Raw genomic sequence first — 71,263 nt, forward strand, 5'->3', positions numbered from 1 at the left:
CCAGGAAAACTGAACAAAGGCTGCACTGACTGCTTCAGCATTTTTACAACATCCATAAGACTGTTTTTCTTGTTCTTAACAGAAGGGAATTTCATACCTAAGATTCCCTGATTTTCTTAACTGCACTACTCATTTACAAGCTCTTGTCCCTGCTCTCATTTCTTTGGCTGGACCCTTGCTCTTTAAAAATCTCAAGATATACCTGAAAACCAGCCTCTCACTACACCTCCTATTTTTTTAATTAGGTGGAAGATTAAACATAAAATATTAAAAATATTAATGTTTAATTAATATTTAATAATCATAGTAACTGTTCAGCAGCACCTTATTTTAACTGGCTCACCTGTACATTTGATCCCTCAGATTATTCTTTCAATACAACTTCAATAAACTTATTATTTTTACCCTGCCTCCAGTGCATAGCTTTAAGCCTATTAGTGAAAATTACCAGACTTTCATTGTCAAAAATAATTCCATTATAAGGAAACATAACTAAAAGAATTAAATTAGCAGTTTTATACATATATTTCTAAGCAATCTAAAAAATAATTTTTAATATGTTTTTGGGAAAGCCCAGACTTCCCAAAGTTACCTGGTAGAGCTACAAGCAGTTCCTCAAAGGAGGCAAGCACATCTTTACAAGGAGCGTAAAGTGTAAATATTAGGTGCAAGCTGTCGTGAAAACCAAGAGCAACCAGAGGATGAAGCCGCTTTGAAAAACCAACCGGGAGCCATCCCCTCACGACTTGTCTGCAGGACTTTCAATCAACATTAACAATATTAGTTATAACTGTAACAATTATGAATAAACAAAACGAAAAGTAACCAGATTACAACACTATGCTGAGGCCGTGGCCCTCAGGCCTACAAACCGCTTTGGTATGGGAAATGAAGCAGCAGCAGCAGCTACTCACGGCCCGGGCCCGCCGGATCCGGCCCGGCTCCGCTCCCCGCCCGCGGGGGCGACGCCAGAGCCCCGCACGCACGGCGGGAGGCGCCCGGCCGGGCAGCCCCACACCCGGCGCGAACACAGCCCTTCAGCCAGCCCGGCTTCTGCCCGGGCTGCACCTTCTTCCTCTTCTTCCTCCTCCTCCTCCCGTCACGGCCCCGGCAGAGCCGCAGCTCGCACCTTTCCCACCTGATCCCGCCGGGAGCAGCCACAGCCGCCGCCGCAGCGGAGGGAGCGCAGTGCGCGCGCGCCGCCCCGCCCGCTCCCCTCAGGCGCCGGGGCCGCCCCTCACACGGCGCCATGGGCGGGGCGGGGCCGGCGGGAGCGCCGCGTCCCGGCTCCTCCGGTGCGGGAGCGAGCCTGGGATGTGCTCGGTGCTGGGCATGGACCCCGAGCTCCCGAGGCGGCTCCTGGAGATGCTTCCCCACGGGAAGAAAGCGCGTAGTCCCAGTGTTTCAGATGCAGATGACGCGCTGCCCAGGGCCGGTAAAGGCCAGCAAGACCCGGGTGTCGTCCCTTGTGTGGGAGCAATCCGTGGGCACGATCACTACTGGAGGTGGTATCCTTAGTGAGGTGATGGGCTCCCAAAGAGAGTGACAGTTCTTCCCGATGGGAATGAAAGCGCGTAGCCCCAGTGTTCCCGGTGCAGAAGACACGCTGCCCACGGCAGGTAAAGGCTAGCAGGTTCAGAAGACACGCTGCCCAGGGCAGGTAAAGGCTAGCGGGACCATTCTATATTGGTACCTTTCGCGTTGTATCAATCCCCGGACGTATCCGATGTTGGAGCTCGCTTCCTAATGCCGAAACCGCGGTCGTGAAAGGGAACGAACACCTTTCCTTGAGAAGAGAAGCACCGGTCTTAACTGTTGCTGCTGCCTGTCACCACCTGCCCGGCAGAGGCCAGCGAGACCTTTCTGTCCCGGGAGCTCCCCTCAGAGCGCGGCCGCCGCTCGCAGGGCGGGCTCGGGGAGCTCGGGCGCCCCGACCCGCCCCGGGAGGCTGCGCTCCCTACGCACGGCCGCGCTCTAGGTCTCCATGGTGAGGACGGCCGCCCCTCCCTCCCCCGCCGTCCCCGGCGAGAGCCGCCCTTCCTTCCCTTCCCTTCCCTTCCCTTCCTTCCCTTCCTTCCCCTCCTCTCCGTGGCGCGCGCCAGGCCCCGCCCCCCGGGCCCGACGGCCATCTTGGCCGGGTGGCGGCGGCGGCGCGAGCACGTTGCGCGCGCGGGCCCGCGCGCGGGATCACCGGACGCCGTTTCCCGGCCGCGGCGCGAGGGCGCCGCGCGCGCTCCCACCCCCGCTGCCCCCGGCCCCGCCGCACCCCCCTCACAGCTCCCGGTAAGCAGCGCCGGGGGGAACTCCCGCCTTCCCGCACGGGAACGGAGGCGGTGGGGAAAGGGCCCCGCTCCTCGTGGTGTGCTGCCGGCCTGGGCTCGGCCTGGGCGGCGGCCTCGCCCGCAGCACCGTGGGAGAAGGGTCGGCTCGACCGCGCCCCGCCCGGGCCTCAGGGCCGGAGGCTCCCGGGGCTCGGGGCTCGCTGCCGGCGTGGGCACGGCCCGGGCCGGCACTGCCTGCACACGCGGCACGTCATCCCCCGCGCCTCGGGTTCTGTGGCAGCGGGGTCAGAGCGCCGGCCCTGCTGTGGGTATGGCTCCCTGTGGATGCAGCGCGGGATCCTCGCCTGGCGGCGCTGGCCTGGCTCTGGGAAAGGCAACGCCGGCATTTTGCTCCTAGGAAAACTGGGAACTTCCTCCTCGGGCTGGGGGGGAAGGCCGTATTTTGCCTTCTTTTGAGGGAAGCTGATATCCACGTGGGTGCTTGTGGGGTGGTGAGGAGATCAAGCCTTCCTGCAGGTGCCGTAAGATAGCGGGGTAAGGCTGTTTTCTGCGAGGTGTGTGTAAAATAAAAAACAAAAAAGAAGCCGGCAGGGCTTTTCTCAAGGACCATGGTGGTGTTTCCTGCCTGGAATGCACTTGGATACTTCACCTGCAAGTTCCTGTGACAGTTTTCACGCCCTAATTTAAGTTTCCCTGCTGTGGTTCCTTCCATAAACTGCAGTCCTAAACCAGTGGTCATGAAATACTTCCATTACTTTCATGAGGTTGCTAATTTACAGGTTCGTTCTCACGCATTTCACTTCATGTTAAGGGGAAATGTTAAAGATTGAGTGATAATTAGTACTGCTCAGCACAAGCTAAGCACACCCACTCGTTCTGCAGCGTCAGTATACTTGACCATATGCTTTCATGTTAACATATTTTCTTATTCATGACGTGTCTTATGAGTAACATAGTGATTTAATACAGTAGGGAAATCTGGGGCATGTCTAAACTACTTTTTTTACATTGCCTCGGTTTCTTAAATGAGAAAACCTTAAGCATAGACTAGTTCTTGTATCATTTACTGTTTTACCTATAATTTCAATTTTCTTTGGGTATTCTAATTCTTGGCTTTACTGTCCTTGTTATAGTGTGCCCGTATGTAGCCCATTGGCAGTGGAGTTGAGAGGCAGTTCTCAGTTGCTTATTTTCAGTGGCAGCTGGAGATGCTGCTCATCCTCACTTCTTTCCACAGCCCTTCTCTCTGAGGTCTCATGCACTGTAATTTTGTGAAGTGTTCATGGTTTTGTGCAAAGTAACCAAAGATGGCACAATTCTGAACCCAGGCCTTCCCTTCACATCTTTCAATGAATGGTCTCTGGTTCTGTTTCAGTCTTCATTTACTTTTAATGTTTAAATTTTTCTTTGTTTAAGTCTGAATAATTCAGTGGAATTATTAATTCTTCTCAGTCATAATTGCCTTGACTTAGTAAATTATAATTTTGCTCTAATGCATGAGAAAGAAATAAATATTATTAATGCAAGCACATTGCACATGTTCTACAGATTGTACATTGCTGTTGCCTTCTGTGACAGATAGCAAGGTCTGCACGTGGGCAACTTCTTTTTTTTTTTTTTTTGTAATCTGGTGTGTCAGGGTGTGCAGCAGCTGTACCAGACAGCCTAAGAATGCTGGCTTAGAAGGCTTGTGATAACATGTTTGGTGTCTTATTTTTAGACATGTTTCATTTTTTGTATTAAATTACATAATTGAATGTAATGGGCAGCTTTTGGCTTTAATGAATGATACTGACAGGGCCTTTACAACATTTTCTTTTTTGTCTAGCCAGCAGTTTTTAGTCATTCCCTCCTTCCTTCACCTGTGTTGTCAGCCCATGCTGGGAAGATTTTCTGCTGCCACACCATCATCATTCAATAACTCAAATAGCTCTTTACCCTGGTAGTTAGTTGCAAATTAGTACTTTCATACTCTGTTTTTTATTCTGTTCTTCTTGATATGGAAAGGAGAAGCACAGTCATGAAGTCAAATGCTTCTGAGTACCAGTTTGTCCTGCCCCTGAAGTGCTGACTGCCCTGCTGGGTTACTGGTGTGCTGTAACATTGCTGATCTGTGTTCAGTCTCCTGAGAGTTCTACATCTGTTCCCTGCAGTCAGACCATCCTATTCCATATGTTAATTTAAATGCCACTCAGCTAACTGGGTGGAAATATGGAACTTGAGTTCAGTCTGGTTTTGGACAGTTTGTTTATTTGTTTCTGAGTTCTAAGTAGATATTATTATTTTCTTTTGTGGGCAGTTGTCATTATAGATATCAGCACAGTCCTGGAAATATTACAGAAGTTCACAATTTATTTTTTTTTCTGAAGATGGTTAAGACCACTTAGAGAGAGTTTTGGATAAACTGACACTTGTGTCACATAGGTGGGAGCAGAGGGGAAGGAGTGTGAGATGTGTGTCTCCATGCTGCTTCATTACTTCATTTTCCCCCCTGCCCCCACATACTCTAATAAATGCTTAGTGTACATACTTAATTCACTGGCCCCTTCAAAACTGTTCACCACAGATTGGGCATTTTTGTGTAAGTTAGAATTAGCTCTAAGTTAGAATGGAACTTACATGGGCATTTTCCCAAGTAAGTTAGAATTAGAAAAATTCCCAAACTCGGGCTGTTTCATTGCTCACCAGCCACAGTCTGATTCAGCAGCGAGTGCAAACTTCAGTGTGATTATCCTGCCAAGAGTGAGGAAAGCTTGCTGAGGAGCTCGGCAGGAATTGTGTGTCTCAGGCCGTGCTTGCCGTGGTGCCTGGGAGCAGCCCCGTCCCGCTCCTGCTGTGAGCTGCAGGCTGAGCCCCGCCCGGAGGGTGGGTGGCTGAGCAGGGTTTGGGGGCTGCGGAGGGAGCTTTGCTTCTGGGGCACCCACAGGGCTGGTTCACTGCTGCCTGCAGCTCAGGGGGGAATCCACAGTGCCCTGTCTGCTCAGGCCGTGGAGAAAGGGCCCCTTGGCACTTCCCTTGGGAAAACAGAGAGGGAATCATTCACCCCCAAATACTCTCTGTAAACTGCAGGATTTTAGTGAAAGGCACTGGGATGTCTTCCAAGGAATGGATCTTTATTTGAAGTCATGACAACATCCAGTATCTGTCCCCAAGAAAATTACCCTGACTAAAGCACCTTTATAGCCTTCAAAAATAAGGTTTTCAGTTTGTTGTTTCCTGCTGTATTAAAGTGAGAACTGCAGACTCATTATTCCATGCCTGTTTGCCTGGTCTATGGATGCAATTTCAGTGTTCAGCCCTACTTTGTCAGTCTGGTCTGACAACACAGAACTGTTGAATCACTTTTAATTTTTTTTCGTATATTCAGTCATTTATTTGAAAACATCAGCTGTGTTAATAGGTCTTCCTGGCTTAGGAAATTTAAATCAGTAAAGGAAAAAAAAGAAATGTAAGTATGAACTGCCACAATATGGTTGGCAGTGTGAGTAGTTACATTCATTTATAGGTGATGAAGAATATCTTCTGACATTAGTTTTAAAATACTTTGGAATCTGAATAAAGGAATAAGACTACCACTTTTTAAAGGAGCCATTTAAAGTGTTGGTACCTATGGTAGTAATGGATTTAAGGATACAATAGCATCAGCTTTTCTGACCTTTGCTGTTGGATGTCCATCTTCCAGATATTGCAGTAGTAGCTGGAGGATTCCTTCCAACTGAAGTTTATAGAATTTAACATGGTGTGTGCCATACACCCATTTTATTCTTGCTTCCTTCATGAGTCTGCAAGTCACAACCTTTCTTCCTCCAACAGCCATATGTAGTAAATATAGTCTGTAAACCACTGGAGGAGGCTTTGGTTTGGTGAAGCAAAGATGAGCTGGGCATCCAAAAAAACCTTTCCTTAATTAGAGATGTTGGAATCCTTTGGATGCAGCTGCATCTTTGCACTGTGTGGAAACCTGAAGTATTTCCAGACTACTTCCCAATTATATCATTGAACTACTGATACTGCATTGAAATTATTTTGAACATGCATCATCTGTAGGGCTGCCATCCCTTTATTTGGTGAGATGGAAATGCTTTGTACTTTATGGCATTTCTTTTTACAAAAAAAAAAAAATAATTTGCAATATCTTAAAATCTTCCAAGGGCCTCATAAGTCGGTTATCTTTGTTCTGGAGCTGGAGGGAGTTGTCCTTAGGTGTGTCTTGTTCATAGGAAAATAAAAGTCATTATTATTGTTATTTTAATTATTATGAATTAATATAGTAAAGGAAATACAAATGTACTTTAAAGCACATTCCACCTTTTTTTGTCTGTCATGACTTACATTTAAAATTCTCTGCCCTTCCCTCCATTTGCTGCAGCTGTACAAAGTCCCATTACAATCCAGTACTTGTCTATGTACATTACAAAGAACAAAGAGGGGCTTATAGAGAGGAAAACAAGTCATAATTTCACTTCTTTGCATGCATTTATTTGTGATTTCAGGAATATTTAATCATCTTGTACTCCACAGAATTAAGGAGTTTTTTATGTTGGAAAAGACCTCCAAGATTATTGAGTCCAACCATTAACCCAGCTCTGGCTCCTGCCCTGTGTCCCTGAGGGCCACATCTACATGTCTTTTAAATACCTGCAGGGATGGTGACTCAGCCACTTCCCTGGGCTGCCTGTGCACTGCTCGTCCCCCTTTCAGCAAAGAGTTTTCCTGACATCCAATCCGAACCTCCCCTGAGATCTGGGGCTGGTTCCTCCTGTCCTGTGTTATTTTGCAGAAGAGCCCGACCCCCCTGCTGTCTGTACCCTGCTTTCAGACAGGTGTAGAGGGTGAGGAGGGCTCTCCTGAGCCTCCCTTCCTGGGCTAAACATGCCCAGCTCCCCCAGCCTCCCTCAGAGCGGGGCTCCAGCCCCTTCCCAGCCCCCCTGCCCTGCCTGGGCTCGCTCCAGCCCCTCTGTGACTGTCTGTAGTGAGGGGCCCAGAGCAGGACACAGCACTCAGGGGATGGTGCCCCCAGGTCCAGGGGGACAATCCCTGCCCTGCTCCTGCTGGCCACACTGCTGCTGATCCAGGCCAGGATGCCACTGGCCTTCTGGGCCACCTGGGCACAGCTGGCTCGTGTTCAGTTGCTGTCACCAGCCAGCCCCAGGTCCTTTTCCACCAGGCAATTTTCCTTACACTCTTCCCAGCCTGTGGCACTGCCTAGGGTGGCTGTGACCCAAGGGCAGGACCCAGCACTTGGCCTTACTGATCCTCATGATCCCCATGGATCCAGCTTGGCCAGATCCCTTTGCAGAGCCTTTCTATGTTCCTTATAAAGAATTTTACTTATTTTTATTTCAATCTATTATAGGCATTGATACCATATTAGGAAATTAAGCAGGTAACTGTAGTTATTGAGATACTAATGGAACTCAAGATTAAAGAACCAAACATCATCATGAATGTCTGTTCATATTGCCTGGTTTACTTTTTATACTCAGTTAAAAATTTTCACTTTGAAAACTGGTTTTCATTTTACACTGTTTTAATCCTTTAATACGGAATATTGGCATACAGTTTGTAAATGTATATTCAGTCATATCCTTAGAGTAATAGTTGAAGTCACAATTTGTCAATGTGGACAAGGGTGCTTTATACCAGGTAACTTGTAAAACTAAAATTTGGAGCTGTATAGATTCTTATGTTCTTACTACAGCGTGCTTTTTTGGAAACAAATCCATTTTCAGATAAATCACAATTTTATTTCTACACTGGAAAAATAGTAATGGGACAGAAAGGTGATGTTAAAAATTTGTGCAGTTATCTACACATCAGTACCCTTGTTATTTGTATCTCTAACTTTGCTGTTTGTCATGTTGCTTAAAGGAGGGGAAAAATAAAATAATTTTGCATTTTTCATCTCTGCACTCCACTGGCAATAACTTAGGTTAGAGTCTGTTCTCTGTGCTGTTAGTGACCTGATCTCTTACAGTGTTTTTTGCTTCTGTTTTTTTTTCTTTAAGATCTGGAAGACTCCCACTACTCCTTCTTATAATTGGTGTATGTGTTGAACCCTAAATTGTGCATTATGGCCGACAAATTAACAAGAATTGCTATAGTCAACCATGACAAATGTAAGCCAAAGAAATGTCGTCAGGAATGCAAGAAGAGTTGTCCTGTGGTTCGAATGGGTAAGAGATACAGTGTAACAAAGTGTTGAAGCAGTTGGAGGCCTTTTAAATCACTTCTACTCCATAGAATGAGCTTTTTGTAACTGATAGATTTTTGTGTATCATTCAAGCTTTTTTTTTTTCATAAAGCTTTTAGAAGTATCACTAAAAGCTTGAACAATTCTTAGTAATAATGACACTTTTCAAGCCTTTGCATAATTGAAGCTTCAGTGTGCGTTCATCAGTTACAAGGTCCTCTGTGAACTTTAGTAGGCAGGAATTCTGATTCACCAGAAACTGGACTGATCTTATCTTACTTTTTTTCACCAGGAAAACTTTGCATAGAAGTCACATCACAGAACAAAATAGCATGGATTTCAGAAACACTTTGTATTGGTTGTGGTATTTGCATCAAGGTAAAAATTAAACTGCTTTATTTAAAGTGCTACGTTTTCCTTATTTTGTTATTATATTTAGCAATGCATACTGTAACTTCAAAAAGCAGTTTTCTTTCCTGGATTAATCAGACCAAGTTAACTTACTGTTTATAGAAAGTGAAGAACTGTGTCACTTGACTGAACTGGTTGGGTTGCAAGGTGTGGGTTTTGTTTGTGGCTTTGTTTTTGCTTGGCCTGGTTTGGGTTTTTTGTTTGTGTCTGTAGACACCTAGCAGCAGACAGATGTTTTTTGTGAAAGGTGTAGAATATATGCAGTGTGCCTTATTTGTATTGTAGACTGACAGTCTAAACTGCAGACTACTAATTTGTAAAATGTGGCACAGAACTTCCTTGGCAGGTTGACCATGTAAAGGAAATTTGGTAGAGGTCCATTTAAAAATATAAATGCACAGCTGGTAGTAGTACAACACATAGGCTTTTGTTAATAAATTGTGTGCACTAATAATCTATAATTTATTTCAATTCCAGAAATGTCCTTTTGGAGCCTTGTCAATTGTTAACTTACCTAGCAACCTGGAGAAAGAAACAACACATAGATACTGTGCCAATGCCTTCAAACTTCACAGGTATTTTATTTTTCAAATATCAAAGAGACAAGTATATCCAAGTTTTTGATAGTGTAAACATAGTGCACATCAAAGTGTTCTTGGTTCTTACCCCAGTAGCTTCCTTTTAGAATGTTAGTTAAATTTTTCTTATTAAAAAGTATTATAATGAAATAAATTAGTGATAGGGATTATTTTACAGAGCCCCTATTTTAAAACACACTGCCCTTAAGTATTTCTTATGCTCTTCTATTTTTAAGGAACTTGATATGATTTGGGTTAGATATTTGCAAGTTAACAAAAGCTGTAATAATCGGAAGGTCTGAAAATGGCTTGCAGCATTTACTTGCCCACTGAGTGTTGGTGTTTGATGGCATAAATGTAACACAAACTTACCAATGTTTTGTACAGGTTGCCTATCCCTCGTCCAGGTGAAGTGCTGGGATTGGTTGGAACCAATGGTATTGGAAAATCAACTGCCTTGAAAATTTTAGCAGGAAAACAGAAGCCAAATCTTGGAAAATATGATGTATGTATCAGCAATAAAAAAGAGTTAGCATTTTAGGTAGCTGTTTATTTTTTTGGACTGAGTGTTTGTATCTGTGAATGTGATAGATTTGTAGGGTTGTTGGCACTTTGATATTGACAGCCAGTGACCTACTCCACACAGGACCAGTAGTAGGAGGTTATTGCTAACAATTTGCCTTCTTGCAAATTGTGTATATCTCTCAAGAAAGAAAAGGGTACTAATTGTAATTGTAACTCACAAAAGATAAAAATCAGAGGTAGGTTTCTTGAAGTTGTACTTATGGGCTTGGGGATTTTTTAATCCCAGTCTTTAAAAAAGTCACGTTTTTCTCCCTGCATAATTTACCTGTTCCCATCAGGAATTTCCATAGCTCAAGTGTTGGAGTTTCTTCTAAGTTTCCTTTGTTTTTATCTGAACAGCTCAAGTGTCTGTGAGCACTTACTGTGTATCCTTGGGATCTCTTAGGCATTTTTATCTTTGATTCTTTTGAGGAAGATTTCTCGTAAAGTATGTTGTTATTGTAAGTTGTGGTTGAAGGTATTTCCCACTGTACACTTCAATACTGAGCTCTGAAAAATCCTTAGTTTCTTCATGTTGCTAGTTACTTAGAAATAAGACTTTTTGAGAATGAGACTTAAAACTTGTAATCTGCTGGTATTCATGGGAATTCATAACCCATTTTCCTATGTGTTTGCTCCAAGTCCAACTGCAGCCAGTAAGCAAAACATTTTACAAGGGCTTTTTTACCTAACTCTACTCCAAAGAGTGAATACATTAGAGAAAGGGCATAAGTAATAACTATTAGGACTCCTCTTATCAGTATTTCAGATGTTACTTTCTTACCTTCAGACTGCATGGGGATAATTGAATTCTGATGCACAGTTTTGTCCTTCAGGAAGCACTTGTAAGAACAAGTGTGCTGATACTTTCTTCAGCAGTTTCTTTACCTGAAAGAGTAATGTTTTATTAAACTGTTCAGTCATGGCTGCTACCTAAAGCTGCAAAGAAATAGTAATTTCCCAGCTACATTTTACATTCTCTTTTAAGTTTGGTTTATATTATTTTGTGGACTTCTTGTTTCAGGTGGTAGTATTGCAGGAATAGCAAAACTTTTGACTTTCTGAATGTGTACTTAATTGAATTACCATGCTTCCAAAATCAGACTTTGCTGTGAAGGAGCCATATCAGTATGACCACAGAAACTCGTGGTATGAATTGAATCTTCCATGTTGCTTCTGCTCTAAAACTGATGAAGCATTTCCTCTGTGTATTTGCTTGGTTTGGAAATACGACTGTGTCAGTCTAATCCATACTGTTTATCATCAAAGAAATAAACTCAGCACCCCTCAGAGTAGTACAGTGTGCAAGGGGGAACGTTTTCCTGGGTGATTGCTCTGAACAGTTCCTTTTATTTTCAATGTGTCATTTTTCCTTTTTTTTTTTCCCTTCTGTTCCTTGGAAAGGTTTGCTAGAACCAGAGAAAATTACCAGATTTGTTGCATTTTCTGTGCTGGTTCGTGCTTTTACCATTCCAGTCCTTTTTCTTTGGATTAGCTGTATCAGATAGCTAATAAGTGTGGTTACATTAATCCATGCTGTCATTTTCCCCATGAAGTTGTTTCAGTTCAGTAGCTTCTTAGCTGTGCAAATTTAATTTTTTTTGAAGATTAGTGAAACCTGGAAAAAGAAGGTCTCTCTGAACTTTGTTCTTAGAATGCTTTTGCAGATTTTTTTTGTTTGTTCTCTTACAAGCATATTCTATTTGCCTTATTGATTGGAATTTGAAATTAGGGTTCCTTACTATGTTTTTAAATGGTATAAGTAAACCCAGGCTTTCATTTTGTCACAGGATCCACCTGACTGGCAAGAAATTTTGACTTACTTCCGAGGATCTGAATTACAGAACTATTTTACCAAGATCCTGGAAGATGACCTTAAAGCTATCATTAAACCTCAGTACGTGGACCAGATCCCTAAAGCTGCAAAGGTGAGACATTTCATGAGTTAATAGAAAGCTGGGAGCTTCTTCTGTAGTACTTCTTACGTGTTTGAAAGTTTTATTTAGCAGCACAACTCAGAACTGTTTGAAATTTTTAATGTTGGTTGGGGTTTTTTATTATTTATCACACAGGGAACAGTGGGATCAATTCTGGATAGGAAGGATGAAACCAAGACACAAACTGTTGTGTGTCAGCAGCTCGGTAAGTAATTTTGTACAGTCAAATTTTAAAGCATTTGAGAAGTTCATATTTACTGAAGCAATCAAGTTACCACAATATGATAGAGCATGTAAATTATACCAACTCAAAGAGAGAAAAACTAAAAGTGCTTTAGTGTAAAGCCCAGGGCATGCTGTAATATAAATAACACAAATAATCCTTTCTGGTGGCAAACTAGTTGATACATTCTAGGTAACAGAATGTAATGCAGCTTCTGTTTCATAGTAGAAAGTGCTTATTTTTAAATCCAGAAAAATCCCACTTAACATCTGCTGCTCTTGCTTGCTCACAAATATGGCAAAGTCTGAGCATCCCCCTTTCTACACTGCATGCAAAAAATGTTATCTTAGTATTCCACACTCCCCCTAAAGCTTGTATGTATCTAATTTTAGTGGGAGTAACACTGACTTCTGAGATTAATACAATTAATAAGAACATCTGCATAGTCCAGCCCCAGTAATGTTTTGTAGGTGTTTTGTATTTAGTTGTTGCTAAATTCACTGTGGGATTGTTTTTGGTAGAGCTGGGTAGTGAAGGTGAGGCTGCCATTGTGTCACCAAGAATGTGGTCTTTGAGTCCCACTTAATTTATTAATGACACAACCTATTCTTGAAATGTGTTCGTTAAGCTGCTTAGAAAATACCTGCTTCACCCATCTCCTGTAAGGTTTGAGGGACTTGATTTTCAAGAAAATCAGAACTCTCCAGGCAAGCCTGACAAGAAGCACTGTCAGAACTGGTATAGTTTCTTTTTAGGGCCAGAATCTTCACCAGTGTGGTGGAAAAAGAAATAGAAATACAATTCTTCTGCACGACAGGAAGCAGCCATGCAGCTAATGCTGCAGAGAAGCCAGAGCTTGCTGTGGCTTAGTATTAGCAGTATGATACTGATGCTGTGTAAAATGAAAGCTTATTGTCCTTCTGTTTTCTTTCCTTCTCTGTAGAATGTTTGCTATGTTTATACATGTTTCTGTAGGTAATAAAAATATGGATTGTTCTGTTGGTTATCACATACCTAAAATTAATCACTTATTTGCAGACTTAACACATCTGAAAGAAAGAAATGTTGAGGACCTTTCAGGAGGAGAACTTCAGAGATTTGCTTGTGCAGTTGTTTGCATTCAGAAGGCTGATATGTATGTTTAATTTACTTCTGTTACACATTGCTTCTAATAATCTGTCTCAGAATATGGTCCTCAAATTTACTCTTATTCTTAACAATAATATTTTCTATGAAGTAGTGAAGAATATTTTAAAATTATTAAATAATGTTTAAAAATTATTTTTAGAAATTTTGCCAACTCATCAGCTGAAAGCCATTCTTACTTCAGGTTTAATCTCTGGATTCTGTATACTTTCATTTATTGAGTGGAAATAGCTGATTTCAGAAGGCAGTGTTAGATTTCAGTATCCCAACCTCATAACCTCTCCCTAATCCCACCTAAATGTATCCTGTTGGACAGCACACCTCCCTTAGCCTCTCTGAATGAGAAAGGTACAGCTGCTTCCCCACCTCTTAGAACTTGAGTCCCTCCTCTCCTGTCTTTGCAAGCAGGAAATTACTGTCTGATCTTTGTTGTTTCCTGACTCCTTGGGACCACGAGAGCAAGATCAGAAGAGTTACAGGGTTTTGGTTTTTTTGCCTTTATGAATTGTTGATTGGTTGGTTTTGTTCACTTGGGCTGCTGTTTTTTGTTCGGTTGGTGTGAATTTCAAGTGGGTTTCCTTGTTCAGTGTTCTCTTTTTAGAAAATGTCCTTTTTCCAGTCTTCTAAAGTATTTTTGCACTTTTTAGTTCATTTAGTTAAATTTAAGGTAACCTTTATTTAAGTTAGTGCATGGGAATCCTAACTGCTGATTTTTGTAACTTTTGATAACTTGGATAACTTTGTCAGAACTTTTGGAAAAGTAATACTTAACTCACTTTCACGTGGCAGTCTACAGAGAATAAAGGCAGGTGTGCACAATGCTCATTTTTTGTCTCCCTTTCTCAGTATAAATAATGATTCTTTTTTATTTCCATTTACTTAATGGTTGTAATGTTAATATTATGTTTGAATAAGTAGAAAGCTTGCATTCACTAAGACTTCCCTCTTCCTTTTGGGATTAGCTTCATGTTTGATGAACCTTCCAGCTACTTGGATGTCAAGCAGCGCTTGAAGGCTGCCATCACTATCCGGTCCCTCATAAACCCTGACAGGTAAATACAAGTTCAGCTGTTTCACCAGACTGTTATAGTGCATGACTGCTTACAGAGGGAAGAAGAAGTCCATCCACTCAGAAGTGCTCACTCCTCAGCATGACACACTAACAGATGTTCCAGATATTCCAAGTCTGTAATATTCTATTCTTTTGCATTTTGGAAACTTACTTCCTGTAGTTTCTGGTCCCATTTCAAAATCCTGTAATAAGGATAGGAAAACATTGGTGATTACTTTTCACCTGAATATTGCATCCCTTTCTCACAAAGATTTTTATTTTCTTAAAATGTGCTAAATATTTTTCACTCAAATCAATCAACATCCTTCCACTTAATGTACATAAAGAATCTGCCAGTTCACGCTGAAGATGGACTTTAAATTTATCATTCACGAGTTTTTTGGCAGTTTAAAAAATGCTGGTGAGAGATATGAACTCTCTCCTTCTTTAGTATAAAGTGAAGAAATCATATTAACTAAAGATCATGTTGATAGCTCTTGTTTATGCAAGACTAGATTAAGAAAAAAAGAAAGAAAAATATTTTGCATTGAGATAAAAAAAGCATCTCTCTGGCTTTGTTTTTCAGGTACATTATTGTTGTAGAGCATGATCTAAGTGTATTAGATTATCTCTCTGACTTTATCTGCTGCCTGTATGGAGTGCCAAGTGCTTATGGTGTTGTTACCATGCCTTTCAGCGTAAGAGAAGGTAACTCTTGCCATATTTCTCTTTTTAAACTTTCCCAAAAAAAGACAGCAAAATGCCAGTTGTCTGCTATATAAACATGTCCTCATCCTGTCACAGTTCAGCAATGAAAAATCTGTTTGATTTTTTGCAGAATTTCTGTGTTAAATGATACTTAATTTGTAACTCAACCCAAAAGGCTTCATTTTCACTTGCTATGGACATAATTTTGATACTTGCAGGTGTTTTGTAAACAGTGGAGTTACACAAAAGGCCCTGTAAGTAGTAGAGAAAGGGCAGGAGAGAGGTTCACAGTACAGAGGTATGTAGTGTTCAACTGAATTGACCCCACTTGTGCTACTGAGACTCAGTAAAAACTGGCTTTAAGAGAGTGGGCCCAACAGCAGGAGTTCCTTTAAACCCCACACACATCACTAACAGTGGCTTTTCAGGAAGAGCTGCTCCAGCCATTCTGTAGTTTAGTAAGGCTCTTCTTCATTCAGTTTGCAATGTGCATGCCTTAAAAGAGGAGGTCTTGTTGCTTCTTTTAAAGCATTAAAAATCCAGCAATCTCATTATCAGAATGAAATTTGCAGCCAGGAATTGAAATTCATCTTGTTTTACTTTGTTGCAGACCTTTCTAATGATCTTTTTTCCTCCAACCATAGGCATAAATATTTTCCTAGATGGCTATGTTCCAACAGAAAATCTAAGGTTTCGAGATGCATCTCTGGTATTTAAAGTAGCTGAGACAGCTAATGAAGAAGAGGTTAAAAAGATGTGTATGTACAAATATCCAGGAATGAAGAAAAAGATGGGAGAATTTGAACTATCCATAGTAGCTGGAGAATTCACCGATTCTGAAATTATGGTGATGTTAGGAGAAAATGGTAAGTGCAATTTATGTTGGAAACTACTTCTCCAGCCCTGGATATGCTCCTAAAGCCCTTCTTCCCTTTGGGAGCCAGGCTTCAGAATTACTGGGTTTGAGTCAGGTTGAACTGCTTGTTGCCTGGTGAAGATAGCACAGAATGAGCCCCCTGAGTAGGAAGAATGTGAAGGTACTGAGTGTTAACAGTGCCACTGTGTTGTGTTTGTTACCTACCCTGTTTTACAAACTTAGGTGGTAGTTTTAAGATAGTGCTATCCAGTGCTGGAAGATAATATAGGAATTCTCAAAGCAATCTAATTTTAAAATGTATTCTTTATTACTAAGTTGTTGTTGTATCAGTGACTTGTTAGAGGTCTAAATTACTAAAAAGTGATTAATGTGTAACTTGTATTTTATTTTATTTTAGGAACTGGCAAAACAACATTTATCCGAATGCTTGCAGGAAGACTTACACCTGATGAAGGAGGTAATGTGTTACACCCAAGATGAAACCTATTTAAGGATACTGGAAATTCTCTTGCTTACATTATTAATTTTGTATTTTTATAGGTGAGGTCCCAGTCCTAAATGTCAGCTACAAACCACAGAAAATCAGCCCTAAATCTACGGTACATTTCAGCCTTATTTATTATCATGTTTGCTACAAAACACACATACAGAAATTATTTTATGCCTATTTTGTAGCTGTATCTATTTAGATAGATTTTTTAATTATTCTGTTTCTGCTTGTTTTCTTGTGGTGCATAAAACTGAATGGCAACATTTTCCTTTTGCTAGGGAAGTGTCCGTCAGCTGCTGCACGAGAAGATCAGAGATGCCTATACACACCCCCAGTTTGTAACTGACGTGATGAAACCTCTTCAGATAGAAAACATCATTGACCAGGAGGTATTAATTGCTTGAATCAACATCCTCATTGCCTTAACTCTGAGCCTGTACCTGAACTAAGCCCAGCCTTGTTTCAGGTTCAGACGCTGTCTGGCGGTGAGCTGCAGCGTGTGGCGTTGGCGCTTTGTCTGGGTAAACCTGCAGATGTGTATCTGATTGATGAGCCCTCGGCTTACCTGGACTCTGAGCAGCGTCTGATGGCTGCCAGAGTCATCAAACGGTGAGTGCACGTGCTGGCCAAGGAGCCACAATTTGTTTGCACTAGTATTACAATGAGCTCACATTACTCTCTATTGGAAAAAAGGCTCCCAATATTACCAGTTAGATTGTGCCTGGGCCAGTCTGACCCTCGCTGCTGGGCCAAAGGCAGCAACTGCGGTGTATCACCCCAGAGATACCTTGGCTTGCTGGTGGTTGCAGCTGGGCACTGAACAAGTCCAGGCTTGTTAGGAACCCCGTTTACCTCAGGAGGAATAGCTTCAGGCGATGGTGAAGAGAAAAAGGAGAGGATTCTGCTGGAGGGTTTAATGTCCAGAGGTTTATTCCATGGTTACAGAGGTCTGAACGTGAGGAACTGCTCCAACAGCACTCGGCCGCATGGTCTGATCACCCTTTTAAGCCCAGGGACAGGGGGAGGGGAGGTACAGGTGAGCCACCAACCAAGTGAGAGGGGCAGGGTCTCAGGGGAAGATGACACCCAGACAGGCCAATGACCTCTGGGCATAGGGGCATCCTTTGAACTTGACCAACCACACGACGCCTTGCTGGAATGTTAAGCCTGATTGACAGGACTCACTCAGCATGGGGGCAAGGGGGAAGGGAGAGAGGTATAGGCACACCTGGGGGGATGACCTGGAAGGCCAAAATGGGACATCACAGCACACCACAACAACTCTCTCTTCTTTTCTTCTTTGCCCTCATTTCAGTTTCATTCTCCATGCTAAAAAAACAGCTTTTGTGGTAGAACATGATTTTATCATGGCTACATATCTTGCTGATCGTGTGATTGTTTTTGATGGCATTCCTTCCAAGAACACACTGGCAAACAGGTAAGAGATTTGTTGGGATTACTAAACAAGATTGTCATCCCTGCCTGTGGAAATTAAAGCTGCATCCAGGACTGTCCTGAGGGTTCTGACATTTGTTTTGAATCATGGAACAGAAAATGGGATTGATCCTTTCCTACAGGCTGCCTAAACCATAGTTGGAGCAGGGTTGAGGAACATAACCAAACCCTCAAAACTAGACCAGCCTTAAGCAATTGCATGATGGCTAAATAACAATCAGAAGAATCAAGGAATGAAAAAAGTACCAACTGTAAACTACCGTTCTGAAAATAACTTCCAGCTGCAGTAGAAGCAAGCAGTGTACTAATGGTACCTGTATGCAGATGTAGTGAAGGGCAAGTCTTAATGCCAGCATGCGGTGTGCATTGATTTACTCTTTCAGAGCTGTCCCTTTTGATGTCTACTTTTGTTCCTGTTAGTAATTTCATGTAGATTACAGAGACTTTTCGATGAGCAGCCTTATCAGAAAACAGGCTTTTAGAACACTGAGTACTTGGCACAAGCTAGATGAAGTAATAAACACACTGTCTGCCATGGCAATCTACCCTGGCTGGGGTAGCCAGGTGCTATTTCTTCCAAGAACACACATGTTGGAATTCAAAAATCAAAGTCATTCATGGATATTGAGAAAGTTATGTTATGATCTTTGCTAGATTTTGGGTTGGGTTTTTTGTTTCCTTGAATGTAAGTGTGCCAGCACACACATGTAGATACAAAATAATAAGAAAGAAAAGGTCACAGCTGGAAGCCACAATGAGACACTACTCTCATCTTTCAGCAGCATCTGAGATAGGGTTTGAATAAAAATGTAGCATGTCATGGTATGTCAAATACAGCTTACATTTGCAGTTCCAGAGTGAGTGAGCTCAGGATGGAGATCAAAGTTGCCTGTAATCATATGATATAAAACTTCTGAAAATATAGCTAAAGTATTCTTCTCTCTCAACAGTCCACAGACTCTCTTGGCTGGAATGAATAAGTTTTTATCTCAGCTTGAAATCACTTTTAGAAGAGACCCCAACAATTACAGACCAAGAATAAATAAACTCAATTCCATCAAGGTAAGAGAAGGCTACCTTTGCAGTACAGGAGCTATGATTGTTTGATACGAAGCCAAATTTTAAAATATGGAACAAAATAAAGATTGACAGGGTAGTTCTACCGTGCTGGAAAAACAGCATGTGAAACTAGTAAGATTTTGTAATAAGGGAAGCAGAAAGGAGTTTAGATAAGTGTCTTTTACTTCAGTTATGTTCAAGTCTGCCAAAGACTGCTTCAAGTAATGGTGACCTTTTTTCTCTTCCCAAGGATGTGGAACAGAAGAAGAGTGGAAACTACTTCTTCCTGGATGACTAAATATTGAATCCCAGCATCTTTTTAACTGGCATCTAGACATGCGTATTGGAATCTAAACAGCTGTGATGAGATGGCTCAGATCAGGTTTTAGAACAATTAATCTTTTGGAGCTTAAAATCTCTTGCTGCATTTAACATCTGAGATAGTAGCAGTAAACATCCTAGTCTGAGTAAAACTGCCACTTTCTATATTTTGGTGACACAGCCCTATTTTCAGTGTGATAATTTCAAAATAGACCACGTTGAAATTGTGCAAATGGGTCTCCTGATTTTTCAAAATTTAAGGGAAGTTTTCAATTGAATATATCCTACTCATGTACCAAGTACTGACTGAACTTCCTCATTTTAAAATAAATCTTTGAAGCTGTTTTCTGTATAAGAGGGAAGTTTACTAAGAATGTCATGCTACAAGAGTGACTCCTCTTTTAAAAAGGTTGAATCTCTCGGGCTGAGGGTTTCAGAAATAAAATACCCACGTAATTTGTGACACTGCAGAATTTCTTCAATTACTAATTCAGAAGTGTGTATATTTATATAATGTCACACACCCTTTTCTCACACTGAAGGTCACTATGCCTTTTTTTAGTCATCTGTCCCTGTGCATGTTCTCAGACCTAGGGAGATGAAAATAATCAGTGAAATAATCCTAAAGAATATAAACATTTTTTCCATCTATCCAACTCACTCTTCCATTAAGTTTTCTTAAGGCTAAGATGCAGGAATTACTTTTCCCTAAAGTAAAAATCTTTGATCCTTACTATGACAAAAAAGAAAAATAATTGAATAAACATTGTTAAAAAATTTCCCTATGCACTAAGGTCCTTCAGGGAACAAGAAGGAAAACTTGAATATTCCTGCTTACTTAAGCAGACATGCAAAAAACAACTTTCAGGTATGTGTCTTAGAGGAAGGAAGGGTATTTTCCATTCAACAGTTCTCTGCCTTCACTGGCATGTGAAAAACATGATGAGAAAACATGGCTTTGTTCCTTGTTTACATTTTTGCCTCAGAAGCTACAGAAAGGAGTGGAGGTAATTTGTGGGTTTTTGCCATTCTGTGTGTTAGTAACATGTTTATTTCATAACCTTGGCAGTACTGAGCATTATATCCACACTGCCTCTCTCTGTCTGTAACAGCAGTGCACCTGTACTGCAGCAGCACAGGGACTCTGAAGTGCAGGTACTGAGTACAGCCCTACACAACCATGCTGGTCAGACAAAACTTCCACAGGCTGACTAAACTTGTTCTCCTCTGCACAGCCTAACTCCCTGTGGACTGGAGTTGTGCAATCTTCTCTGAATCAGCTGTGATAAGGATATGGTAAAGATGTGGTTCAGCTGTGTCACGCAGCTGAATATTACATGTATTAACAGGAGGATCCTGCAATTAAAACATCTTGCCACAGGCCAGAGGTTGGGCCAATCAGTCTACTACTACTCCTTCAGCAAGAGAGGAAACCAGACTTACTTGATCAGCACTGGAGAAAATACACCTACACCTTCCAATCCTTCACTGTCCTAGAGTAGCAAGGCAGTGTAGGCCCAGGTGAAAGAAGTTGTTTTTTAAATGCAAATACTAAAAGCACATCCCTCCCAGTTACTGCCATGCATCTCTTCCCCAGTGTTTCCCAACAGATTTCTGTGAGAAGTGTTCCTGGCTTCATTCTTGCAACAAAGCTTGTGATGAACTACCTGCTCTAGGACAGAAGGAGTAGTTCAGTGACTGCTGCACAAATTTGGGGTAGAGCTACAGTTTCAAATTCACCAGTAAACTCAACATGCAGCCCTCTTTATGATTTTGAAAGGAGCTGAAATAAACAGAGAATCTCAATGGTAACAATAGTTAAATGCTTCAGTGCTTGCTTTGTTCTCCACCTGAAAAAGTGAAGATTGCCTGTTTTGAAATCCTGAATGGAAAAGTATTTAGATTAAAAAAAAAAAAAAAAAAAAACAAAAAAACAAAAAGCCTCCAGCATGACCCCTAAGAACAAAAACTCCAAATTGAGTTTATGGCTGCTTTTTGTTTGCTGCCTGCCATATGCTGGTCATCATTCTACTGCTTACTACAACTGGCCCTGTAAGAACAACATTTCATTTCATGCCATTGCAACAGGTTTAAATACATACATATAATTTAAAAAGCAAGTGAAAAGACAAAACATTTATTTTAATTAGGGTTTTATACATAGCATGCATCTGAAAACAAACTCTTTATCATGTAACTATCACTCTGGTATCTGCACCAAGGGTGTACAATCTCAGACACAATGAATGGGTACCGTCACCTACACTACTGTATACAGAGATATAAAAATATACACAACAGTTCAATTTTACAGAGCAACAGAGCTGAGTGAATACTGTGCACACTGCACTCTCCGAGCCTGGACAGCTGAACATCCAGGCTGCAAAGGCAACAGGAACACTGCGGAGATCGTAACTGGGCTCAGAAGAAACAGCATCAGAACTCTGACACAGTGTAAAAATATAAGGCAGAAGCCACTTTCTTCTGAATTGTAGGGAAGAGCAGAGCACACTGAGACTCTCCATTCTTGCTTTTAAAAGTAGTTCCAGCAAGGAGTTGTACATGCAAAACATCAACAGTGCAACAACAAAAGAATACTGAACAGTAGCTCAATCGTACAAACTTAAAAAAATGTAACATGTACTTTATGCATCTCCTCACAAAATATCTAGGATTTGTCAGTGCATTAGTGTTAAAGTGGCATTAAAAAAACTTCTGCTATTATAACAGATGCAGAATTATTTTGGAAATGCATAGCATCTACATTTTTATTGTCTTTGTAATTATTCAGTTGGCATAGGCACCATTCTAGTCACACCAGCATTAAGAATTCATGGTGGAAACAGCCATTCTTATCAGTTCATACACAGGTATTCTTGACCGCTTGTCTTGATTTTGATTTCAACAAATAAATGCTTTTTAAAATTCAAAAATATACCCTATGATTATGAAAAGAACTATATACAACATACCTAAGACACAGGGTTAGCTGGCTGCCATACGTGTAACACACAAGAGAAACATTCAAGTTTGACAGATACTTTTTTCTTTTTGAGATGAAAGGCCTTTGGGTTGGAAGCATATCAGAGACAACAGTGCAGTAGGCTGAGAATTCCTTTAGCTCAGTTCAGAACTAAGGCATTGTATGATAAAATATACATTTATATTTGGTGCAATGTTACTGTCAATTTTAGGATCTAGATCACATCAAATGCTGTCATTTGTCACTCTAGTAAACGCACATACCCATTTTCTATCACAAACGGAAACCTTTGTGGGGAAAAAAATTATCAAACACTAAACCTATTTTTTTTCCTAATTTGACATTGAAGAAAAACTGCTAAGCCAAACAAATTCTAGAATCCCCCCCCCAAGAACCCTATGGTAGGACTTGACATCCTCCTAAGTCTTTACTTGCCAAAAATTAGCCCAAAATTAAACATCATTGAACTTCACTAAAAAGAAATTAGGATTTTAAACTGCTACTTCAAATTACTTTTTGCTTAAATTTTCCAATTATCCACTCATTTTATGCTTGCTGCCCTCTCTGATTATCTCCCAGTGCTGCCCTTCTCCTGTCATTCCTATATGGCTGCCCTCTAAAGTTTCTCTGATACTGGTAGCCGTCATCTCTGCTTCTGCTGGGTGGTCCTTTCCAGGCCTCCTCATTTCTTTGGAACTGGTATCCTCCCCTGCTGGAATAACCCCTGTCAGGTCTGGGCCTTCTGCCTCCTCCGTAAGTCTGGTTATAGAACTGCTTGGACCTGCCGCTCCTCAGCATGTCGGAAACCTCCGTGTCGTCCTCAGAGCTCTCCTCCCTCGTTCTCTGGGCCCTGCTGTCCGGCTGCGCGTTCCCAGCGCCCTTGGACTCTCTCCCTTTAGCAGGCCTCTCCTTCCGGCCGGGAGTGCCGGCTTTCAGTTCGTTTTTGGGAGGTTCTGCCAGCAGTGCCTGCGTGCTGGGCCCTGCCGTCGGCCTGTCTGGGCCCTGCGTCTGCGGAGGGCGATGCTGCTGCCCGGCTGCTTTCTGCTTAGGAGCAGCAGGACTGGTTTGCTCCAGCTGAGGTGCCCTGGCTGAAGTGTCTTTTGGGGTCCCTGCAGCAGCCACTGGGAATGGGACGGTATTGGAGCCACTGTTGGTCTTCTGGAGCTGCTCTGCACAGTTCACTCCAGGAACTGGAGGGCTGCACTCTTTGCCCACATACATGCTGGCAGAGGTGCCAGCTGCTGCCTCTTTGTCCTCAGGAGACAAGACAACGTTAGGTCTCGCTACTGAATTCTCAATGAAACCCTGAACTGGGTACCCATACCAGAAGTGAGGAAAGAAAGGAGGTGCTATTGGAACAGCTCCTAGGAAGTGATTGTGTCCAAAGGGAGGCTGCGGGAACATATTTTTCCCTCTCAGGGACTCCTCATAGTTGGCATGAAGAGCCTGCGCTGGATTCTCCGGTTCGACACAGACCTGTCCTTGACTTTCCGTCACCTGAGCTGAAGGTATGATCAGAGGCAGTGATGGAGATCTGTCAACCTGTGGAATCTGACCATTGGACCTGGCCTCGGTCTGGACAGCAAAGTGCCTGTTTGGTCGTGCAGTGTCGTTTTCGTTCTGAGCGGGAGCAGCCTCCTGGAACCAGGGGTTGTGCGGATACACAGGAAGGGACACGTTTGGGTACATTCTACAAGCAGCTAAATAGGCCTGGTGCAGGGGGTACAGGTAAGAATGGGGGGCCCACATGGGACAACTGTATGCCTGCAAGACAGCAGGGAAGAAAAAAGATTTCAATCAGTTATTTGGTCTTTTGAAAGTTCAGAGAGACATAAAAGCACGTCAGTCATTTACCATTTCAAAACAATATAGGAGATAAAGAAAAAGAATTTTCTTTACAGTGACTGCCCTCCATTCTAAATCATACGACTCTAGGATGGTGTTCTTATTTTTTGTTTTCCTTCCAAATGCAGTTGAAATGGGCAACAGTTATAACCAGTAAGAAAACTTAGTATCAATTTCTATATGGTTAAAGGCATAAAGCTTGACTTAGTAAGTCATACTCTAGCTATGTTTTTGAAGAGAAACATTTCAAACTCATTTTCCAGAATCACATTTACTAATTGGCAATTTCTTCTACTAGACCTCACTTTGCAAAGGCCACTACAATGAAGTTGTCCAACTCAGGTGGTGACCCTTTCCCTTTTCTCTACTTCCACGTCAATGAACTGGACTCTGTAGAGACAGTTCCTGGAGCAAACCATCCTGGAAAGCCTATGCAGAACTCCTCTGCAGGAGCCCCTTCCCTCTCAATGGGCAGGGGAAGGGTGTGGGCAGGGTCTGGAGCAGAGCAGCAGACAATGCAGAGGGCATTTCCCGAGCCTGCTGTGCCCTGGGACACCAGCAGAGCAGCACAGCCACGAGAACGTGGGCTGGGACCAGCAGATGGTGCTGAAGCACCAAACGACAGGCGAGAACCTCAATAATCCACAGCAGCAGTAAGGAGAGTCCCAAGCATGTCAGCTTAGGAAACTCAGGCTGTTTGAATGCAATGGAGTGACAACTTGCTAATTAACAACTTAGGGATTTCCTATTAAGCACAGAGACTTCTATTAGGCAGAGGAATCAAACTGACATTGGAAACTGTGCTGAATATTCCCTTTCCATGCCCAGACACGAAACAGTATCGTTGCTATGGCCAAAGTCCCATGAAATAAGCCCAAGAGCTCTCAGCACCTTGCCTGACAGAAGGAGTAAGAAGGTAGAAAAGGAACATTATTTTGTGCAGAAGGGAGAGAGAAAGCAAACAACTTTGCCTTGCCAAGCAATGGAAAATGTTGGGTTTTAGTTAAGCCTCTTCCCCAACCTCACCACAGATGTGTACCACATTTACACATACACACTACTATAATTACTGAAAGGATAGAATACTATTATCATTAACCTGAGCAAAAAGAACAGACATGCAAGGTACTTAAGGGAGTGGCCCCAGGGAAAGATTTTGGGATTTGCACCCAGTGGCTTTGCCAGTACACAGCCATGGTTGAAGTCCAAGGGCATTTTCTCATTCCCTGTATGTGCCATCCAAAAGAACCATCTTCACATTCACAATTTATCTGTGACTTTGTAAAGCACAATTTGCTGGCTGTGCAGCCACAGTTGGAAGCCAGGTCTCACTATGCTACTGATATGAATTTGAATTCTGCTGACTTGAAGTGTACTGTGGACAACTGCTGGAATCCCAGTTAACAGAACACAAAATAAGGAAGTATTTCAATCTGAAAGATGGACTTGAAATGTACACCTGCAGCAACAAATTTTCTGCACTGAGTGCCAACAATTATTCACAAGTGGTTTTTGTAACAAAAATGAAAACATAAGGAAGTTTGAAGAGTTACCTTCACACCAAGATTGAAGAAAAATCTAAGAATATTCTTATCTAAAAAAAAAAGGAAGAATATTTATAAGGACCTAAAATATTTCATCTGATACAAAAACTTCATGAAGTTCCATTTCAGTAGAGAACACCAATATTAAGTTACTACTTGCATGTCTTCAATGATTAAGTTGGGGTTTTTTGCCACAGTAAGGTATCTAGAACACAACAGCAGTTTAAATTTCAATTTTAACAGTTTGTGAACTTCTAGTTGTTAAAGAAACCCTTCACTAAAGAAACACCACTGTGCAGTCAGACATGAGATGTTCTTTATGGACATACCTTGCATTCATAGTATGCCAAAACCTGTATTTTCCCAGGTCAGTAAGGAAATGCTCAACAGCTTCCAAGCTTTTAAAAGACATGAGCAAACCTATTACTCTGACAGGAGCACTTATCCAAAGATAATTCTTTACATGCATAAAACCTCAAGTTATGATGGGGCAATCTAAGAGCTACAAAGTGATTCTACCAGATTTCCAGGTGTAACAACTTGAAACAGTCACAGTGTTGGCAATACAAACTAAAGAGTTACAACTCTATTCAATATTCCCTCCCACATCTTAAATCACAGAATGACAACTATTGGATCTTTGGACAAAGAATGACAACAGGACCAAAAACAATTGTGTTTATCTACATTTTAAGAAAAGAAGAGCTATTAGAAAAAATGGTGTCAAATTCAGACTTCTCACCTTTAGGTAAGTCATCCCCAGTACTGCACAGGGAGTAAGGAGGTGCAACGGCTCTTTCTCCCTTTTCATTAAAAGGGAATCCTGGGTAGAGCGGATCCTGGTAGGGATTCAGAGTCTGAGGCAAAGGCATTAAAGGCTGGTTAACTGCTTGTAGCCACACAGGAACTCCAGCACCTGAAGCAGATGTTACCTGAGCCTGTGATACAATAGAGTCAGGTCCCGTGGCTGGTCCTGGCATCAGTGAAGAAGCAGGTATTTGAGTTGGAATACCTAGAGGGAAAAAATCCCAAAACAGATACATATATATGTATAGAAAGAGAACAGGTATCAACGCATATCTATAGATATGTATATATAGATAAATAATCACAAACCAAAAGACATCAGAAAAGCAGGATTCAAAATGCAGAGTTTTCAGAAAGATTGAAACAATTTAGCTAAGCTTTCCAGAAATAGCTAAACTGATCTCATGTTTCTTTTTTAAAATTATGAATGCCAGAAGGAAACAGGAAGGAGGAAAGAATGGGTGAACTGAAACTTTCATGTGAATCCCTGAAGTTCTCATTCTGACTAGTCATTTAGAGTCAACTCTGAATCTGAGTTAAGATCAACTGGGCTGCACATCTTCTGTCACAGACACGGTCAAGTGAGATAGGATTGTGACTGTCTCATGTGAACAAAGCAGGCTGACCTGAAAGCTGGCTCTTGTACAGAAGCAGCAGTGTGAGAGAAAATGCAGCTCCTGATCTAACGAGCACTACTGATTCTAACTCCACAGACCACAAGATATGCACAGCACACCAAAACCCTTTACACTGGCTTTGCAGCTCAGGTCCAAATGGATCTCATTAGTTTCAGACATACAAGTCCCAAGCTGAGTCCTCAGGAGTAAACCAAGGAGCCTACTCTTCATGGGACACAGAGCACAAACACTTACCAGGTTTCAACATGCTGACAATATGTTTCTACCTTAAGCAGACCCTCAAAACTCAATGCTATCCCACTCAAGAGGAAAAAGGCCAATGAAATACACAACCCTCTTGTACCTTTCAGGTTGGGAGTCAAGCAAACTGTACATACAGGCAATCAAAGATGAATGCCTGCCTTTGGAATGTGAAATTATACAAGACACTGTCTCCTGGGTCTATCTTCAACTTAGTAAGAGAGTTAAAGTATTTTCCAGGGTTAGTAATTTCTGATTTATGTTAGTATTTCTGCAAACCTGCTGGTCCATATGTTGCTGGCTCACTTGGCCAAGCTGGCACAATGGCTGGTACAGAAGGCACTGCTGGAGGTAAATGCACCTCAGAGAAGACTGGAGAGGGTGTCGGAGTGACGCTGGGCAAGCACTCGGTCAGGTTCTGGAAAAACAAACAAATCTGAATCCCATCATGGCTGGTGACCCTGATGAACTCACAGCCTTATCTGGACTGGCACCACACCCACATACCCAAAGAGACCTGAGCTGCATCACTGTGTGCAGATCTCTGAGCTCTGTCCAGCCATGCCTGTACCACAGAGCCATCAGTGCTAGAACCACCTCCTCAAGCTTTACATTTAAGTATCTCCCACCCAAAATAAAAGCCACCCTCACAAGCAATTACCAATAACCTCAGAGAAACCTGAAAAGGAAAAGCTAAAGAATTTAAATTTCTACCTTGGTAGAAAGATATGAAATAACCCCTCTCTCAGAAAATAACAGATTTACTTTTCTATCAGGGGTTGTCCTTTTACAATCTATATGCTGGACATAATAGATTCCTAACTGTAAATATGAAATTTTAGCATTATCACCATAGAAATGACTGTGTAATTAAAAGCCAGTATTGTGATACATACGTGGCTGTGATGGAGCTCCCCTTTGTCTGAAGTCTCCTGACTGGAAAACTTTGAAATCAAACAAACATTTCTTACTTGCTCAGCAAGAATCGGAGAATCTGTTTTTACTTGTTCCAAAGGAGATGAAGCTTTTGGATAACTCTCATCTTGACTATTCTTCTAAAGCAAAGTTAGAAACAACATACACAGCTAGTCTAATAGTAAGATTAACTTTACAAAGAGTTATTCACAAACAGTAAACCACACTCCATACAAAGTGGGCTAAGCACCCATCACGTATTATACTAGTGTGACATTTTGCTCATTGAAAGGACAGCAAAGGTTAAAAGCCAACAAGAGGCCATAAATCTTCGCTGAACTTCAGAGCTCATGGTCTGTTAGCACAATAGCTATTGGCAAACATCAAATCTTCTGTGGTCCCATTATACTGGAAGTACAGACTGTACTAAGCAATTACAAATCTGGATTTGTAAGTGCTCTCAATAGCCCAGGCTGGAGGACTCTGATTGCAGAGAAAGACTAAGTATAGGTTACAGGGCTGAGGAAAGCTGACAGAAATACAAGCCTCCAGCCTTAGGAGTATTTCACTAAAAGCTGTAAAGCAGCAGCAGCAATCACAGCTCTAAAGGCAGCTATTGCTCTGCTAATCATGTATCAGAGAAGCAATAACATTAAAAAAAAATTTGGTCTTTTCTTTAAGATTACCTCAGATGAATTTGGCTCAAGCTTCTGACTTAAGTGGATCTGCCTGGAATTTGACTCTGCAACACCAAGACATAACCTAGTAAATGAACCATTACACCACTTATGGCTAGCAAAACTTAAGCCAGTTAGATTGTCTTTCCAAAATTAAACTTTCAAAACTAAACCTATACCTTAGTATATAACTACTTCAGAAAACTTAAATTTCTATTTTTACCAAAGATCAAAGCATCCTAAAACAAACACTTATTTGGATAGTAACAGAGCAGCTACTTCAATCTGGGTTCTGCAACTCTACAGGAGTTCTTTAGTGATGTTTGGAAACCATTTCAGTGATGCTTGGGGAAAGCAGGAATGAAATGCAGCTGTCCCTTTAAATATATTCATCCTAAAGTGCTCCTAATGAAACAAAAGTCTGTAGTTTTCTTAAAGGGAAAGTGCTCTGATTGGCATTTTCATATTGAAGTGCTAAGATAAAAGAAGCTCAAAGTCTTGTCTACTTTTGACTGATTAAAAAAAATTTAGAATGTTGCAGTGGACTAAAAGATCAAAAAAAGTTTTCAGACTGCTACACAAAGTTTCATTCCTCAAGCACCAGCAAACACTTTGGTGTTTGGTGGGGAAGACAGTTAAAAAACAGGTGTGACATAATAGGATCTGAACAAGCTCTTCACATTCTGGCTTATGTTCAGACCTGGCTATCACTGCTTGTCAATCAAACTCATGCCCAGATTATTCAGTAGTAGATACAGACTTTTTAAAAGCTTGTTATATACTCTGTCACAACTAGACAGCGGTATAAATGGAAACAGCATTGATTTTGAGAATTACTGCCAAATCCCCAAGCAGCAATAGAAATCCCTAAACACTCAGAAGGAAGCATACTTGATTCCCATAGGATTGTTAACCTAGTTTCACAAGAGGCAATGCAAATGTGAGTGTCACAAAAAGCAGAGAAAGCTGGACATGCCAAGCCCTTCAGCCAAATTCATCATGACAGTGGAGTCTTTACTTTTTCTCCAGCTTTCCCTACGTGAACATTTCTTACAAAATGTGAACGTTCCTTAAAAAATTCTTTTGCAATTAGCAGAGATTTACTAACTACCTCCTCCTGGCACCTACAGCTTTCTTCTATTACTGCCATGTTCCACTTCCTCACAGAGGAGGAAAAGCTTTAAGTCCATGAAGAGAAGCTGAAGTGTTGTAACCGACTGGGGGGAGAGAGAAAACCCAAACAAAATTTTGACCATGTGACCAGAGCTTTTTACTGTAAACAGGTTTGTTTTTCCAACCCTTCTGTACCCTTCTTCTCCACCTCCTGTACCAAGGTATGCTAATTCTTAACCATGCCACAGTAAATACTTTTACCCTCTTCATAAATTACTCCTAAGGCTCTTCCCACTGGCACTTTCTGCCACACACTCTAGAATTTCAAAAGGATCTAATTTAGGGTAGCTTTGACAAGTCTTAGTTTTTCTCATTTCTCTTCCCATTTACTACAAAAATTCCAGCCAGGAGTCTACTCTCTCAGCCACATTCACAAAGCAGGGAAATGTACTTTCTTCACAAACCACACCCTTGCTACCCTCCAGCCCAGTTTAGCTTGGCACTGCTACTTAGGATAACTTTCCCCTCATTGCCTAAACAGATGCCCCATCTTGAATAAATTCAATTGCTGGTAACAAAACCAAGCAAATAAAACCCATTTAGTTTTACCTTTCTCCTTCTGGTCTTCCACCTCTGCTGTCCACTTGCTGTTTCTTCTTTCACTATTGGAGAACTTTTTCTGGTTTACATTATCCACAGTTTGTGTAGCAGCCTGACAGACTAACTGGTTCTGAAGAAGTTGACAAAAGCAGAAATATCACTTCATGTAATCAGTCCAGTGACACCTTACCATCATCTGCTATGATACTATTATGCCTTCATGACAAATAATATCTATGTCTATAATAGGCAGAAAGGGGAAGGGGGGGAGTCTCTGCAGGATACTGAGCCATTCATCTGCTCTTTCACATTCACTGCTACGTTTTGCCAAGTGCCCTTTAAGAGCATTCGTGTCACTAGCTGACATGACAAAATCTGTTTCACTCAAACAATAAATCACATCCTCCTCCTGCAGGTGAGCAAATACAGCAAACTGTTACTGCCCAGGAGAGAGCAACCTCTGTCTTTCACTAGGAGAAAGACTGAAGCCTTTCTTCCCATCCTTGTTCTTGTTTCTGTTTGCCCTAGGATTTACACCCAAAAAGCCCCACACATCTCTAGAACAAACCTATGTGGAGAGTAGCTCTTTACCTACAGGATATGCTCGCTTCCCTGGATGTACTGACACTCCCACCCACTTCCATTAAAATTGCATCAGTAGAATGATCTCTCCAAAATCCTAAAAATACAGATGCTCACGTGTCTCCCATATTTACACACCTAAAGCACTGTGTGGTGGACACAAATTATTATATACTAGGCGTATTTTCTTATCTTTAACATATAAAGCATTGTAGATACCTGTGCTTCTAATTACAAAGCAAGTGCAAAACAAATATCCCTCATTTCTGAATTGCAGTGTGATTCAAGGACATCAAACCAACGGCTAATGAAAGGTTCACAGGCAAGGTTAATGGCAAGGAATGCAGCATACATTGCAAAGAGCAGGAAAAGCTTGCTCATCCCTCTGCTGGATCTCGTAGAGGGAGCGGGACTCCTCTATGGCCTGCTTCTCCCTGCGCTCCTCGGGGGACAGCCCAAAGTAGTGACAGTCCCTGCTGCCGTGGTGGCTCAGCTCCTCGCCGCGCTCGCGCTCCGCCTTCCTGCGCACGGCAAACAGAGAGCATCGCTCACACCGAGAAACTCTGCAGCAAACCAACACTAACTCCTGCCTCAGGAGAAAGGAGGATGCAAGTATGGAAATAGAACTGCTGCAGCAGCCCAAGGAATCAAAATGCACTACCAACAAATGCAGGTGAAACACTCTTTTAATACTCCTTTCAAATGTTAAGTCAGAACACAAAGCAGTCTCCTATGACAGGTTCAGCAGAAGCTGAGGGAAGATCTCAGCCATGCCCAAGAAGCATTTGCAGCATTATTTCAGCCCCAACCAAAACAAAAACCCCACCCCACACAACCAAAACCATCAAATCCACAACCCACAACAACAACTTCAAACACTTTTTTGCACCAGGTAGGGCAAAGATGATGCTGATCTAAAGAGCAACCTGGCACCCTGTATGAGATCAGGCAGAGCTACTCAACCACCAGAAAAGCTCGGTGCTTTAATGGACCTTTCGAGAAAAACAACTACAACATAAGCCACACTAACATCTACTTTCCAAGAAAAGAAATGTGGCTTTGTAGGCAGTTTCTGCCATACACAAAAAAAAAAAAAAAATATTATTTTTCGCCTGCTTGTGTGTATTCTTAAGGACTTGGGACATGTGTACTCTTAAGGACTTGGGACACTTCCTAAGCATTCAATGGCAATGTACTTCAGAAGAGTATGCTGGAAGCATCTGAAGCAGATACCTGGGCTTGCAGAAGCTCAGTTAAGAGCTCAAGCCAGAGAAGATGCTGTTTGCAGGTTTACCTTGCAGACTGGGAAGGAGTCCTGCCTGGAGCTTTCTGCTCAGTTGAGGTCTGATGAGGTTGGGGCCCAGAACACAAGAACTGGTGCTGCCTGGTTCCCACAGTATGCTGAAGTCGAGGAGGTAGTGCTGACTGGGGTTTGATTGACTTGCTCTGATTCTTTGGCCCTCTGCACTCTGCATCTGTGATAACAATGTAAAAACAGGTAAGACTTTTGTTTTAATCATACTTTTAAGCTCTTTGGGACAAAACATCTGACAAAGGAGGTTCTGCCACACAAAGACAGGTACAGTCCTACCAGGCTGAGCATTCTGCCCCCATGTTGGGTAAAACTTTTTTATCTTCTTCCCTGGCACAGTGTTCCAGCCCTCCATAGGAGAGGTCTGTGGAAGAGGTTTAAGGCTCTTCAGTGAGACAGCATGCCTACAAAACAAGGAATTATGGAGGGAATAATATCTTAAAAGACCAGACTGGGGCTTGCATAAATTAATACCACACGTTCACTAATACTGACAGATCTTTCCATTTTTGAGAACATTGTTTTCAAAGTTCTTTGCCTTTATGACTACACTCAAGCAATGTGTAGAACAGCAAACCCTTTTTTATTCCTTTTTACATAAAACTAGCAAGTTGACACAAACTTAGTAAAGAATGATCAGCCATTTGTGAAGTGCCTGCAGGGCAGACAGAAAAAGAGAATGATCCCAAAAAGCAATATAATTAGGTAAAAGCAATATATTTAGATAAATTTATTACCAATGTTGCAATAGGTTCCAAGATTAAAAGATGTTACAGTGATGGTGTATATCCCAGAACAATTACTGCCTTTTTAATTGAGGATGCTAGAGATGGTCCAAGCAACTGTTTGCATTATTTGAAAGGTTATTTATTTATATATTTATTCTATAGTAATATAATAGTATAGTATACTCTATACTATATAGTAATATAATATATAACTATAATGTAATATATTCTATATTCATAAATAATGTAAATATATAACTAGTAAAATATATTCATTATATATTTACTTTATTCAAACAGGTTAAATTTCAATTTAAAAAGGATTCAAACTGCAAGGTAATCTTCAGATCATCATAATTATTTTTTTAATGGTGACCAAATGAGATAAATGGGCATCTTTCCCATTTACCTTGGCTGAAAGTGTTTCCTCTTCCCAAACTACAATCAGTGTGGGGTTTTTTGACCCATAAATCACAGGACTTCTAGCAGAGCTCAAGATGTCTCAAACTGCTCTCTCCCTGCCCCCTCCCCACCAAAACACATCAACAAACAAAAAACCCCACCCCACACAACCAAAACCATCAAATCCACAGCCCACAAGAACAACTTCAAACACTTTTTTGCCCCAGGTAGCGCAAAGATGATGCTGATCTAAAGAGCAGATTGGCACCCTGTATGAAATCAGGCAGAGCTACTCAACCACCAGAGGAGCTCTAATGGATCTTTCAATATGAAAAGCTTGTCACAAATCCAGCATCTAATTATTAAGTCTAAGCAACACCTTATTAGCCTGCTGTCAATCTGTTTAGGAATGAATCTTGTGCACAAAAATTAAAATACTATTGATGTAATTACTATTCTACTCTACAAATAATATCCAGACTACTTGGCACTACAGAAAGAAGTATGAAATGATAATCAATTTTTCCTTGTTTAAATAGTATGATGCTTTCTTAACAAATCGGTGGTAGTACTGCTCCAAGCAAAGAAACAGATACATTTCAGGGGCTGAAGTTAACTCTGAACCAAAGTAATGCTTTCTTCACTTTGTTGCTCCCTTCCAAAAGAGATTAAGCACTCACTTTGCTCCAAGCTCTTCTACAAATACAACAACTGGCCCATTCTCTGAACAAACTTCTTGAATATGGGCATTATAAAATTTCCCATTATGGTCTAAGCGCACCTGCAAAGAACAAGAGCAAGAAAAAAAAGTAGATTAGCTCCACAGACAACTGTGAGAGGAGCTAGCTCTTTAAAATATAAACAATAAGAAACAGAAATTTTCCTCTAGGCAACAGAAGACCTAAAAAATACACATCACAGTTCAATAAATGAATCAAAAGCCAATCTTCAACCCCTATTGCTTCTTCAAAACAAAATAAAAATACTATTAAAACAAACACACACACACAACACTAAACAAACAGCCCACAAACAGCTTGCTGAGGAACCCTACTTAAGGAAATATGCTTTTCAAAACCACATGAGAAAGTTAAAAGCAATCAGTGCAGCCAGGCTTTTCAGTTTTACTGAAAACACTCTCTCTCACAATAAAACTCAAAGCTTTTCCCTATTAAAATCCACTTCACTTCAGTGAAATGTAGTCTAATTAGGAACATAATGAACATCAATTACTGCAGGAGTTACTCTTCAGAAGGTTTTTTTAAGAACAATCAAAAAAAGTGCTATAGACATGATCATAGTGTTAGTTGTCTGACTGACATTCTATGTTCTTAAAACTTCTGTTGTATAAAAAATAAATTCCTTAATGTTTCACTACAGTATTTGGCTTTAAAGTTCTATTAATTTGGTCAACTCTAATTTTCACTATTCACTTCATGTTTTCTTCCCATGTTTTTATACTATATATTTACTGTCTTGCCACATACACAGAAATTTTGACAGACAGAGTATGTAATTACCAGAGTGTTTTCTCCTAATAATATCTGTAAATAAATACCACACAAGACAGCCTTAGGGTTTTAAATGCACATTTTAAGCCTGTACTATGAAGCAATAAATAATCAGCATTAGTTTGGTTTGGGAGCCAGGGGGTTTGAGGCCTTGTGGCTTTGTGGAGTATTTTGTGGCTGGGGTTTTTTTTAGGTTTGGAGATGTGTTTTCCCTGCAGTTTAGTCACTATGGTTGATTCCATCACACAAATAAAAAAGTACAAACTGAAAGAGCCCCTGTGCTGCATGATTAACCCAACTGAATATTTTGTCATTAATATTAATAACTTTAATAGACGGTGAAATGCCCTAGAAAGGAACACGTTCAGCTGAGTACCACCAGTTTAATTAACACACTTAAGGAGACTAATCTACAAATTCAGAATTTAATGGCAAACCTTGATTGTTCTTAAGCAGCAACACTTAATACAAATCTTAATAGAATTTGAAGACCAATTGTGTAACACACTTGCAACACCCTGAGAAGAGGAAGTGCCCAAAACTTCAGGATCTGCAGTGACTAAAGCAAGCTGTACTTCATTACTTGGAAGTGCTGAGATTTTTATCAAAGCTAATATACACAGAGCAGTCACTATTTCCAGTGTCAAACCAACACATGCACATACAGTTCCATGCTTAATGTTAAGGCTCCCAGTCACCTTACTACATATACTCTCAAGAGTTAACCTTGTGATTTTTTTAATGGAGCAAGATTGCACTGATCAGTTGTACACCATGCTGTAAGTCATGAACACAGCCAACAATTAAAGGACAAGTACATCCTCAGCTGAAGACACAAGCTGAAAGTATTTATAAAGTAGCAATATCAAAATAGTTAACAAAGAGGGAAAATTGACATCTTGAGCAAAATGTTAATGTGTCTATAAACTACAATTCAATGTTACTTACTTTACATTTATCTCCAATGGAGTATTGCATGCCAGCAGCAATAGAAAAATCTTGTTTTTGCTGATCTGGAAATAGAGAAGCAGTAATATACTGTTAGTTTAAATATACCAAAAGGATTACTTTCGTGATGCAGTAAAAATGCAAACCAGGTGTTCAGGCCCCAAATCTGCCCAGTGACCCATGTGAGGAAAACCAAACTAAAAACCCAAAGGGCCACTTGCATCAGTTCTTCAGGAGGGCTTCACTTCCCACAGCTGCACAAGCTGCAGCTTTGAAGTATTCTGTTACTCACCCCATCTGGATCGGAGCCAAACATCGTATTCAATGTTTCTGTAAACCAAGGGATCAAGTGATTTCAGAACCTTTTTAGGCAACACCAGCGAGGTGGGACTCCCATTGCTCTCAAGGTGCTGCATGGAACAGAACAAAGTGCTGAAAGGTCAACTACACAGACATGTCCAGCTTGGCATATTTCAGTCACAGGGCTCAAGCCTTGTACTGACACACAGAAATGCTGAAAATATATAGACCATAAAGAGCTTTGAAAAAACCAACTAAACTGTGTTCTTTTAACCATGCCAGAACAAATCTAAGAACTAAGCAGCACTAAAAAAGGACACTTACCCACCTCGGAGCACATCAAAAATACCCATTACTTTCCAAAGAAACAGGTAGTTTTTAGGATATTACATGTTAGGAAAGCTATTAACTCAAGAGTCTCTCATGAACATTAAATACCAAAAATATAGCCAAGTACAAGTTATTGGAAAGAAAATAAATCAAAATGGATAAATACCTTGTTGCCAGAAAGAGACTTCATGCCATTCATATCACTAACTGTTGTAGCTTTACTTCTGTAATAGGACAGAGGCAAGTTATGTTTTCATAATGAGCTACAGCATTACTAAGCCCTGAAAATCAGGTAAGACATCTAAAGAGGATAAAAAAGTGACACTACCATTCTCTATATATTTTCCTGACAATAAGCCTATCACAGAATATCTTCACCTCTTGAAGTGAAAAAGCTGCCTAAAACAGAAACTGTAGCTTTCTTTGATAAAGAAGTATGATTTTGGGTTTAAGTACAAATTTTAGGAAGTCTATCTTATGTGTGCTTTGCTGTCACTTAGGGGAATAAAATAAAGCAAGGGGTGGAAGACCAGGGAAACAAGTCCTCTTAAAATTTTTCCAACTACATGAGAAAAACCTTGCAAACGTAGACATTTAAAAAACCCCTCAAAACCAAAACCTACTCTGTTAGTTTACTTCCATCAGGCATTCTAATTTACTCTTATTTTCTACACCTGACATCACCAGAAAAAAACTTTCCACTGAGAAAGTTCCAAGTATTTTTCCTAAAACAGTTGTAGGCAACTGTCAGCATTAACTTCTCCCAAAACTATTGCACTTAATAACAACATAATTGAAAAGTTTATATGTATAAAATGAAAAGAATCTTCTGGAAAACTAGCTTATGAAACATGCTGAAATGAACTTTAGGATAAGCAAAAGATTTAGGACTTCATAAATTCAGTAAAGTGTCTGTAATTTGTGTTAACTGGGTCAAGAGTCACATACACACACGCCAGCCCCTGCATTATAGGACATGTGGTTTAAATCAAAAACATTGAGTTCCACAGTCTCCAGTGAGCACATGACCTTATTTCCAAAGGTGCTAAGGAGGTTAGCAGGATATTGTCTTAGGAATCCCAAAGATACAGAGTAAGGCTACTGCATTTGAATCCCAGGAAAGCTCCAAGAACAGAAAGGAATAAAGATTTCCATTAGCTGACATTTAGCTATAATAATTGTTTCCTCAGGCAGAAATATTTTGTATTTTAATTGGCAACATTCCCTAGTATTTTTTTTCCAAACACAAGCTAAACCCTTTCCCAGATCTTTTTTTTTTAACTTGTGATGATTTCCATTATCTTCCTTTCTGTTGTTTTCAACCTGTGGGAGAAACCATCTCCCAAAAGCTCAAAGAACTTCTGCTGCCACATGCCACACAGCAGAGCCCTAGGGAAGGACTGTGACAATCAGTAGGAGGGGATGTGATCCACTGATGCAGCACCAACTCTGCAGTTTCAGTGGAATTTCACACAAGCCAGAGTTAAGGACCTTATTAAACAGAAGAAAAACTGCCAATAAGTAAGATTGCAAAAATGGCACTGTGAAGGACAGACTGTGCAAAAGGAGTCAGGTCTAAATCTCAAAGCTTGCTGGAGCATCCAGCAAAAAGAATATAAACCCAGATCAAAATGGAGCAAGCTGTATCTGTATGTCTGCATCAGCTTCACCTCAAGCAGGTATTCCAGCCCCCAGATGTGGAAGGCACACAAGTTGGATCAGATTCCTGTAACTCTACTCAGCTGCAGAGTAAGCCAAGTCATTCTCAGAGACACTGGCACCCTGACAGCTCTCCCAGGGAATTCTGCTACTCTAAACAGGAAGAGGCACATGTTGCAATGGCAAGAATCCATTTATGTAAAGAGACTCAAAGCTAGACTGCAGGAAGAACAGAGGAAGGCCAGAAGCCTGTCCTTAGCTAAGTGAAGATATACATTGCATTCTTTCATACTTCTAACCCTACCTCTTCCTGCTTCTTTTCTTAGTAATTTTAAATGTTTTCAATCCTTACTATTGGATTCTACTACCCACCAGAAATTCAGAAAATTCATTTAATGTGTGTTCACAGGCAACTTTTCAATTTCATTTACCTGTAGCTGTCATCCTCCGAATCCGAAGCAGACACCTCACTGCTCCCATTACTTTCCTCTGCCACACCAACAGCACTAAGTTCTGCCATGATTTTCTTTACATCCACATCAAACACTTTCTCATAGAGCAACTCATACAGGAGAGCTGGGGAAGAGAAGGAGAAAGTGGAACAGCAAAATCAGTTACCACCTGAATCAGTTCTCATTCCACCATTTCAGATGGTAATCATACACTGACAACTCAAACTGAAAACCAAGCCACTGAAAATTACTACAATAAACTTCCAAACAAAGCCTTTTCCTGAAACCTAACAATGATAGCTTCAATATATTTGGTAAAAAGATGTTTTTAACTAACAGCTTGATACTTACACTGGCACAGAGCAGCCTTCTCTGCATACTCTATGGGATACACAATATCATAGTGGTTTCCATTTGAGAAGCACAGCAATACCTATTAAAAAAATCACACAGATATTTCAGGCATCTCAATTATTCATAAGTACTACCTTTAAATTCAATTTAAGGCACCCATGTGCTTTGTTATCTTTCAGGATCTCAATGTGTCAATAAAACAATCAACATGTTTGGTGGATGTCCTTTAAACCAAACAGAATTTGAACAAAAGCCCAAAAAAATTTACAACAGAGATTAGTGTCTGAAAATTGATTTTTACAGAACTTTGTATTAGTAGGAAGATATGCCACACCCTAAATACCTCACATTTATTTAAAAAGAAGATTGACAGCACAACTGCCTTAAACATGTACAAAATAAACTGCTAAAATTGAATTCTCAGAACTTCTCATTGTGTTGAATAATCAAAGTCACACACAACTACTTGCTGTTTATAAAGTAGTCTTACTTCAGCCTGTCACAATAGCCATGACTTTTATTTTTTTTTTCCTTTTACCTTATCAGAAAAGCCATTTTCAGTTACACGTGAAGGAGAAGCATTTGGCTCCTGGTATATTATGAAATCTTTCCTGGAAAAAAAAAAGTAACAGTGAAGAATTTATTTTAAAAAGTAGTATCAATCAAAATTTGAGCACTGAGGTCAAATTTGAAGGAGATACATAACCAGAGAAAACACCTAGTGGTTTCTCTGCTACAATTAATCTCTATTGTGATTTTTAAACTTAAATATTTTTTCTCTCTCCCTTTCATCCATAATTTTCTCTTAGAATTTGAAGGAGGTGACAGGCTGCTAAGCAAAGAACTCTTTCTCACATAGGCAAAAATGTTATCAGTCATGCAAAATAATTGAGTATATTAACAGTTTCTGGATTAAAAAAACCCATTTTACAACTACTCAGAAAAAAGCAATTCTGAAAGGAAAAGAAGACCCACCCACTTCAGGGAGCAAAGAAAAATTTACTAGATAACCAACCTACATTTGTGAGAGGTCTGAGGAGTGAAAGGGAAATCAAACCTATTTGTACCGAATTTCTAGGCTATGCCTGAAAAGTCTGAAAGTCACTTACTGGAACAGAACAGGAAATTCTTACTTCCCTTAAGTCTGCCAGCACACAGGAGAAGGAGCAGCTCTTTCCCCCTACCTCCACCACTATTCCTACTTTCCCTGAGACTCTAAATTGCCTTTTCAATAGAAGCCTGTCTTCCCAAAACAAGCTCAGCAATAACTACTCCAGTGTGCTCACCTCTGCAGTGAAATACTTGATAAGAGCTGCATCTGTGCCACAAAACCCTCCTGATGCTTTCAATGGATATTTTTAAAACCCACTGTTATTAACCAGGATTTGTCTCTTTTCATATATCAGCTGTGGCCCTGGATACCAGTGTGGCACGACTGCAAAATAAACTGCTCCTGCTTATGAGAATACATTTCTCATGGCCAGAAATACAACAGGTCATGACCATCCAGTTTCTGATCTGATTAAGCATCCAGTTCTGCTGACTTAAATTGAGTTATATCCCTCCACAACCTGGCTCAGTGTAACCATCAGCCCTTCTCACTAAGCCTCTTGAGCCAAGCTTTGCTCTGACTTTCAGCTCAGTCCTCCCCCATCCAGGCAGGACACGCAATTCTGAGCTGGCCCCTTCACCTCACAAATGCAAAGACAGAATTCCATACAGTTTCCCACATGTAGCACTCAAAGTGCCCAAAGGTAATATTTAACTAGTCTGATTCTTTCCTCTTATCAGCTGTCTCATCAATAGACAAAGCCATTAATTTACAGTAAACATTTTGAAATTCTGAATTGTTAATGAGTTTATAAACAGCAGACAGTGAAGATGCTGTGGATTACTCACTCCCTTGCACAATAATTAGAAAGCAGTTATAAATACTCAGCATATTGTTTCTCACTACTTTGTGAAGAAAGATTTAGTATATAGGAAATGGGTACAGCTCACATATGAGCAATAGGGTTAGTACTAAAACCTTGGTGAGTAACAGGAAGAAAAGCAATCTTCACAGAAGAACCAGGATATTGAAATTAACAAAGTAATAACTGTATGAGATTACTCACATCTGGCTGTGCAGGTGAGATACATGGCATTATTGCAAACTCATTTTTCCATTTTTATTTAATCTATTGACAGCTGCAATTCTCAAATATATTTATAATTTTACAGAGTATGGTATAACATAATTCTATCTTTGCTGTTCCAACTGATTTACTAACAAAACAACAGAAATTATCTCAGCAAAACATATTGAAAGGTTTTCTTACTTGTACATAAGAGAAAGGGCACTTATTTCTACTTGTCCAACCCATTCCTGTATTGAAAGCAAAAGAAAATTAAGTTCAAACAAACACACAATTATACCTCCTCATAAGCAGATCAAGAGATGCAAGAAATCATTGTTGAAAATAAATATATGAACATTAAATCTGTTCAGCAAGACATAAAAACACAATTCCCCAAATCATTTTACAGTAGAGAGTACATACATAAAACTATATATTCACTTAATTCAAAGACCTAAGTTCAATCAAAAACACTTCAGAGGAAAAAAAATCCAATTAGCCATCAACTTCAACAAAAGTACTTGCATTCTATCATAAATCAGGTCTAACATACCTGCGGATTTTCCAAACTTTTTAAATAATCTTCAAATGACCCCTCTATGAACTGCATTAAAAAAAAAAGAAAAAACAACCATCAGTATTTAGTGACTTTTAATAGTGCAGCATATGGAATCCCCAACATGTGACCCACTGTACCAATGGGAATGTACCACTGGAAATGGAAGTCTCCCCTGTCCTCACAAAGCTCACAATGTAGATATAAAGGGGTGTAGAGATGAAGGAATGAACAGCCAAACACACAGGTCTGCCTTGCAGAAAATAACCACATAAACAGCTGTAAAATAAACCAAACAAAACCCCCGAAAAAGAAACTCAAATGGGGAATCTGGAAGAAAGTAGAGATGATGTGATGTAGATGTTTATAGGCAATTCATCTAAGGCATGCAGAGCATCACTGAAGAGAGAATTGTGGACTTGAACTCCAACATCTTGTTAAATAAACAGCAATGGACAACCAGAAACAGGAGTCCCATTTCTGCAGTACAGAAGCAGTGGTAAGATCTAGTACAGCCACCTCACACAGCACTTTTTCCTCTGTTCTGTATCACCTCAAACTGCTTTTACTTTCAGCAAAGGATGCAAACAATCAGGCTGCACTTCAAGTGCCAGCCCAAGAAAGTGATCCTTCAACTGCACTCCCCACCACACATGAGGATGCCAAATTCACATCTGCCAAGAGCAGAGACACAAAGATGCTGCAGTAGCTGAGACATCTTAACTGCAAAGTGTTTCAGCCACACAGGCCACAGAGAGGCTGCTTTTAAAAATTGCTCATTAGTCTCTATCTGCTTGATTTACCTGAAATAAAGATCTGCAGAGGTAAAAACCAAGAAGGAAATCTCTCAATGAACTTGAGCTACAAGCTGGATGGCCTCTTTTCCCACAGTGATTAAGAAACAAGATAATAAGGAGAACTGAGTGGAGCAGTGAGATTCAACGTTCTGCTTTAGCCATTTGGAAGTGAGAACAACTAACCAGCCTGGCCCAAAGTTTTAATTTAGATAGAAACAATCAGGTGTGAAGTTAAAAAAGGTGGATCAGCCAAATATGATCACAGACAGCAGTTACGTTTTGTGTCAAAATTAAACGACATGAAGATAATGCACAGAGGAAGAAAGGAAGGACACCAGGAAGTTCCCATGGGAAACTGAAGAGTAAGAGAATGAATGTAACACAGCAGCAATTCAAGATAACACTGCAAGAAAGGCTGAGGACGGAAATGAAGATGGTGGCTACACTCCTGGAATCTTGGTTATAACAGCATCAGTGGAAAGAAGGACACAAATTTAAGCTGAAATTATAACAACAGGCAGAGAGTAAAGGAACTCCAGGAAGCACCACCATGTCAATAGAGCATAACTACTGAGGAGGCAGCAAGTAAACAGCTGAACCATGAGATTAGGGAAAGAGGCATTTGTTGTTTATGCTGTCTGAGTTTTTTAAAGAGAGATAACTGGTATATTTCAGGCACAAAACGCAAAGCAGAGTGAGAGACAGAGGCAGCAAAGGAGATCAGCAGAGCTGAAGCAAGGTACCCGTGGGAGGAAGAACATTGGGAAATGAGAACAAATATGAAACACCTACTCTCACAAGAAACTTTTAAAAAGGAGACTCTTGTAGAAGGACAGCAAAAATGGACAGAGGACACGTCATACCTGGGGATAATGTCTGAGAGGGAAAAAAGAACACTGGGACCAGGAGTTTGGATGAAGAAACCAAAACAATACTAAAACTCTACTAAAACCAGCTAGGGCTAATAAAGCAGTGATGGTCAACAGCAATATGGGTAATAACACATATTTAAGAGTCAAAAAGGGCATGGAATTTCAAAACACTACACAATGGAAAAAGAAAACAGAAGTAGAGAAGCAGATATTGGAATGAGTGGGGTAATTCTGGAAAGAAAGGGATTAAAAAGTCAGCAGTGAAAAAATGAAGTAAAAAGAGAGACATCCAAGAGTTAGAAACGACCAGAAGGAGTCAAGTCAGAGCAGCATTGTCCCAGAGAGATCTGCTGTATTTTATATCATTAATTTCTGGTAACTTCCACATTTATGTGATCACTCACATGAGAGCCGAGGGTACTATGTCAGAAATTACAGCACAAAGACACACCCTTATTCCTGCTTTCCTTCTCTTCCCTATGCCAGTGCATACCTAAAACAGTCTTTGCACTTTGGGTCTGGGTAAATTTAGAACAGAAAAATAGAGTAATAATCTTCTAGTAGCAAATCCGTACACATATTCACTCCCCTTCTGTCTGTCCTGGAAATCAGGTAACAGTACATACACTAGAACCCATACAAACAGAAGCATCATTATTGATTAATGATCTTTTAAAAGGAAGGGGAAAACGGGATTTGTAATGTTACACCAACAGCACTGACCAAGTATAATGAATATCAAAACATTTTACATCCATGGTTGATGAATAGCTTAGTTACAGATGCCTAGGGGAAAAAAAACTACAGTGCCAATGCATAATAAACTGCAGACCCTGAAAAAAAAATTCACTAATCTGATCAGTCAAATCCCTTATATACTGGAAAAGCTATTAATTAGCACAACAAGAACATTTTACAACTTTTATTAAAGTAGGCATTAGACCAAACTAAAATCCCAATTATAGTAGCTCCACTATAGACTACTGAAGATTAAGTTTGCCTCTCTTTCCTCATGAGCATTAAAAACTTCTCCCACACCACATCACTCCAGTCCAAGGAATACATAAGTCTCTCCAGGCTTATGAAAATGAGTTACTACCACACATGTGCTAATTAACTTAAATAGCACCAACTGGCATTTAGCTATGATGAATATTGCCACAAACATAGGGAAGTGCAGAATATACCAAAGTGGAAGGGATAAAGTAACTTTTCTGAAATGCTGGCAAAGAAAACAAAAATACTTACTGCTTCAAATTTCTCCCTATTCTTCCGAAGATAGTCTACACAAGCCATCCTAACATCAATATGCCGAGACTGAGAGTGCAACACCTACAAAGGGAACAAGACAACAAGGTGACATTGGATCTCAGGAGTTTTGATGACAGGCCACAAATAATTAATGACTGCTGTCTAAATACAGGCTTGGAAATACTCTAGTTTTATTTTTAAGAATATTTAATATGCATACTCATTCAGCAGCAACATCTTCAGGCAAGTCAAATCTCAATTACTTAATAAAAAATTAAATAACTGCAGAATTCACAGGATTGTTAAATTCAAACTTTCAATTTTATGAGGATTTATGAAGCAAATGAATAGCATTTATTGTTAATCTTTAACTGCCTCCTTTGTAAAGGGCTTCAGTTAACTGAAGGAAGTTACAGCAGGAATGGATGAAGAAGCCACCTACCAACATGCATTCATTCAAACGAAATCCAAGCAAGTCTCACAGCACCTGTTTACCTTCCCTTCAAGAGGCCTGTTGGCCAAACACTTTTCTGGAAGCCAGGAATTCAGTTCCCTAAATATGACACCTGCCTTCTACCTCCTGTTCAAATCTTTACTGGAAAACTATTACTTTCATCACATTTTACAAGTTATCTCAGTACAGCGTAGGGAAGCCCCAGACAATTTAAGTTGCAGCGTTTCTTGCAGTCCTTACAAACGACCCTCAAAATAAAATACTTCCAAATTCAGTTTTTCTGAATGAAGAGTACAAAAATGAGACCAAATCTGCAGATAAACACTTAATAACTCTGAATTAAAGACCTTACTTTCTTAGAGGTCATTTCCAATCTAAATGATTCCATAATAAGAATGGGATGTTAAAAACATAATAGCTGAAAAAAAGTTCTATCCAACAGTGAAGTGTGAAAGAAACTTTCTATGTATTAATGAAAAAGTCAGAATAGCAATATATATTGTATATATATCTATTCCCTTGAGATAAAAAAACACCCACTTCCAATACATAGTATTTGCTTGCTTGAACTTATCAATTCAGTGGGGAAAGGAATTTTATTAAAAAAGTGATCTGTGTATAATTAGCACAGGAATCTGGGTTCCCACAATCAGAAGCACCAGAGCTCCCACTGCTGTTTGCTTGTACTTAAGACAAGATGACGCTGTCGCTTTTTTCCTTTAACACTAACACTAAAATGGGGGAGGGGAATTCAACAGGAAGAACAGAAAATAAATTACTCACTTTCTCTAATTTTACAGTCAAGTAATTAACAAAACTAAGAACGTGGCTTTTCAGCTCTAAATTCCTTTTCCTGGACAATCTCATACCCAGCAGCTGTATTTCGATGTTGAGATCTTACACTGAAAAAAGCTCTGAAGAGGCGGTGGAAGGTCAAAAACAGATAAGGATTTCTTGGTGGCAGGAGGCAGCTGAACACACAGAACTTCCCTCACCTCGCAAGGTGGGAATTATTTTTAAAACGTCACGTTTTTCACCGGCACACGACCGCATAACCTTAACCTATACCTGTCTGCGTTTTAACACTAATTACCACCCACTAATGAGATCCACTTCCCATGCCTTCGTGAGAAGGAGCTTTGTTTATGTAACCGGTTACCTGTTCGGCCACAGCCCTGAAAAGGCAGGAGCCATCCTTGGCCACTTTCTTCCTGTACAAGCCCTGATATCGCAGGTAGCGGTCCATGGACGTGTCCCCGGGGGCGTCCCTGCCGCTGCCGGGCTGACTCTGCTCCCCTCCGCCGGCCCTGCCCGCCGCATCCATGTTCACCGAGGAGACCGCCGCACCCCTCCTAGTCCCACATGGCGAGGAGCGGCCGCGGCGCGGCTCCGGGGCCGGGCGCAGGTGCAGCGGCCGGAGCGGGGGGCAGCGCTGCGGGAGCAGCAGCGGGAGCGGCAGGAAGCGCAGCAGCCGGCTTCACGTTGTCCACTCGCATGTGGGGAGCGCGGGCAGAAGCGGCAAAGTTTCCTGCGCAGCCCGGACTCGCAGCTCCGTCACCGCCGCGCAGGGCCGGGGGCAGCTCCGGCGGGCCCCGGGCGCGCAGCCGGCCTGCGGGCGGAAAACAAAAGGGAAAGGAAGGACACGTGCGGCCCGCCGGGAGGGAGGGAACCAGGGAGGGAGGGAGGGAGAGAGAGGCGGAGGGCGCAAACAGGAGCGTAACCTGGCGCTTATTTTCACTTTCAGCCCGGGCGCTGCTGGGAGCCGTAGTCCCGGCGGAGGAGGAGGCGGACACAGCGCCCGGGGCCGGGCTGTCAGCCTTGCTCCCGGCCAGGATCATTCCATTGCTTCTTAGCCTAAAACCAGCACCGGCGGGTGGCTGGTGAAAAACAGCATTAACCCGGTAGTGCGCGCTCGCAGCCCACAAAGCCAGATGTATCCTGGGCTGGATCCAGAGCAGCATGGGCAGCAGGGCAAGCCGGGGGGGGGGACTGTCTCCTCCTCCATTCCCCTCCGCTGAAACCCCACCTGCAATATTGTGGCCAGCTCTGGTGCCTCCAGCACAAGGAGAACACGGAACTGTTGGAGCAAGTCCAGAGGAGGCCACGAAGTTGATAATGGGACTGGGGCACCTCCCCTACAAAGTCTGGGCTGCTCAGCCTGGAGAAGAGAAGGCTGCACGGAAACAAACCTCCAGTATCTGAAGGAGACCTAACAGGAAGCAGAAAAGGGACTCGGAACTGTATCGATGGGACAAGAAATAACAGGTTCAAACTCACAGGGTGGAAATTTAGGTCAGATATTAGGAAGAAATTCTCCACTGTGAGAATGGTGAGACGCTGGAGCAGGCTGCCCAGAGAAGCTGTGAATGCCCCATCCCTGGAAGTGTTCAGGCCAGGTTGGATAAGGCCTTGGGCATTCTGGTCTAGCAGGAGGTATCCCTGCACAGGGAAGTGGAGCTGGGACTAGATGATCTTGAAGGCCCATTCCAACCCCTTCATGTTCCATGATTTTGTCTGAAATCTAATCCACAGTATGTGGGGTATGTGTTTAGTTAGGCTTTGTTTGGTTTGGGGTTTCCCCCCAACAGATGAGATTTTTAAGATTATTTTTTAACTCCAAACACTTGCAGGAAGGAAGATGAAAATAAAACAGAGATAGTAAAAGAGGGCTTGATTGAAAATGAGATTTTAAAAAGCCACAGCCATTCAATATGTATTACTTTTCTTGTATGCCACTCCTAGTTGTAAGAAGCCCAAACATTCATATCACAATTGCATGATTAAATTTTGCTTGGCATTGCAAACGGGATTTAGAAGGTTTTGATGCACAAAATGTGACAAAGAAAGGATGCTCTTCAAACTTGTAAGGCAGCTTGAATGGAAACCCTGATTTTTACTTTCAGCTGACAGTAGTAAGCCTAGGGAGGGTGTTGACTTGAGATCCCTAGGTAATAATAATAAGTAACTTATTAAATAAACACAAGTTACAAGGCAGCCTAATTCTAGTGCTCCAGCAGCATCACACCATCTTTCCTAACAGAAGCTCAGGTTTGCCAGAAAACAAGGAACAAGAAACAAATGCCAGTTCCTGATATCTCTGTATCTGTAGACAAGGAGAATAGAAAGTGAAAGAAGTGAAAGCAAAGCTCTACCCGCAGCCAAGCCTCCAAGACAGAGTGAGGCAGCACAGAGATGGATGTTTCAGACAAGGAAGGGGATAAAAATACCAGCAAGGGGCTGGAGGGAAAGCTCCAGCTTCTCCCCAGAAGATGGGAAACATCATCCAGCAAGACTGAACTATAAACAGTTGATGCCACTGACTCAGCTACCACATTCAATCAAGGAACTCAGGGCAGCAGAGTCCTGCACGTGAGAACCGCTTCTTCTGTAGATAAAAGTAATTTGGATGCTTTTGAAACCTATCAATCTGGTGTCCAGTTACAGACTTTCTTAGGAATATCCAATTTTTTACTCACTCAATTTATCATGTTTAGAGGCAGTACTAGGCTCTAATATTTAACAAATCTATCTTCTCATATATTTCAGCCTTTTGTCATTGTGATTCTATGGGCTGGTGAGGGGAAGGGCAAATGCCTTTCATCACATCTGTTAGGCTAAAGAATGCCTATACATACCAGGCCATTCAGTGTGTGACAGGATGTAAATGTGGTTCTGATAAGTGAATACACAGAAAATTAGAGCATTAAAGTCGTCTAGTTGTCAGTGTTCTAAAATCCTGTTCTTCCTGCAATCAGCCCCTGAGGCTGATGAAGTGATGATGACCCACAGAGCTTTTTCCAAGTGCTGCGATACAAGAATCACTCAATTTCTAAAGAGGTTTAGTTCTCAATGAAGGAATCTACTCTGTACACATATTTGCAAAGGCTCAAGAAGAAATGCACCCACCCAAAGGCACCTGAAACACCTCAGCATTAAAATAAATGCTCCATCAAGATAAGAATGACCAAATTATAACTCAAGAATCATTACAGATGTTGTAACTAGAGTTCCTGCAGATGCTCTAACTGGAGTTAATACAGATGTTCTAATTAGCCGGCAGCTCTATTAACACTTTCGACCAGCACTTACACCACGTGCATCAGCTCCAGCCACGAGTTTCTCCTCTCGCTGCCCCTACCCTGAATTAGCCCAGGAAGCTGACTCAAGCTGAAAACATTTTTTCAGGGGCGGGGGGGGGGAAATAAAAAATCTATCTTTAAAACAAGATTGCTTTTGTGATCCAGGTCAGGGCCTGCCTGTGCCAACACCTGGGCCAGCAACCTTGGGCAGAGCAGCCCGGCGTTCCCCGCCTCGCGCGCCCTTTCCCGGTTCGCCACGCGCCTTCTCCCACCCGCGGCTCGGCGGGCCAGGCCGGGGACGGACACCCGGGCACCCGGGCCGGACCCCCGGCCTCCCGGAGCCGCGGCCGCTGCCCCGCCGTGCCCTGCCAGCCCCCCCGGCACCACCGCCGCCGCCGGGGCCGCGCTCCCGCTGCCGCCGGCCCATGGCACTTACCGGCCCCCTCCTCCTATTCTCCTCCCTACGGGCGACGCTGGCAGTGGCGGCAACGCCTCACGCTCCTCGCCCCGCCGCGGCCCCGGCACTTCAATCTCCCGCGGCGGCCGCTCCGCCCGCTTCGCTCCCGGTGATGCGCCCGCTGCCAGCCCCGTCCCGTCCTGTCCCGTCCCGCCCTCCCGCCGCGCCGATCCCCCCCCCGGCCGCCGTTGGTTTGTCCCGCCGGCCACACCTGCGGCTCGCACCATTCGCCGCGCGGGGGGGCGCCGGAGGGGGGAAAGAGGAGAGCGGGGAGCGGGCCCGGGCGCCAGGGCGGCGAGCGGTGTGTAGTGCCGGGATGCTGCGCTGGGATCCGGCCCTGGTCGGCTTGGAGGAGCCGGATGGTGCCGAGGCGAGCGGCAGTCGCCACTTGCCGGGCTCACCCGCAAGGCCCGCAGTGGTACAGCCGAGGAACCTTTCCTTCCCCTCACCCAGCAGGTCCCAGCGAGGGGCGGGAATTGCCATGTGTCGCGTCTGAGGGAAGCGGTGCGGCCCGGCCGGAGCGCCCCGCTCCACCTGAGGGGAGCGACGTGAAACGTTTCTAAGCGTGTTCCTGACGGGTCAATGCTTTCCTTAGTGAGGTAGCGGCCCTTACAATAGGTGTGGGGTAGGACAGGGGACACCCCGCGCCACGCTGGCCGCAGGGATCACCCCACAGCCGCAGAGACCGGAGGGGACGCCCCACAGCCACACGGGTTTGGAAGGGACGCCCTACAGCCACACAGATTGAAGGGGGGATGCCAAGCCACACAGGTTGGAGGGATCTCGCCACACCTAAAAGCTTGGGGGGGACACCCCTCAGCCACACGGGGGGATCATCCCTCAGCCGTTGGGAACACAGGTTGGGGGACGCCCCTCAGCCACACTGGTTGGGGAGATCACGCCACAGCCACACAGATTGGAGGGATCACCCTACGGCCGCACAGGTTGGGAGGATCACCCCACGGCCACGCAGTTTTGGGGGGTCGCCCCTCAGCCACGCAGGTTGGAGGGCACAACCCCCAGCTGGCTGTGCTGCCAGAAGGAGAAGCTGCTGAGCTGTGCCCTCGGTACGTGCGTGCTACAAAGAGTGTGTTCTCCTATCCCATTGCTCTTCCTTGGAAATGCTCTAGCAGACATGAAGAAATATGTGAAATGCTTGTAAAGAAATAGTGGGAAGGTTGTGAGAAGAGTAAGCAAGTGTGTAGCAAATTCAAATTCGATTTTTTTTCCCCCCTTGACTAAAAAGCTTATTCAGGCTGGGAACTCAAAAGCAATGTGGTCAGCAGGGCAAGGGAGGGCATTCTGCCCCTCTGCTCTGGTGAGAACCCACCTGCAGTGCTGCACCAGCTTGGGGTCCCCAGCATTAAAAGGGTGTGGGACTGTTGGAGCGAGTCCAGGGGAGAACCATGGACAAGCTCAGAGGATTGGAGCACCTCTCCTATCAAGACAGGCTCAGAGGATTGAGTTTTTCAGCCTGGAGAAGGTTCTGGGGAGGCCTTACCTGCAGCCATTCAGTACCTAAAAGGGGCCGCAAGAGAGCTGCACAGAGATTTTTTTTTTTTACAGGGCCCTGTAGCAATAGAACAAGGAGGCATGGTTTTAAACTAAAAGAGGGTAGGTTTATATTAGACACTAGGAAGAAATTCTTTACTCTGGGATGGTGAGGCACTAGCACAAGTTCCCCAGAGAAGGTGTGGATGCCCCATCCCTGGAATTGTTCAAGGCCGTGTTTGATGGGGCTCTGAGCAACCTGATCCAGTGGAAGGTGTCCCTGCCTGTGGCAGAGGTGCTGGAACTAGAACCTTTCCAACCCAAACTGTTCTATGATTCTGTGAGTCAGCTGTCCTGGCCAAGCTCCCTCCCAGCTTTCTGTGCACTTCCTCACTGGCAGAGCATGAGGCACTGAAAAGTCCTTGACTAAGGGTAAGCACTACTTAGCAACAACCAAAACATCAGAGTATTTTTCTCGTGCTGTATCCAAAACAGAGCACTGTACCAACTACTTTAAAAAAAATGAACTCTATCCCAGCCAAATGCAGGACATCATGGCAGAGGTGTTGGAACTAGGTGATCTTCAAGGTCACTTTCAACCCAAACCATTCCATGATTCTGTGATTGTCTGATCAGCACTCAAACACATGATCAAGCCAAAGAGTTTAGGGGGCATTAATAAATAAATACTTCAAGCTAGCTAGCATGAATATTAATAGTGGTGATAAAGCCTGATGCTTAAGGGAACACAGTTAAAAAAAAGAAGAGGGTGATCTGCTTATAAAAAAATACTTTAAGTTGCCTATTTGCTTAGTGATCCATGATGAGATTTGTGTCCTGTCAAACCTCAGCCTGAGAGACAAAGAATGTCAAGAGTTTGAGTTGTCCCAACCCCTTCTGAACTGAATCTGAACAGCCTCTTAAAAGTTTTAGTTTAATTCTTGCATGATACCATTTTATTTATGGATGTCTGTTGTCGCTGTCTCGGCTGTTTTTGATGGCCTGGAAAGGCTCGGGATGGCCTTGGGACAGCCCGCGCTCCAAAGGACGAAAAGAGTCTTCAGGTTTTTTCTCGGTCTTCAGTGTTTATTGGTTTTTATCTACAAGATTTTCTCTCGCCCGGCAGAGGTCTGCACAGCAGCCAGCCATGAGCACACTGAGCGCCCTCGGGGCAGTCACTTATCTTTATACCCAAAACTACATATAAGATATTTACCTATTTTCCCCAATACCTTTCACCCTTATTGACAAATGCACTTTTAGTAAGAACCAATCCCAAAGTGCCACCATCACCACAGAAGATGGAGGCTAAGAAGAAGAAGAAGAAGGACAGGACATGCCCCAATTCCTCCATCTTGTTTCTCTAGACCCCCCTGTACTGAAATTATAAAACCTGTGTTTCACACTATAATTAACCTATCCCTTCACCATTCACCCCAGTGAGATCCTCCCATCTCATACAGGTGTCGTCTCCCGTGCAGGATCAAAGTCCAGCCACCAGACACTTCTGGCAACATTCCAGGACCCCTGAGCCCCCCAAGGGTTGTCTCGGTGACTCTGCACATCTGTCCTGAGGTGCTGAGATCCCACAGTCTGTGTGTGGACAAACTTGGATTTAATTCTGCTGATGAAGACTAGGCCTGGATTTCGTGTCCCTCAGGCAGAATAGAAGTTCAGTTATAGCAGAATATAGTAATGGTTGCATTATTTCTACATGCTATTTATAGCTGCCTGCATCTTTGTGCTTCATGTGTGAGCCAAAGGTTGTACACTCCCAGCATCTGCCAGCAATTCCTTCAGTGCATCTCAGGGAATTACAAAAAAATGCAGTCTGCTTGACTTTGAAATTTACAAAAATTTAGTAATCATATAACATTTTTCCTTCAGGAGAGCTTTGGTCAAGGCCAGAGTTTTAAAAGATTTAATGCCACATTGGATTCAAGGCGCTCAACATTCAGGTGGACAGCACCCAAAAAATGATGGGCTGATGGCACAGCAGCAGCTCAGTTTCTCAGCACAACAGAGCAAGCAAAAGAAGGGTTTGTGGAATGAATTCCTGTGGGAACAACAAATTAATGCTGTCCCACATAGCATGAAAAAGACAGGATAACAGGGCTGCGTGTGACATGAGGATCACCCTTCTGAGTTATACCAGAAGTATTATTTATGCTGCTGTGAAAGGTGTGTCTTCAGATTCTGGGCAGAATATCCCATTGCAGGCTTTAATTTGGGGAGGAATATTTTCCTTGGTTGGATTTTTTTTTTTTTTTAGACAAATGGTTACCATTCGGTATAACACAAATGACAAAAAGCATGTTGTGGTAAAAGCTGTTCCTTCCACCCTTGAGGAACACTTCTTCATAAACTGTCTTGAAGATGTTGTTCTGAAGATTTGTAAAGTCAAGAACTGCTGAGAGTTGAGGCAAGAAGGTATTTGAGGTAAATGGATGCTCTAAAAGCTTTCAGAACTCCTGCATGGTGGTACTACAAGCACAGGAGGAAGATGGCAGAACCATAGCAATTGAAAGCAGCATTTTTAGTGGTGTAAGGGTAGAACACGAGTAATTGGCTGTGAATTGGGGGCTCTCACTTTAGGTAATGTGAATGGCTAGGTATTGTACTAAAGAAGTCTCTTTTCACAGTTTCTTTATTCTACCAGAGCTTTGTACAGGGTTTGTGTGGCAAGGTTTTGGCAGAGGAGGCCCCCAGGGGTGGCTTCTGCAGGAGGCTGCCAGGAGCTTCCCACACGTCCGAGGGAGCCAATGCCATAATCCTGTTTACAGAAGTAACTGTGTGACTGCAGCTAGAAAAAGCCAGGAGTCTGGCAGCAGTGTTTGCAGAAAAAATATTTCCTGCAGCTTGGAATGAGTAAACAGTCACACTTTGGAGGAGTGCTTTAAATCAGTCGTCATGAAAATTAGTCCTAAGGCAGTGAACAGAAAAGTTTGATTGAAATGATTGCTTATATTAAATTACAGTTGTATTGTGTCTCAAAGACTGATTTTTCACTGTTTGGTAACCATTAAAATGTGCTGGTTATGGTCTTCATGCATAATTTACCATTTCTTTTTGCTAGCAAAGAGGATGTGGTACAGTTACATACACCTGAGACATTTCAGACTTTAACATAACATCTTAATTTGTACATTCATTTCACTGTTTGGGAAGATGAGAACTGTTTAAGTTCTTTTTTTTTTTTTTCCCTAGGTAGTTGTTACACTTTTAGTTGTGGCTTATACCAAACTTCTAGTGGATAAATATAGGAATTGAATATAGATTATAAAATATAGACTATAAAAAATATAGAATATAAAAAAGAAAATAATGAGGAAAATAAACCCTCATTATAGTTGCTTTTAGTTGAATAAGATAAATGTATTTGATCCTTCTTCTTAAGGAGATTCTCTAAATATGTTTTGCATTGAAAAAGCTTTTATTAAAAATGGAAGTATATTTGCAGGAAGACAATGTGACTGGTTGGATCTCTCAGTCATTCTAGTGTGTGGAACTAGTAGAGATCATGCTGCAATCTCCACCTCTTCTTTATTTATGGATGGAAAGAATGGAAAAAAAATCAGCAGAGGCAATCCATTTCAGTGAGCTGGTTGAATGAACAGAAATGAAGGAAATACTGCCACCTTGCTTGCAGAAAAAGATGCTTGTCAGAAACTGGTTCAACCAAGATTAATCCTTCAGCACCTTGAACAGAAAGTCCATACTGTTTAAAAATGCTACTTCTGTAGTGTTAGTATTATTATTTTGTTTTGCAAAGCAAGCATGTTTAAATTAAATTTTAAATCAACCAACCTGATTGCTTTTATTCTTATTATTTTATTTTAGAGACCCAGAGAAGTTACCAGGGAAGAACCATTTTTTTGCCTTACATTTAAATCAGGCACAAAATCAGAGTCTTCCAGAATCGAGGTACTTTTCTTCATGCATATGGAGGCTGTATGTGATTGGGGGAGCCTGTCTTTTAACAAGGCAGGAAAAAATATCATTCAAATATATAAATCTCTAATATTGCAGCTGAATATTTATTCTTTGAAGTGTGTTGGAAGGGGCAGCAATTCGTAGCACTATCAATTTTGTTTAAAGTAAGTGCAAGTGCATGAAATTATATTCATTAATAAAATCAGAATGAGTCAGGTTAGTAATGGACGTCTAATGTAAACAGAAAAAAATACAAAGATATGGACTTTGTAGGAGCCAATCTTGCTGAGTAATAAGAATTATTTTTGTATTTTGGCATTCAGGCTGTAGCCTTGTGTGGCCTGTGCCGTCTGAGCCCCAGAACAAGTGACGATCCGTGGCGTTTGGGGGCAGTGGTTTTCCCGCGGCTGCCAGGGCCGGGCCGTGGGTTGCAGTTCCGCTTTCGGTCGTTAGATGCCGGCAGCTGCCCGCGCATCTCGGCTCTGCGTTTTCTGACGTGTCCCAGCGCAGGGACTTCAGACTGGTGTTTTGGTAGTGGAACACAGGCAGCGCACTCCATACACGCTGTCCGACTCCAAAAATACCCAAACACAATCTCCCTCCCCAAAAATCCCCAATAAAACAAATCAAAACTACCTCCACAACAGAAAAAGAGGTTTTTGACTGAAAGTGAAGGGTGCGGCCCAGCTCCAGAACACAGGGCTACATGATGTCCATTTCTCTGAGCTCAGTCTGTCCCCAGCCATTGTGCTCCAACAGCTCTGAGGTGTAAATAAAGCAGCAGGGGATTGCCAGGTTGTTCTCCCATTTGTTGTGCCCTGCCAGCTGAGCTCAGGCACAGAAATGCATCTCATGTTGGCCTGATGCCACCAGAGGCTCTTTGTATGCATTAGTGGCTCCCTGTGCTGGGGCAAGGTCAAGTCCTGCTGTTGATGTGTGCAGGGACAGAATTGCAGTGTCTGCTTGTGATTGGGATTGTGCAGAGGAGTGCCACTGACAGCACACTGCTTTGCTGAAAATACCACTGTGATCCTGGGTTCTGTCAGGGCCTGCAAGCAATGCTCTTTAAACTGTAGATTTCCCTCATGCTGTGTTGCATTTCAGTGGGATGCAGGCCTTCTGCACGTTTTCAAGTGTAACATTCATGTGCATTTTGTGTAAGAGTTAGTATTAATTCAGCTGATGGGGACACTTTGGGGCATTTAAACTGTGTATGCCTCTACTGCAGAATGGTTTCAGTGATAAGCCAAATTAACTGAAAAGGAAAACAATGAAGTAAGGCTGCCATAGTTAACAATGTGCAGTTCCTCCTTAACTGCAGACCTTTTCAGCCTTTTTTCATCTCAGTCTCAAAACACAGAACCTCTTGAACAAGAGCTTGCCTGTCCATTTTGTACATGAGGAAACTGGAGGACCAAAGTTGGATGATAGGTACATGATCATGCAGGAAGTGTCTGATCCATCTGGAAATGAAGCCTGGGTGGGTTCCTGATCTCTGTTCTTGTGCCTTCACTGCCACATTAATTTTTCCATTTGCTGTACAGCTTTATATGGTAACAGTGGTGTTGCTGTTTTTCACAAGACAGTCTGAGCTGGTGTCCAGATTAGAACAATGGCCATGACAACTGTTTTCTCTTTGATTAAGTACCACAAAAATGCCCAGTGCTTTCAGGCAAGCACATGTGTCAACAAAGAATGCAATGCCTGTTCCTTGACTTAAAAGTTTCTTTTGTGAGCATGGAGTTCAGACTTCACAGGATGCTACTCCATGGACTGCCTCTGCTTTTTCTGAAGTCAGTGAGGCTGCAGCTATACAAGTGAAGTCTGATTTTTGCCTTCTAGTTTCAAAGTAAGCATTTAATAATCAAGGAGACATCAGAGTGTATTTTATGCTGGCTTTTAACCCAATGATATGCAGCACTGCAGCTGAGAAGGCTTTCGTTGCAGCTATGTCTCAGCTTGACTTGTAAGGTTGCTAAAGGAATGTCTTGTTCTCATGCCATATTTGTCTTGCTCTTTTTTTTTTTTTTTTTTTTTTTTTTTTTTGCAATTTGTTTGCTTTGGAGACCAGAACCAGACGTAAGCATCTGTTTCTGAATGAGGTTGGGTATTTTGGGGGGGATTTGGGGGTGTTTGCACCCAGTGTTACAGATGGTTTCACTAAAGAACATAACAGTTACCTGAGTAGCCCAAGGTGATTCAGTGAGCTGATCAAACTCCCTGAAAATGTTAAACTCTTCTGGCTCCTTGTCTTTTAAACTTGTCTAGCCACTAAATCATGTTGGCTCCCAAATGAAACAAAACTTTGGGAACTGGAAGTCACTTTTCATACTGTTTAATTGCCATTCTTATGTGGGAAAATTAGTATAAAAATCCTGCCTGGGAATGCACCAAAATTGTTTTAATGATGTTAAGCAAACTCTTTGCATCAAATAATTTATTATCTGTTGACAGTAATTCACACAGAGTATATGTAGGAGAACGTGAGCATGTTTTACTGGGCCAAAGCAGGAGTGTGTGAGGTGATGTTGTATTGATCTGCCCAGCAGAAAACAGATGCTGCTTTAGAAAAAGACAACAGTTTCTGCCAGTGTGAAAACAAAGGGGAAGAATTCTCTCAGAAAACATCTTTTCTTGTATAATGATTTTAAAAGACAAATATTTCCAGTTACTCTAAATTTTTCTTTCCAAGTATTATTCAAAGACTTTCTTCTCTCTATGCCTTTTCCTTTCCCATTCCTTCTGTTTCAGTTTGGAAAGTGTTATGATGACCATGACAATTTGAGGCAGTAAGTGAGGAAAGGTTTGTGAGGAGAATTGGTTATTAGACTGACAGAGTAGTAAAAAATGACCACACTTTAAGGCACAGGCGTGATCTGAGGAAAGATTTGTTTGTTCAGTACCTTATCTGTGTTCATTACCATGTCACCTGATGCAATACCAGGAAAAAATCCCAAAACCTTGACTTTTATTTTCCATTTGTCTGTCCAATTTCTCTGCTCATCCTCTGTTTTCAACTCTGAGAACAAATGGTGAAAACAAATGGAGACAAAATATGGAGAAAGTTAAATAGAAAGGGAATGCTAAAACTTTTTTCTTATTCATTCATGGTGTGGGGAGGGGCTTGTTTGCTTTTGGGAGAGGGAGATGACTTCTAATAGCAAAACATTACTTTAAAACAAATGAAAAAATGCTATTGCATAAATAAATTTTGCATATAAATTTATGTTAAACAAAACCCATTAACTGAAAATATATACCTCAGGTTAAAGCTGAGCTCACACCTTTGTGTCTTTTGAAAAATACAATTTTATTTTGCACACCAATTTTTAAAACAAATTATGTGTCTGTCAGTTATGTGGCTTACAATTTAGCTACTGATGTAAAGGTATTTTACCTACATTACTTCATATTTCTTTTCACTTTCTTAAAATACAAACTGGTTTATGTAAATGCTTCTCTAAAATGCTCTAAATGCTTCTTCTCTATAAAAATCTTTCCTGATTTCCTAATAAAGGAAAGATAAAGATTTATACTCCAAGATGGATTGACATAGCTGTTGCATAATCAGCTATTCCAGGATAACAATTCTTGCTTGGATAGGCTTTTCCAGAACAAAAAATTGGTTTACTCCAAAATAATGAATTTTTTTCCAAAGCAGAATTACTCTTCACTGATTAGGTTCTTGTGTGCTGAAATACAGCACTTACCTGAGAATAGGTGTATACAAATAATCCCTTTGTAACAAATATTTTAGTTGCTTTTCTAGGGCAGCTCAGGTAAGGAGTTGGCATCCCAAGGTTTTCAAACAAGGGGAGATTATGTAAGTTTTGACTGAAACAAGTACCTACCCAGCTCATTGTATCACTCCTAACTCACTGACACATGCAGTTTGGAACTTCGGAAGGACAGTAATTGGGAGATATTTCTCTACAACAAAATGTTATGGTTCATGTGGAGATTGCTTGACTTCTTGCTCAGTAACATTCACATTCCATTCTCTTCAACATTATCTTATTTACTCTAGCAACAAACTCAGCTGATGGGTTTGGCTGGCACTGTTCACTTCTGCTCTGGGTCTTGGCCACTGGAATTTTTAACATTTCCAAAGGGGTTTCCAGGGGTCACAGACTCAGAGCCCTTCCTGCTGGCCAGCAGACCATCATCTCATCCAGATATTAGTCCAGTGCTCAGGCAGCAGAGTGGTGACTGAGGGAGACAGATAGTGTCTTCTCCTGCTACATTAATCACATCATTGTCTGTCAAATTACTCAACTTTCCTCCACTGGCACAGGAACTGAGACTGTCTCTATTCCTGCCAAACAGTATTCCCCTATCTTTGGCTGTATTTTAAGCTTTTCCAACTTGTGCAGGCTATCTCTGCCTATTATTTTTCTGACATCATACATTTTGCTGTCAGTAATCCTGCAACACACAAATAATTTGTTTTTTATGTCTGTAATTTATGCTCCAGAGTTGAGTAAATTGCTGCACTTCAGACCCAATCCAAAGTCTAATTAAGTCATTGGAAACATTCCAGTTGACTTCACTAGGCTTTACATCAGGCCCATAAGTAGTACTTGCCTGCCACTGAGTCAGAACTTATAAAAGACAAACAAAGCAGAACACTTTTTTACCATTCTTAGTCAGAAAATGCCAAGGTAAGAAAAAACAGTAAAAAAGAATCAGACTATAGTTTAAATTGAAACTCTTTCAGCTGCTAGTTCTAAACAGTGCTTCATTCAATTAAAAAGAAATTTAAAAGCTATTTAAGCATCACTACATTAAAGGATTTATGAAGAAGTTTCTTTTATTTATTTCTGGGTTTTTTCTTGTATTTTAATTGTCTATTTAGTGGATTCTACATCATGCTAACATGAGTAGAGCTCTTGTGATTGCTAAATGTTACTTTTATTTTCCAAGCCTCACTTTATATGTTATGGGCATCAAAGTGCTGCAGGTAAAACCTATTGTGTGACTCAATTGATGAACAAGAAAAATTGAATAGATAAGAAAAAAACCCAGTATTTATTATTTCTTCTACTGAATCCAGGTTGCAGTGTGAGAAACAGGCACTCTTAGTCCTCCTAGTAATGCTAACAATTGTGCAAACTGTTAAACCTCTTTTGAAAAAGCTGAATTTGAGATGTTTAAAAGAAAATGCCCACCACACTGATTTTTTCCCCAGGGGTGCAGCAGACTCTGTAAGGTAAACAAGCTGTAGCACTGTGCTGTGGGTGCAGGTGGCTAATTAGTGCTCATCCCTATCTTTAATCCCAGGAGAAAGGAAAAAACCTTTTAAATCTCTCTATCAAAAATGGATGTAGTCAAGCTTGAAAAGAGACTGTGACAGGCTGACTGTAGAAGCTGTGTGAACAGTTAATTCAATTAGATCTTTAATGCAAATATCTTTGGAATACAGTTACATTTGCATATCCCTCAGCTAGGACTTAAGCCAACATTTTTAATACATTTTTCAGCATCCATTGAAATTAAATTAGTGAAATATTTGTGAAATGTAACTGCAGCATCTAGAAAACAACAGATTAAAATACCATTTATGGAATAAATGAAAAAGAAGATTAACTGAGTTTTAGTGTGTCAGGGAAGAATCTGAAGAACCTGCCAGAATCCAAAGAGCTGGATTCTCACAATTCTAAATAGGTCATATAAAGTCAGATTCACTGATTTATTTGGGTATCTCATTTCCTTTGGGCTTCTTAGTGATGTTATGACGATCTGGTTCCTAGATCCTTATAACAGAACATTTGCAGCTCGTGGTTCTGTGGATGTTTCTCTCAACAGCATGCCCTCAAAACTAGGAAAAAAAGGGGAGGGGAGGGGGAGAGCTTTAATGTTGGCTCAGCTCTCTGCTCTGGTTTGTTACTCAGCTCCACGGACAATCGCAGCAGAACAAACAGGGCGTGGGCACAGGCGTGCAAGTGATCAGGGATGAGGAAAGGGGGCTGGAAGCACTTAGCTCTGCCCCTGTGAGAAGTGGCCTTGGAGCCAGAGAGCCTCATTTCCTCAGCCCTCAGCTGCACCACAAAGTTTTCCAAGCACAGTTGCCTCGTGTTCCCACACGAGTTTGTAAGCTGGCAAAACAAAACCATTACTGTGGGTGAAACTTCCCACACCACAGCAGCCCTCAGCCACCCACCACTCTGCTCGTGACATTGCAGCAGTGGCATCCAGCAGCTCCTGCCCCAGCTCATTGCAAACATTTTAAAACAGTCATTTTTTATACAGGGGTGCAAATCTAACAGGCCTTCTGTTCTGGTTATATAGATAATACCTATTTTGTTCCATTTTTCTATGGAAATGAGCACTTTTCAGTCAGACTGTTAGTGGTAATACACTGTAATAATCTTTAAAAGCTTTCTATCAGGAAAATCTTCCATTTAAAGACAACTTGTAAATGATAGTTATCAAGTATTAAATACCCAAGTTTAAAAAGGGGGAAAACATTTTCTATTCCATTCACATCTGGGAATGAGAGAAACGAGAGAAAAAAAGGAATTTTCTCTCTGTGAGCAGGTTTCCAGGATTTAATTTCACTTCATTTGGGAGACTTGTCTGTTGGTGTTGTAGCACTTCCACTGTGTGGTGACTGATACTGCATTGCTTGGTAACTGTTTGGACAGGAAAAACAATATAGTACAGAAGCAGAAACACCTGCAGTTAACCAGCTTTGTCCACACAACAGCAGGAAATCCTTGTGAATGCAACAACTGCACGAGGTAGATACCATGGCAAACAAGCCAAACCAGGGTAAATATTTTGTGCTGATTTCCTTGAGCAAGGTACTTGGATCAGTTGCACTCTCTTGTATTTAAGCCAACAACATGTTTCTTTTCTATGAGCACTGACAGTGGCATGTGGTTATGCAAAGAGGTCCTCACCAGGGAAAGCATTGGAACTGAATGAAAAGTCTGTTCCTGTTTCTCACCTCAGTGTTCACTCAAATACAATAAATGGAGAGAATGGGTTTTACTTTTAAAACTTTATTAGTTGTCTGAAGAATGTCTGCTGCACAAATAGGACGACTGTTTGCACTTTGAAAGGGGTATTTTTTTACTACATCAGTTCTAGAAATGCTTACTAAGATTTGCACAGGGGCATTCTAAGTCCTCACAATGTCCTTATTTAGTGGAAACTTGAAAAACCACAACATACAAATGTATATTCCTGTACTAATATAGTCTAGGCTAAGGCTTTTACAAACTTTTGATAGTAATTCTTATTCTGATGGCAGGTGCTGAGAACTGTGTGGAACAACAGTCCAATTTGGAAAAATAAGACCAAAATATGCATAATTTCAAAATATGCATAATTTCTGCTCTTGATTTACCTTATTACTCTTCTTTATGCAGCAGTATCAGTAAACACTATCATGGCAAATTTTATCTCAATCATAATGAATGTAGCTCTCTCCTCATCCTTGCCTATAGCTATATAAACCATTATTATCAAAAGCACAGAAAAAGCAAAGAAATCTTTTCATGTTTCTTTGCTCACTCCATCCTCACCAAAATGTGTGATTGCTGCAATCAGAACATAATTTTCCCTGAGATAGTAATTTCTGGCAATTTTGAGTTTAAGACCTCTTTTACACATTGGTCAGATTGGCCCTTTATTTCAACTAAAAGCCCTTCTGTGATTCTGTGATCATATAGATTTAAAAACCTTTTTCTTAATAACATTCTAAAAATCCTTTACAAATTACAATAGCTACAGTTGATAGACATGGGATTTAACACTATGGAATAACTATTTTATATGAAAAAAAGAGAAACTATGAACAAGCAATTCAACCCTGCAGCACTAGCCCTTCTTTACTATCCAATAAATCTTTACATATACTTTCAAACACCACTTCTATCTAGACTCTGCAAAATTTGAAAATAATGTAACTTTAGACTGAGAAATGTTGTCCCTGTCAGCTGTAGTGAGAATAATGTACAGGAAAAGGTGATGTAATGATCATATCACTTACATTATTCTCTCCCTAATGAATAATCTTCCACACTAAGGATGAGCTCACTTACTATTATTGGAGCCACATCTGTAGGCCACAGCACACTGCTGAATGCAGCAGAGCTTGGATGCTCTATAGTCTGCCTGTAGCTAACACTTTCCATTAGAATTGCAAAACCATTCTATGTACTACATATGGAGTAAATTTTTCTCATGAGGAATCAGAGAGAATCAAAGAAACAAAGCTTTTATTCACAGCAGTTGTACTTGGGATTCACACACTTCCTAAGCACAGCTATGCCTTTCTTTGAAAATCAGTCTCAGACTATTATTAGTTTGAAACATCTAAAACATGTGATGAATGTTTTCTCTTCTTATTTCAGCCAGAGCTCACATGATTAGTACAGTAGTCTGAGTTTGATTTCAGACTAAGGATAGAAAATCTGCTCTATTTCCATTCCTATTCCTGTTTGTACCTTCAATGCAGACAGTCTGTGTGCTCAGTTGTGCAACTGTGTAACTGACTTATGTAATGTGCTTTCTGTAAATGATGAATCATATTCTTATTTATACCTGGTAATATGAGTACAGCTGGGAGTCAATTTGGAACTCAAGAAATAACATAATTAGAGCCACTGAGTAATGTAATTCAGTATTACAAATGTCTTGAATACACAAGCTTTTATTAATATTAATGAAGCAGGAATGGACAAGGAAGAATACAGTGTGCGTACAAAGTCTAAAATAAATAGTCTGTCCCATAGAATAGGCACATTCCCTTGTGTTGTTCTCCTCATGTATCTCATCCAGTAATTGTACTGGGCTGGAGGGAATACTGGGAACATTTTAGGCTTCAATTCAGGAAAGGGTTAAATATGTGCTTAAACTGACGTGTTTCTATGTGTTTTGCTGAGTGCAGTACTAAGAGCAGAACATAACAGACCAGATTCCCTTCTTGTACTGGCAGTGTGTGTGTCTGTGAGAGCAGTGTTTCTATGGGTAACTATTAATTTCTCATTTAAGTAGGAATAACATTTTCTCATTTCAGTGTTTTGGCTCTGTACTCATAAAATCAGTTAGAGAAGTCAATTTTCATAAAAATTTTTGAACTAAAAATATATCAAGGATCTCAAAGGAAACTTATAAACCATTTCTCTTCCAAATATGGTCCTAACACTGGGATCTCCCCCCTTAGCTACACCACCTGCCATCACAAATCCCAAACTAGACTTACATGTGTGTGCCTCCGTGTCCACAGGCACACCCTTGTGTAAGCACTAGTTACACCGTTTCAGATTTGAGAAGTTGACCTCCGGGGGTAGTGATGGCCCCCTCAGGCTGCCCCCTGCTGACACTGATGTCCCCATTGTCACAAGCACTGACCCAGCTCCCAGCCCACCTCGACTCCTCTGTAGCTCTCTGGCTCCCGGTGTCCCCCCTGAGAATGAGCCTGTGCTGTCCCTGTGTGTTCAGGTGAGGTCAGTGAGCTGCTGGACTGGTCTGTGGGCCAGATATGCAGCTCTGTGGAGAGCTCTTCCCAGCTGACTCCTGCTGCAAGCACATTTGTGCTGAGGCCTGCACCAGCCTCAGGACTTGCCCAGCTGGACTGTGCTAGCAGAAAAGTTCCCAGTTTGGATTCAGCCTGGGAGGTACCACAGCTCCTTGAGGATTGCCTGTCATCTGTCCCTGTGGTTATCTGTGGGAAGGAAGCACCAACAATTGGCATTAGTGGAATCTGGGCCGCTCACTGTGAGAAAGACATTGAGGGGCTGGAGCGAGTTCAGGGAGGGGCAATGGAGCTGGGAAGGGTCTGGAGCACAGCTCTGATGGGGAGCAGCTGAGGGAGCTGAGGATGTTTAGCCTGGAGAAGAGGAGGCTCAGGATGACCTTCTCAATCTGTGCTAGTGCCTGAGAGGAGTTTGGGGCCAGGTGGGATTTGGCCTTGTCTCCCAGGTAACAAGTGATGAGACAGCCTCAGGTTGTGCCAGAGGAGGCTGAGATTGGACTTCAGGAAAAATTTCTTTCCCAGAAGGGTGGTGGCAGTGCTTCCAGGCAGCGGAACAGGCTGCCCAGGGAAGTAGTGGAAGTGTCCCTAGAAGTGTTCAAGAAACATATGGTTGTGCCACTTAGGGTCATGGTTTAGTGGTGGACTTGGCAGTTCTGGCTTAGCAGTGGGACTCCATGATCTTAGAGGCCTTTTCCAGCATTATCAATTCTGTGATTCTATAGTCATATGTGTAGATATTCTTATTTGCTTACTAAAATTTGAACTGGACTCATTTTAATGCAGTGACATTTTGTCTTCCTCTCTTATGCTTAACTGGACATCTTTCTTCTATCACTTCCATCACAGAACATTTTAAACTTTAATTTTTGAGATATGGATGTTTCTTCTAGATTTACTAATTGGAGCCCACAGTGCTTGCCTTGACACATTTCATAAACATTTTTTATGTTCTGTTTCTATTAACTCTCTTTCTCCTAGCTGTCTCCTCACCATTTCCTTTGAGAGGCATCAAGATTGTTCTTCTGCCCTATTTCAAGACCTGAATAATTCTACAAAATTAATGCATGATGTCAAGTATGGGTAGAAATAAGCCATTATGTCCCTCATCACTATATTAGTCATTGATTTATTCAGCTCACTCTCAACCTTCATACAAATATATCACATCTTATAACATTTCTGTCTGTTTCTATTTTTAGTGGATAAACATCAGCCAACAAAATAAACATTTCCATGCCATAGTATAAGATAGAATGGAGGAAAATATATTTGGTTCCTCCTATTAATTTCAGTTGTCCAAGTGTTTTATTTCTCACTGTTTGTGTCTAGTCTTTGCCTGTGTAGACATATTTCTATAAATTCTGGAACAGGTCAGTTTTATTCTGTGCAGTGCAATAACAAGTGAAAGCATCAGCCCCTACACTGACAAGCCAGTGAGTAATTTTGCCCTCTCTCAGCCTGCAAAATATTCACAAGTATATATGTATATATGTGCATTTTTTGATTACAATATATTTTTTCAGAGAATGTGAAATTTCTATAAGTGCAGCAATGGCAAGAGTAGAGATGATTATAATTTGCACAAAGTGAATGGAAGTTTGTTTCCCATAGTGCAGCAGGTAAGGAAAAGACATAAAACCTCTTTGTTGAAAAGAGATGATGTTTCCACATCTCTTACAAAAAGCACTTGTTTTGTAGATTTTCTTAGTTCCACTAAAAAAATCAGGCCCAAGAAGGGTGAATTGAATGCAAAATAGAAATAAAACTCTTTACTGTAAGGAAAATAGAATGGGGGTAGAAGTAGAGTGTTCTGAGACACTGGTCAGGCTGCTTTTGTACCCCTCAGTCCTGCTTCAGCATTTTCTGCCATGCCTCGTTTCCTTTCTCAAAGCTGCAGCAATCCTTGAAAGGGATTTTTTTTCCTCTTTGATTTGAAGTTTTTGAGTCAATGCTTAATCAACTGGTGAACGACTTGCAAGAAGTGTGTGATGAGGACATGCTTCTTTAGGAGCGTCTGACATTGAAGTATCTGCCATGCAGCCTGGAGTTAGTTCTGTTTAGGAGACAAATTGCTCACTACCTCTTATACTACATAGTAAATGACAGTCCAAAAAAAGCATGTAAGTCACTGGAATTCTGGTGTTGCTATAAAAAGAGAAGTTCTTTCAAGCATAAAAATTATGGGTTCAACTGATTTTTTCCCCGTAAGAATCCAGATTAAATTGGTTTCTGAAGTAAATCTAAACAGTTTCATTTGAAAATCAGATTGAAAACCTCAACATCTTGAATAACTTAAGTGCTTTCTTGTTTCATTTGTGCCCAACATACCACAAGAGTCAGACACTTTTGTGTTCATGTTTCAGTGAACACAGTACTCAGGATAAATCAGTATTTACACGTGAAGCGTCTTTCACAGTTGATGTTAACAGGCAGCGACTTCTGAGCTTGATCATGGTTAGTGGGTGTCAGTGCAGAGCAAACCATGGGACAGCTAGGAGAGAAGTGAGGTTCAGCTCAATGGAATCCAGTTACCCAGGCCAGATTGGCCCTATTCATCTTCCTTCCAATCACAGCTGACTCTTTTCCTGGTAGGGAACCAGCTGTATCCTGCTTGCATACATGGAATCCACCAGGCCGGGACACAAGGGATGCAGTGTCCAGCTCAGTCATGCAATGGTATTCACCCTAAGGAAACTGAAACTCAGAGACACAAACACCATTTTCTAACCATCTCTCTAGGGCACCTGAGAACCATTCCAAATCATCCCACCATGTTTTCTCTGTCTAATATGGACTTCTCAACCCAATGCCACTGTTAGGAATATACAAGAAGATAGAGTCTCAGAAGCAAAATAGCAAACACTTAATGGGATATTTCACAACAACCAAACAACACACTGCATACCATTCTACAAGCTGAAAATTATCACATTTCAATTCAATTCAGTTCAATTTCAATACTTGTTTTTCAAATTGTGCAATAATACAAAGTAGATTTGATTTCCAAATGAAGTAGCTTATTAGAACAGCTGGTTTCACACACAAAAGCTGTGAATATTAGCTTTGAGTGAATATTAGCTTTGAGTTCTACTTTTTCCAATGCTTTGAGATTCATGACTAATGTATGAATTGTAGAGAGGATGTTTTATAGATTTTATTTAGCCTAATGTATAAATTTGTGATTGATTCTTAAGTTCACTACTGGTAAACATCAATTTGCCATCTTTGAGAACAAATATTTCAAGTATCAGAAAATTAGCTGTAATTTTAGCTGTATGATACATGGCTAAACCAAATACACCAAAAATACAAATATTGTAGCTACTGTTAAAATTCCCTGCATTACAGATAAGTAATCTGGTGTGCTTTTCTATTTATATTATATATTCTGATAATTGGAAACTTAAATATATACATTTCATTTTTTTCATTTCACGCTCCCTTGTTGTAATTCTACTTCTGACTGAGAAAGGATTTTTGAAGCCAATAGCACTAAAATCCATGCAGCTACTGAAAATATTCTCCTCTCTTCAGCTGCAAAGCTTGCTGCCTAGTGCCAGAGAATTAATAAATCATGTCAAAGGGACAGTTAAGGAACAAGCTGACAGCTTGGGAAGCACAGTCAGCCCCTCTGCCCATGGGTTCCCTGTTGATGTCTCCTCCAGTAGCCCAGCTCTCACCAGATGTGCTCGGCCGCATTTCCCACTCGGGGCAGTGGGGACACAGAGAGCCCATTCATCCCTCTGCACCGTGCATGGGCAACTCCCACCCCCCAGGCAGATCCCCAGGCAGCTCAGAGCCCCATCTGGTAGCCATTCAGATCATATGAACCCAAATATTATTTGAAACTGCTTCTTTCTTCTTTCACTAGGCCCCATTGTTGTGATGAGACATCACAGCTGATGTGAAGCCCAGAACTTATTTCATGTTACAGCATTAGCAGCAAACAGTATTATGAACTTCTTTCAGCCTGCTCAGAAGCTTGGAGGATGCTTCAACGTGGAAACTGCCAAATTTCATCAAAACTTTAAATAAAAGGATAGATTTAAGTATCTGTAATATAATTTATTTCAAAATCAGCTAGGAAAGGAACTGGATAATTATTAACCACGTTGGTTACTATCATCAAACATAGCTGGCAATGAAAAGCGTCTAAATTGTAGTTCTCTCCTGGTGTTTAATGGGTTACACCAGAATAGGAAGAGAAGAAATATTTCCATCCCTGGGCAGCAGTATCTTTCACCTCTCATTTTACATGTTGGCACTGGATTATAGATTACAATAAATGGGAGGAGCTGAGCAGATTTTCCAGATACTTCTCTGACTGTCACTGCCTGTAAATTATGGTACATTATGTAGTATTTAAACTTACTTACGTAATACCAAGTTCCCCCTAATTTTACTCAATTTGTCAATGAGATTGCTGTAGAAATAGATCTGAAAACAGGAAAAAGTATGATATAATCAGAAGAGAAATGAGTCATATTTGCTGCCCTGAGGTCTAGCCTGACCTATTGACACCATACACTCAAAGATCTTAATTAGCTGGTCAATTGTAAAATGCACCTCTTGGTACATGTGGAGTCTTCAGCTGTGCACAAAAAAAGGATTACATCAGCCTGATTTGGTTATGAAATCAAAGGGTAGGATTTTTAAGTAAGAATTTTAATGGAAGTTTATCTAGAATTACTTGGATTTAAAAAATGAGACTTTGTAAATACAGAGATAATTATAGTAGTCTTATGTGAAGTCTGAGAAACAAATGCCTTCTTTAAAAAACAGGTGAAGTGAGGAGCAGAAATTAAGGTTTACCAATTCAGAATTTATCTACCTTAGATCTTGCATCTAAACACAGGAAAACCTTCAACTCTCCAAGTCCACTATGGGTAATAGTAATCTCCTTATAGACAAGGAAAGCCCTACCCTACTTTCATAAATGCCAAGAAGAAAGTCCTGAAATGTGTAACGTGAAATCAGAGGTGCCACCACCAAGTTTCTTCAGGAAAACATCTGACTTTAATTAATTCCCTGAATACAAACTCGGCAAGTCTGCTTTTCACTGAGGCAGATCTTGAGCTAGAAGTATCCTGTTATCAGATGCAGCTCAATGCAATAGAAAGCCAGTAAAAAGGCCCAGGGTTTGCATCAAAACTAAAGCAAAAGCTCTTAGGATGGTATTCCAATATAGCTGACTCCCCATCTCAATCTTGATGTCAAATTTGGCTAATTTAACCCTATCCCAATCCTAAAGTGTATGTGCTTTCCCCTGGTGCCTCAGTATATGACACAGTCTTGCATATTTCAAGACTTTAAAGGCAGGATTGAGAGCTGGTTGGCTCTTAGACCTTTAAATAGAAAAGTGTTTCAGAGCGCTCTACTGAACTGCTGTGAAACTTCAAGCACAACAAAATCCTGTGACACTTCACTACTGCTGGTGCACTTTAATAGCAGATATCCACACCAGAATGCTCAAGTGTGGTGCCAGGATCACTTGCACTAATCTAAACTCAGGGCTGGTGCCAAAAGGAAAGATCCTTCTCTGCCCTGAGGTGTGCATTTCCACAGCCTCCCTCAGGCTTGACATGGGCATCAGAGCAGCCAGGAAACAGGCCAGATGACAGAATGGATGTGGCTTAAAACTGGCTCACTAGAAGAGAAGAATCCATCATCAAAGTGAGCTGGAGTAGAATCTTTTCTGTATCATATAATGATCATATGGGCTTTTTAAGATACAGGCTGGAAATCCTCCTGGCAAAAGGACCTGTGGGTGCTCAAGAGCCCCTGACCATGAACCAAGAAGGCCAGTGGCATCCTGGCCTGGATGCGGTGGTGTGGCCAGCAGGACCAGGGCAGGGATTATCCCCCTGGACTGGCCCTACTGTACTCTGTCCTGTTCTGGGCTCCTCACTAAAGAAAGTCACTGGGGGGCTGGAGCCCAGAGAAGGGCAGTGGAGCTGGGGAGGGGTCTGGAGCACCAGTCTGATAAGGAGGGAAGTCACAGAAGTCCCCTAACTCTGTGGGACAATGAGCAATGGCATGTGAGTACATTCTCTTTTTTTTGAGAATGTTGTTGCAACATAAATTTGTTTTGAAAGGCACTGTAAATAAAAGAATATTATGCAGAGACCTACAAAAGTATAATTCACAGGACAAATGTTTCAATTGAGTTAATGTAAGAAGTAATCTGCAATATTAGGTCATAAATGAAATGAAATGAACATATAGGCACTTTTGTCTCCAGCTATTCCCAACACCAGAATAAATAGGAGACACTTTGGCAGAGGCTTATGCAAAGAATAATCTCTCCTCCAAAAATCTCAAGCTAGTGATAGTGGGAATCCTACAAGCCAACAATGGGAACAGGCTCATCAGTATTTGTATGGGCACGCACAAAGTCTGTCTGTGCTAAGCTTGGCTGAAGCCACTGCTATGAGTCACTCACAAATTTAAACAAAAAGTGTTGTGGAAGATTAAACAGAGACTGAATAAGGAGTTCACAGTCTTCACCATGTGTATTTAAGATCCTGGTCATTT

The 71,263-nt window shown here is 41.4% G+C and overlaps 3 protein-coding genes across 20 annotated transcripts in view; 1 reads left to right on the plus strand and 2 right to left on the minus strand.

Annotated features, from left to right (window-relative positions):
- The window catches only part of ANAPC10 (anaphase promoting complex subunit 10), a 144,296-nt gene extending 142,347 nt beyond the window's left edge, over positions 1 to 1,949 (minus strand). For 6 of the 9 annotated variants that reach the window (XR_009114516.1, XR_009114515.1, XR_009114517.1 and 3 more), the window contains exon 1: positions 1,139 to 1,192. The gene's annotated coding sequence lies outside the window, so the exon portion shown is untranslated. Of the gene's footprint in view, positions 1 to 592; positions 884 to 1,129; positions 1,193 to 1,693 lie in introns of those variants that run through there. The other 3 variants (XM_058025287.1, XM_058025286.1, XM_058025288.1) reach the window with 3 other exon arrangements.
- A 249-nt stretch (positions 1,950 to 2,198) lies between these two features.
- ABCE1 (ATP binding cassette subfamily E member 1) lies at positions 2,199 to 19,784 on the plus strand. The gene is made up of 18 exons (XM_058025292.1): positions 2,199 to 2,283; positions 8,291 to 8,458; positions 8,768 to 8,853; positions 9,364 to 9,461; positions 9,852 to 9,969; positions 11,819 to 11,956; positions 12,101 to 12,170; positions 13,227 to 13,323; positions 14,297 to 14,386; positions 14,972 to 15,093; positions 15,738 to 15,959; positions 16,368 to 16,427; positions 16,511 to 16,569; positions 16,739 to 16,849; positions 16,927 to 17,069; positions 17,776 to 17,898; positions 18,866 to 18,977; positions 19,225 to 19,784. The coding sequence occupies exons 2-18, from the start codon at positions 8,356 to 8,358 to the stop codon at positions 19,270 to 19,272; spliced, it is 1,800 nt and encodes a 599-aa protein (XP_057881275.1). The 5' UTR covers positions 2,199 to 2,283; positions 8,291 to 8,355; the 3' UTR covers positions 19,273 to 19,784.
- A 1,628-nt stretch (positions 19,785 to 21,412) lies between these two features.
- Positions 21,413 to 46,704, minus strand: OTUD4 (OTU deubiquitinase 4). 10 transcript variants are annotated; one of them, XM_058025297.1, is made up of 22 exons: positions 46,445 to 46,624; positions 44,829 to 44,912; positions 41,909 to 41,959; positions 41,557 to 41,603; positions 39,774 to 39,846; positions 39,233 to 39,314; positions 38,861 to 39,005; positions 36,937 to 36,994; positions 36,433 to 36,550; positions 36,141 to 36,205; positions 34,362 to 34,462; positions 32,831 to 32,955; positions 32,534 to 32,714; positions 31,592 to 31,760; positions 30,667 to 30,787; positions 28,954 to 29,009; positions 28,249 to 28,407; positions 27,632 to 27,770; positions 26,600 to 26,679; positions 26,410 to 26,506; positions 25,677 to 25,717; positions 21,413 to 24,042 (listed from the first exon to the last, which is right to left on the minus strand). In XM_058025297.1, the coding sequence occupies exons 1-22, from the start codon at positions 46,607 to 46,609 to the stop codon at positions 22,825 to 22,827; spliced, it is 3,375 nt and encodes a 1,124-aa protein (XP_057881280.1). In that variant the 5' UTR covers positions 46,610 to 46,624; the 3' UTR covers positions 21,413 to 22,824. The 10 variants fall into 10 exon arrangements, with proteins under 10 accessions (XP_057881280.1, XP_057881279.1, XP_057881276.1 ...); XM_058025296.1 differs by having other exon boundaries at positions 26,410 to 26,524; XM_058025293.1 differs by having other exon boundaries at positions 26,410 to 26,679; positions 46,445 to 46,704.
- Positions 46,705 to 71,263: the final 24,559 nt, after the last annotated feature.

This window comes from Melospiza georgiana, chromosome 5, assembly GCF_028018845.1.
Source record: "Melospiza georgiana isolate bMelGeo1 chromosome 5, bMelGeo1.pri, whole genome shotgun sequence".
In the NCBI taxonomy this organism is placed as follows: Eukaryota; Metazoa; Chordata; class Aves; order Passeriformes; family Passerellidae; genus Melospiza; species Melospiza georgiana.

Excerpts from the sequence above, each read along its gene's own strand:
- ABCE1 (XM_058025292.1), top strand. The coding sequence starts at position 8,356 with ATGGCCGACAAATTAACAAGAATTGCTATAGTCAACCATGACAAATGT. Across the intron at positions 8,459-8,767 it reads TTGTCCTGTGGTTCGAATGG|GAAAACTTTGCATAGAAGTC; the intron begins GTAAGAGATACA and ends TTTTTTCACCAG. Across the intron at positions 13,324-14,296 it reads TGCATTCAGAAGGCTGATAT|CTTCATGTTTGATGAACCTT; the intron begins GTATGTTTAATT and ends TTTTGGGATTAG.
- OTUD4 (XM_058025293.1), bottom strand. The coding sequence starts at position 46,609 with ATGGATGCGGCGGGCAGGGCCGGCGGAGGGGAGCAGAGTCAGCCCGGC. Across the intron at positions 39,006-39,232 it reads GAAGGCTGCTCTGTGCCAGT|CTCTCCTGTATGAGTTGCTC; the intron begins GTAAGTATCAAG and ends TCTCTTCCCCAG. Across the intron at positions 32,956-34,361 it reads GTAGAAGAGCTTGGAGCAAA|GCATGCTGTCTCACTGAAGA; the intron begins GTGAGTGCTTAA and ends CTTGTTTTGTAG.